We start from the raw sequence: 72,089 nt of genomic DNA on the forward strand, positions 1-72,089 counted from the left end.
TTTAACACCTGTAATTCAACAATGTACGGAAAGAAAAATCCCTGATCTCGAATTCAGATATTGCTTAGAAATATCAGAGAAGGGATGCCTGGGTGGCTCAGTCGGTTAAGCAGCTGCCTTCAGCTCAGGTCATGATCCTAGGATCCCCGGATCGAGTCCCACATCGGGCTCCTTGCTCGGCAGGGAGCCTGCTTCTCCCTCTACCTCTGCCCGCCCCTCTGCCTGCCTGTGCTCGTGCTCTCTCTCTCTCTCTCTCTGACAAATAAATAAATAAAACCTAAAAAAAAAAAAAAAAAAGAACAAGAAACGTCAGAGAATTTAAACATTAAGAAATCCGTTTAATGGTATCATCGAAGAAACAAAGAAACAAAAATCTCTGAGGTACACGGCCCAGATTTGTTTAAATTCATCTCTCTTTGCTACTGATTAAGAGTTTGGTATTATTGAAAAGTATGTCTGACTCTCTCTTCCCTGAAATTGTAATTTAAAAACTTTAATGGATTGGGGCTCCTGGGTGGCTCAGTGGATTAAACTTCTAACTCTTTGTTTCAGCTCACATCATGATTTCATGGGTCACTCAGTGGGGAGTAGGCTTGAGGATTCTCTCTCCCTCTGCTCCTCCCTCCACTTTCAGGTACATGTGCACACATGCGTGCGTGCATGTGTGTGTGTGTGTGTGTGTGTGTGTGTGTGACTGCTTTCTCTTTCTCTAAAATAAATAAATAATTTTTTTTAAAAAAAAGAAAGAAGAAAAAGAAAAAACCTTTAGTGGGTTAACAACAACAACAAAAAGCATCATTTGCAAAATTAATTCAATTGCAGATTCCAGGGCTCCATGCACAGAAATTCTAATTTAGTAGATGGGGGATTGGTGAACAAACTTAGAATTTTCACTAGTTCTTTAAGTAATCTTTACATTTTCTAAAAAATTTTAGGCTGTTTTGTAGAAATGCAGCTGACCTTTACATATTGTCTTCATATATTGCCATATTACCAAATTCCTTGTATTTTTAATTTTGTTATAGACACTGCTGTATTTTCTATTTAGACAATTATATGATATAAAATAACAAAATATTTCTATCTTTTCAATGTCTATGGTTTTCTGTTTCTTGTCTTATTGTGCTGGCTTGTGTCCCCATACAATGTTGAAGTAATGATAGATGTTATTTTTATCTTCTTCCTTATTTTATAAGTAAATGTTTACAAGTTTTCCCCATTGAAGATGTTTGGAGTTTTTATAGCTAAACTTTTTTTGAACCAACTGAAGGAAATTTCCATCTAATCATACTTTTCTAAAAAGTTTTTGGTCATGAATTTATGCTGAATCTACTAAGTGATTTTCTTTAGTATTTACTGTGAAAATTTTATAGTTTCCTACTAGTGGTTTAAAAAAAAAAGTCTTTTGACTTCATTTTAAGGAAACTGCACATGCCTAAAAAAGTCTTAATCCCTTCAGAGGACAGATATAGCTTAAGCTCAACTGGGACTTAAACTAAATACACTAGATTTAATGCAGGTTTTTAGGAGGGGCACCCTTTTCAAATAATAACTATACTAGATTTCTTAGATTCTCTGTGGCTAGGCATATATAGGAAAAATCATTATTTAAGAATGAGAAAACCTGGGTGTTAGTTTTGACTCCACTGCTGGCTTGATCCCATTTAACCTCATCGTATCCTAGTTTATTCTAACTCGATTAAAAGGAAGTAATCATAGTCATCCTATTCATAGTATCACTCAACTGATTAACCCCAATAATGATTATGACAGCTCTAAATGTATAACATGCAGTAGTAATTTAAATAATTTGTTTGGACAATGGGGAGAGGAAACACTGGTGAACCTGAGAAAACAGGTGAGGCAGGGGGTGAGGTAGCGGATAACATGAGATTAGAGGAAGTGCAAGTTGAAGGGTGGAAAATAACAACAAATCCAGGGCCAGAGGTAAATTAATCCATCTATTTTTTTAATTGCTGGTGGCAGAATTAACTGTTACAGGAGCATTTTAGTCATATTCCTTCCTTTATTCACATCCCCATCATTCTGCAGATGTTCAATTAAGCCATAGGTAGAAGGGACTCCAGCCAGGATGCTTCCCAGACATAAAATACAAAAGCAACCCCAGCTTCTCAAAAATTAAATCACTGAGAACTCCTGAAAGCCAGGAGTTTCAATAAACTCACAGGCAGCTCAAGCAATTTCAGTGATGGAGGTATTGTTTTGGAGATTGACATGTACCTTATAAGTATTAGGTGAAAGGAACAAAAAAAAAAAGTCTTTATTAAAAAAAAGGAATTAATGAAAAACTAATTAAAGTTTTATAGGAAACTTTCCCTTCAGCTGGAACTGCCAGTATTCAGACCTAGAGTCAAAACAATATGAAGGGGCTCTCAGAAAGCACTAAAAGAAGTGATCAGGGGACAGATCAATAGGATACAGGATCAGGTCCTTGAATCCAACTCCAGCCCCTGGTAACTGTGAGGAACATATGTCCCTAGTTCATGGGGACACAGGGAGGGCATGGACTGAACCAGCTTGCATGTTTTATTTAGCCGATCTCTGATCTTCATTCTATGATTTGGTACCACCTCATCCACTAAAAAGAAAACGTGTTCCCTCTGCTTAACATTTTCAGCCACCAGTTTTTTTATATGCCCACCACCTACCCCTCTTTACTTGAAAGTCACATACAATACACCTATAGGTACCTAGCAGAGAAAACTGTGTTGGTTCATTTACTAACTCATGAATTCATTCATTCAATAAATATATTCAGAGGCATTATGCTAGCTGCTAAACAATGCTAAACAAAGGCAGACATGGTGTCTGCTACAAGGAAAACCTGTATTTGAAAATGATGTCAGTTAACAAAGAAAAACTTCAAAAAAAATGAAACCTTGTTGAAATAACTCTATGCTTATTGGTCAGCACCATTTCCAGTCTCAGTGCCCTTCTCCCCTGTTCCCCTCCCACATTTCAGAATACAAATTCATATACCTGGTCTTCCAACCTCTTTGCAGCTAACAGAGATATGAGACCCAACTCTCTTTAAGAACGTAGAAGAACAAATGTCTGAGGGTCTTTAATTTCTTGATAAGAAGAAGAGAAGCAAAAGGAAGCTTCCTGGCCCTATCCCCTTCCCCCTTCTTCCACCTGAAGTATAAAGTTACACCAAAGGTGAGTCACCATTACATGATGTTGGGTCAACCGATAATGTCAAACTAGTGATCTGGATAGCAAAGTGAAAAAATAGAAAGGGGCTTTGTTTTTATTGTCATAGAACAGGTGAGGAAAAGCCAACAAATTTTCTGCTATGACATCAAACCTATTTCTTGATAATATTGGTAGTTTTTTGTTTGTTTGACATTAACAGCTGAAACTTGGGAATATTCTCTTAAGTGATACAATAGATTTTCATGTTGGCTACTTTGAAGAAGACTTATCTTCTTTGAATGAATATATTCTACTGTGTTTGTTTAAAACAATCAGTCTCATTATATTATAAGCTTACCTCAAATACCAACATCCCTTTTACCAACACAGTACCATGTTTGCAATTACTGACTCCATACCAGTGAACAAAGACTCTCTGCCCTCCAAAATAAATATTACTGTAAGTTGCATTAAAGTCAAAACAAATTATACAAGTCCTTATTTTTATGCCTTTTCTTTTGGTGGTCTGTGGAAATTTGAAATTGTTTTTTTCCATTTCTTAGAAATGCCCTGGAGGTGCATTTTTCTATGGTCCTGCCCCTAATGAATCAAAAGGCTAAACTCTGCTTAGAAGTGCAAGGCAGCTAGTTATGAATAAAAGTATCCCCTTTCTTTGTGCACAGAACAGAAAAGGAAGAAGGGGAAAAAAAAAAAAAAAAACCCCTCACCCAGTACTCCGCCTTGTACTTATTAGTATTAGTTCCAGAGCCAGTGGTAAGTCAAGTATTTTGAGATGCTAGTCCATGAATAATAATGTCATAGAAGCACAATAATTAATAAAACAGGAGAATGCTCCCTGAAGAGGAGACACAGTATTGCAAGGGGAGAGAAGACCTCGCCTTTCAAATGCGTCTGATACGGACGCTTGAACTTTGATTTCTAAAGGTGGGGCGAGGTAAAATGAATTATACTTCATTAGCAATGTGGAGGGAGACACAGCCTCTAGTCTCTAGAGAAGCAGCCTTTAATTGTTAAATTCCCAGCATTCTCTGGTGGATGGCAAGCCAGATTCTCTGTCCTGATTTTACTGAACACAGGTAGCATTTCTTCATGATTAGTTATAATTTTCTTCTGCTATCATAATTATTGAAACTATTTATTAAATTATGCAGCACTGCTTTTATATATAGAACAAAGGGCTTTGTGGACAAGGTACCAGCTAATAAGCACATGCCCATTTGTTATCTACTACCACCCAACTTCAATTTCAGTTAGACAGCATCTCCAATCAAGTTATCTCACTTAGTCTTAATACCTCATCTAGAAAATGGAAAGGCACGGTGTCTTATTTGCTTATGCTTAGTGTTATGTGAGGAACAGCAGTCCCTGTGTTTATATTTATTACCTTTCATTACCAAATAGATTTTAGGCAGCCTATAAAATACATGATAAAATAAATATTGAGTTTAGGAACAATAAATTAAATATCTAAAGAAGCCAAGTGAAAAGTAACAAATGACACAGAAAAAAAAAAAGACACAATGTGTAAAATTGGAATCCTCAAATACGTATAATGAGAATTTATAAAACTTCTGGAAAAACATGAGAAATTTATCTCTGCACTACTAGTAAGAGGGAAAAGCAGGGAAGGCAAAGAGTAATATTATAGACACTGGATGGAGAATTTGAAAATGAAATAAGAGGGTCAGCACCTTTCAAGAACCTAGGTAGAATCTAGAGAACAACTGTGGTTTCCCCATAAGATACTTCTTGCTGGCTTCAATACTAAAAACAATGAAAATTAAAAACAAAAGTATGGGCGCCTGGGTGGCTCAGTGGGTTAAACCGCTGCCTTCGGCTCAGGTCATGATCTCAGGGTCCTGGGATCGAGTCCCGCATCGGGCTTTCTGCTCAGCAGGGAGCCTGCCTCCCTCTCTCTCTGCCTGCCTCTCCGTCTACTTGTGGTTTCTCTCTGTCAAATAAATAAATAAATAAATAAATCTTTAAAAAAAAAATAAAAAAAAACAAAAGTATGATACAGAATCTAAATTAAAAGCAACAGGAAGTGATCACAAGAATTTTAGAATGACAAAGAAATTGCAAGTAAACTGATTTGGTCTTAGAATAATCTCCAGCATGTACCCAGAAAATCTGTATTTTTTAAGAAATAACTTCTTAGTAAATCCTTGGTAAATTTTATGCAAACTTTATCCCTCAGTAATTAAATGAATAAAGTATTCTATGCTATGTAGATTTAAGACATAAGCCTAAAACATTTTGGAGGAAATTTAACAGAAAGTTTGATTTGGGTTTTTCAGTATTTAATCTCAAGCTGTTCTTTCAGGACAGGAAACTGATATTATAAGGAATCATTCTTCCAGATGATTTTGAGTTGATGATGACAGTAGTACCATATCAGTTTGGCCAGGAACAATTAACTCAATGCTTTCTATAGCTTGATAAAAGGAAGGAAGGAAAACAGAAGCTTAGGATGTATGCAGTAGATACATTACACACCAAGGCAGTCATTTTTGTGATGCCATTTTGATGCAGAAAACTTTGATATTTATAAAAATATCATTGTCCCAAAAATACACCAACTTTTATTGTTATCATTACCAAACAACAGTCATAATATAAACTTCAATCGATTTCTGACTCATTCTCCATCCCAGAGCCTTACCCCATTTCTTTGGTTCCACCCCACACTGACCTACCACAGAGCCTTTAAATTCTCCTTCCACAGAGCTGCTAAATCCATTTATACCTATTTACTCTTATTTGAACATGTCAGGATCTCTCACACCTCCTTTCCACATGCTATTCCTATAACGGTCTTCAGTGCTTTCCCTGTCAAGTTGGCCACCTTTGCTAACCTTCTCAAGCGCATCTGCTTTCTCAGTGAAGTCTCTGGTATTTCCTTGTGCCCCCATAGCACTTGGTTTATATGGCTTTGAAGGTTCTAAAATCTTACACTGTAATTGCTTGTTTACTGTGTCTTCAATATGCATCCTTCTCTTTAATGTTAGCAACATTAAGTCATTCATTTTATAATGTGCAGAACCAAACAGAAACCATAAAACATGACTGGTGCTCCAAGGTTTTTATAAAAATGAAAGAATGAATGAATGAATCAAACGAAAGTCAGTGAGATATTTGTAAGGAATGTCAAGAATCAACTTTCCCATACGAAAGAGCTGTAGTGGAGTTGGAGACACTTGTGTGGGAGAGACCCAGGAAAGGCCTGCTGGAGCTCCAAAATTCCTGTCGCTTCTCCCCTGCACTCCTGCCCATTTTAGGCCCTGACCAGGGGCACTGTCTCTTTCAGTGAAGGATGGCACATTTCATTTACTTAAACCACTGGACACCTAATGAGTAATAAGGATTTTCATTTTGAAACCAACACTTCTCTTATTGCAGTCTAAGAAACCTGAGACATCACTGGACAGGTATAACTACAGGGAAATGATAACCTTCTAATGAGAATGAGTGTATATGATTGAACATAATGAAATGTTTTTAGGTGCAGTCAGTAAAAAGACATTGGAGAAAATACAGTTCAATGATATGGTACAATAAAACATCCTGGTTCCAAACATTAACCAACTTCCCTCGAAGTGAAGACATCTCCACTGGATGACTGGCCTTGAATTAGGCCATCCGTATAATGCACAGTGACATAAATTGCCATTACAAGCAAATGAACATTTACAAAGTGGGACATGGGGGAATAGTCACAAAGCTGGAAGGCTAGGCCTGGGAACTTTGCATCTTATGGAGATGCTTTTCATAAAGAGACAGTGGGACTATAAGAGATCATCGACACTTCTAAAAATGGATGTTAATAGTAACAACATATTTATGTGTGCTACTATGGATTTTAACATATTTATATTCTCAGAAGAAACCATGCTATTAAAAATAATTAAATCACAGTACTTGACATTTTGGAGGAATTTTTATTTTTCAAAAATAATAGATATGTATTATCATCCTTGTTATTAATAATTTAGATTTTCATTTTAATGCCTGAAAGTCACTTCATGTTTATAACAAAATTTACTTAACCATTTGGAAGGATGCTTTGGATGAGTTATATTTCTGCGAGAAAGATACTCCAAAACAAATTCAGCCTACTCCCTAAAATGGAGGTCTGTCACCACCAGCACCACATAAATCAAAGTGGAGGTGAGATGCAGAGGAATTTTTTTTAAAAATCCCTTACATTTGTGAAATATCTATCAAGAAGTTATTTACTATACTTCGTTAATTTATGTTGGCTCATGTAACCCAGATGACCTGATGAGATATCTTTTCAGATGAGGAAACTTGAACTCAGAGAGGTTAAAAAAACTAGCCCAAGATCAGAAAGCTGCCACGTAGCTCATACAGGCTCTGCACACTGGTTCTTCCGGCTTCAGACCCAATGTTCTTTCCATTATTACATTCTGTACCTACATGTTCTAGTGAGATTAAAACAGTTTTCTTGTGTGAGAACAAGGGAGCATGCATGCCATTCCTCACATCTATTCTCTCCACTGCCAGACAAGTCTCAGAACATAAAACACAGGACAAAAGAAGAGAACAAATATTAAGCCAGGTGTCCCTAATTCCTCTAACAATGTCTGGAGGCAACACATATTTTCTTCCCAGAGTAATGTCTGTGTCAATCCTCTTCCTACCATCTCCTATAGGAGGCACATCTTGGAGGCTCTCCTGCAAAGCTTGGGTAATATCTCACATTCCTTTACCACCATGACTCCAGGGAGGTAACAAGAGTTAGTCTAGTTGGCCAGGTATAGCCTACCTACCTCTGAGTGTAGTCAAGTGTCCACTATTTTCTTCTCTTTTCATTCTCATTCATACAGTTTCTTTTTTATCACTAGATGTCAAGTAGGGGAGTACTAGCCTCTAACCTCTAACTAGCCTCTAACTAACTGTGGTTATTCATTCAAGGTTCCTTAATTCTATTTATGTCTTTGTATCTTATGTCTCTAAATAAATATTTTTTGTCTGAGCATATCAACTTCATAACTACTATCACATAAATCTTATACTTTTCCATCCTCTTGCTCTTTCAAAGATTTTATGTCTATCTATCCAAATTCTATGCATCTTTTAACTCCAAGATAACATTCCACTTAGCTTTGAGATTACAGACTGCTCAGGCCACATTCAGTTCTACTTTTTTGATAATGCTTTCCTGGAATCTGGAAATTATTATAATTTTTCTGTATTTGATGGCATATTAATCAGTTCAGGTTGCCATATGAAATACTACAGACTAGGTGACTTAAACAACAAAATTAATTTTCTCACAGTGCTGCAGGCTGGAGGTCTGAAATCAGGGTGCCAGGAGGTTCAGGTTCTGGTGAGAGCAATCTTCCCGGCTTGTAGATGGCTGCCTTCCTGCTGTAACCTGGAGAGAGATACAGAGTCAGAGCTTTGGTATTTCTTACTTATCTTATAAGGGAACTAGTTTTATTTATCAGATAAAGTCTCTATCCTTCTGACCTCACCTAACCCAAATCACCTCCTTAAAGGCCTTATCTCCAATAGTCACATGAAGGGTTTATGGCTACAACATATAAATTGGGGGGGTAGCACACAATTCAATTCATAACGGATGCCTCTCTGGGCATGCATGCGCAGAACTTCTTTGAACCCTCCTAAACAGCAAGTACACCAATCAACACTCTTTAATTCGAGCTAAAAACTAGCTTCAAAACTTCACATTATATAAGTAAATGTTCCTAATGGAGGCCAGGTGCTAATCCTAGCCCACATTCAATAATTGTCTTACAGTGTTTGAAACTGCTAATTCTTATAGTAGACACATGGGTGTTTGTTCATTTCCATCTCTGCTCTGCATGTTTATCATTTTAGGCTCATTGACAGAAGGATAGGAAGAGGCAAGAGGAATATGTATGTATGTGTATGTTACACAATCACACACCCTTGCCTGAACAGTGTAACATAAATGCAAATAAACTGACTGATTGACAAGAAGAGTCCTTGATTAAATACTACAGGGGAGTAAAACTATAATGTAAATGCCTATTTTTTGATAATTCAAATAATGCTTTTCTAACCAAAATACATGAAATGAATGCAAATTGTAATTCTGATACCCTCTATAATTTCAACCTAACCAGGAAGATGGTAAAAAAAAAAAAAAAGGAAACTATATCTCTAAACTCCCATAGGGTGCAAAGGAAATTATTCACTGAGGATAAGAGAAGAAAGCTGTCTTTCAAGAATAGCAACACAAAATATGCAATCAAGTAAGCCAGGCAAATATAAGACAGGTAGCATACAACACCAGCTCTTACTCATTTTAAAGGGCAACTAGGTCACAGCTAAGATCTCTGGCTCTAAGATAAAGGATTTCAATTTTCAGAAAGTGTTCTGAAAATAAATTAAAAAGGATGATAATTTTATCAGCTGAAATTTGGCATCTTTGTCAGGCCTTAAAGACAGTCTCTAAATTTCTACTGTGTGTTGCACTAAAGGGGATTTTGATTCCATATGACCAGATCACCAAATCTGCCACCTCACCAAAAGTAACAGGGTCAGGTTTGTGTGAGAAGAGGAGGGAACCAGCTTCTTAAGGCAGAAAATAAGGGAAATCTTTGAGAATTTCTGCTCTCATACAGGTGAAACGTTTAACCCTTCATCACAGGCTCAATTTTATTTTTCCACCAAAGAAAAAGTGCCCAGCAGGTGGGAAACACACTCCAGAAGTCCTCAAAATACAAGTTAAGAAAAAGAGACACATGAGTTATAAAAAAAGCTGCTCAATCAAATGGATTCATGAATTTCCCAACTGAACAGGCAAACAGATTTACTTTGATTTTAAGATAAGATGAATCTATACTCTTGGTTCTTTAGTGACTTGGAGGTTTTGACAAGACTTTTTAATTATAATTTTCTAAGGAAAATGTAAATGTATAATGACTCCTAACACCAAGATGCAAACCTATCTAAGCAAACATGGCCTTTCTGATTACCTATGTGTGATTCCTCCTGGCCCAGGCACTGCATGACAACAAGAATAGGAGGAAGCAACTGTTACTCGCAGATTGCTTATTATACGGTTATAGGTGAAGCTCTGAACTGGTCAAAGTGTAACTACTGTCACCTTGCAAAAGGAATGTATATCTAGACCAACATGCGCTTAGAAGACAATGAGAAAAAGGAAATCATGACTTATGAACCATAAAGGTATGAAGGAGGGCTTAATAATGGATAAGGAAGAGGTTTGGCCCAGACATTGGATTGTGACTTCATCCTGCCTAGGAGCAGAGGGATAACTTCTGGATATGGAGCACAATACAAGGTAACTTTGTTTTACGTAGGGGATTAGACTGCCCTGGAAGATGAGTTTATGTTATGTAGTTAAGAAACAAGATCTACAGTTGGCACCTATTGCTAGTATAAAGAACATTCTAAGGCTCTGAGTAAAAATTCAAAATTCAATGCTGTAATTGAGAGAGAAAGAGACTGTCATTATCAGTAAGTATTTACAAGGCAGACGGTTAATTTTATCTCACAGTGGGGATGGTAAAGTGAAGGGATTAAGAACAGATTCTGGAGTTAGACATACCTTCATTTTAACCTCAACCCTACTTCTCACAGTGAAATCCTTAAAGTTATTTAATCTTTCTAAACTGCAATTTCCTAATAGGTAACCTGGGACTAATAACCATAGTATTTTTTAGGGGGGTAGGGTGAAAATGAATCTACAGAGGCAGATCTGCTGTGAAGATCATAAAACTAATGCTTCTGCGTCCCGCATTTTCTCCATGACCCTGGGAGAAGCCCCAGAAATTTTGTATCTGTAATGTTCTGTCTACTTAATAAAAGCAGTCTCCCCAATTTGTGTAAGCTTCAGGCCTAACGAAATGTGGATCTGCCTCTATGTATATAAACTAGCATATAAATTTATCTAGAAAGTAATAATTACATATTAAAATTAGAGTGTTTTGGGGTGCCTGGATGGCTCAGTGGGTTAAAGCCTCTGCCTTCGGCTCAGGTCATGATCCCAGGGTCCTGGGATCGAGCCCCGCATCGGGCTCTCTGCTCAGCGGGGAGCCTGCTTCCTCCTCTCTCTCTGCCTGCTTCTCTGCCTACTTGTGATCTCTGTCTGTCAAATAAATAAATAAAATCTTTTTTAAAAAAAGAAAATTAGAGTGTTTTTCTCTTTATCACTTTACTATTTCCATCATCTCCCTAAGAAATCCAGAGAAATTCCCAGCAGTAGATAATGTACCTAAATTCTTCTGTCGTCCTGGAAAATCATATAACCTCTTCTTTGTGAGATCATATTAAGTTACCAATTCTCTAACATTCTCTTTAAAACATATTGAGAATACATTTAGAAAAAAAAATGGATTGTCAAAAGATTTATGAATTAAAAAAAAAAAAGAAAACACAAGCAAGAATTTTAATCACTCTCTTCCTAGATGTAAGAAAACATTGTTAGAAGACACTATTGCTTAATCCAGGCAAGCAGTGGTCAAAGAGACCAGTCGTAGGTTAAAATCAATAGAACATCTTGAGGACTGAATAAAAGAGGAAGTACAATATTAGGAAAAGGTAAATAAGAATGGGTCTTGGAATACTAGTTCAAATTGCTTTGGGGGGTGTGTGTCTAACAACCTGGGATTTAACAAGCCCCTTGGGTGATTTTCATGGACACTAATGTTTAATACCATTAAACTAAAGGAATAGTGCCCTAATTGTTAGGCTGACCCATGTAGAGAAAAAGAGAATTTGGAGATGTGGCTCCAAAACAGAAAGAAAATAAACTGAGAAAGAGGCGGGGAGCCAGCATAAAGTGGTGCCACAAACCTAAGAGACCAATGACCAAACAAAGAGGTTGAGTTTGAACACGTGTCAAATGGACTAAAAGGTCAGAATTTACAGAATGAAAAATGTCCCTTTGTTTTAGCACTTCAGGGAACACTGCAAATCCCAACAGGAAGCATTTAATGAAGTGCTTAGTATACAAGCTAGACTCTGATAGGCTGATGAGCAATGTCATAGAGACCATAAAAGTCTAGATATTTAAACACATGGCTTAAAAAGAAATAGGAATATGATAATGAAAGGTTAAGTACTGAGTTAAGGAAGAGGGTTTTGTTTTCCCCACTTAAACTATAAAGAATTTAAGTAAGTTAATATACTGGGAGAAGAAACTGAGGCTAGAAGGGGTTTGGACTCTGGGAAAGATTATTGTGGTTTAGAAAATGGTAATGTGGGAGAGATTTTAGGAAGTTTATCCAATACACTGGAGGTTGAATGACTAAGAAGAGATATTTATGATAATTACATATCACACAATTATGCACATATACCCCATATGTATGTAGCTGTAAAAGTTTTCTTAGCTGATGGAGAAATACTGGCCTTTCCTATCAAGTGATATTCATGACTGCTTTGTCCTCTGGTCCTGGCTCACAGCATCAACATAAGCTTTACTGATTTTTTCATTTCCCAAAGAGTATACATGGAATGCGTGTGATACACAGATGCTGAGAGGGGTACTGGGATTAAAAAGTGAAAAAATCAAAATCCATGCCATCAACAAGGTCAAATCAAGATATGGATATATTTTCATAACTTCTATCTCTTCTATATCCTGCAAAAGTATCAAGATTAGATTTAATCTACTAATTTGAAGAATTACACAGCACTATTTGAAGATTCTTTGAAATCACGTATATGTCCCAACAAGATCATCTTACCTACCCATCCATATGCTAGGTAAAAGTCCTTTAAATTAAATAATTTCTGAGATAACATACTAAGGAATAGGAGCCACTTACCACTTTCATGAGCAGTTTTCATTTCTGCTTTTTTCTCTCTCTCTCTCTCCTTTTCTCTCTCTCCAGTGGCCCAAATCATGAGACTAGAACAGGCAAATGGGGATGGGGTGTAAATAACCAAAGTATAGGTTTATTTCTGGCTTCTTAAGTTTATGAAGTCCTGACTTCAGAAGTGCTGCCATGCAGGCAAAAGGTGAAACATTCCTCCCACCAATTGTGACTCCATTCCTTTATTCAAGTCCTCTTTTCACAGCCCCATCGGCCCCAGGTGCCATCCATCTTCAGCCAGAAAGACTGCTTTATTACCACATTCATCAATTTGTACTCTGGGCTCAAGTTAGAAGTGACTTGGAAAGACAAAACTGTTACCTTAGTAATTGAATATGAAAGTCTTATTAGGATCCACTTTCGCTAATCTGATATGAAAGTCACTAATGCGATATGACTTTAACACTGTATAAGCAACAATAAATTCTGATATGAGATGAATATTAATACAATGCAATGGGATACTGCTAATATGTTAATGTGGTGAGATATTACTAACAAGATACAAGGATCTTGATTGAAAAAATTAATATTATCCCGCCATAATTCTCTGGTACTACAGTTACCGTGTTCCTAGAAAGCTCTTGTCTAGATTTTAATAATAAATCATTTGCTTTTTGAGTAACAGACAGAATGAAAGTTAAGATCATTTTGGTGTTCCAAGTTAAAAAAATGTTTGTGATATAATAAACAATTGCTGTTTGCACTGTTCTTCTTCAATTATTTGCATCTATGATTGAGTTACATAAATTATCTAAAATCCAAGTTAGACAACAGACACTTACCTATACTCTGGGAGGAAAAGATAAGAAAAAGTGGCAAGACATGAGCTCTGAGCACATACAATACCAAACAGGCATACACCTTTTATTCGCTCAACTATTTCCCCTGCATTATCCTTCCATTTTCATTCCTTTTGTATTCCCTTCCTAAAGCAGTGCAGTTCTGGGCTTTTATTGTTATATGACTCCCACTCCAAAAAAGCATTCAGGGGCAAGTTAGTGAATATATATCATTATAAATCAGGATATATGACCTTAATTTTGCTCTAAGTTTTGACAAGTTTTAGTGCTTTAATTCTGTTACTAACAACATGTCTCAGAACTCATAAAGACAAGCGTCAGGATATCAGGGCTAAAAGTAGCTGGTACAGATATCCAGAGAGTGGCCAAAATCTCTATTATTAAGGTCAGTCTTTTGGAATTATGCAAAGATGACCACAGATTTCACCTATAAAGTCTAGTAAATTAAGATACATATTAGCATATTATATTATAAATATGTAAGCATCAAGTACAGGACTTTTGTTAGATGATGTCTAACATTCAAATTAATTGTGTAAAATCTTGCCAATCTAGGTCTATATAAAATTTCACAATTTAGGGTAGGCTAGACCAATCATTCCCACTTCTTTTTTTTTTTTTTTAAGACTTTTATTATTTGTCAGAGAGAGAGAGAGAGAGAGCGAGAGCACACCCACAAGCAGGGGGAGCAGCAGCAGAGGGAGAAGCAGGCTTCCTGCTGAGCAAGGTGCCCAGTGCAGGACTTAAACTTGACTCTGAGATAATGACCTGAGTAGAAGGCATATGATTAACCAACTGAGCCACCCAGAAGTCCCAATCATTCCCACTTCTAAATTAGTAAATTCTACTTGTACAGTTTTATACAAGAAAAAATGACCATACATTCATGTAAATGAACTCAGTGGAAGGCTGAGAGTGAGGTGACTGGTACACAGTAAGTGTGCTAGGAGGTCACTGATGTTATTTAACAAATGATGCATAATAGGCAAAGGAAGTCAGTTGTAAACCCAAAGAGAAAGTGGGCTGATAAAAAATTCGGCATTCTGGTTGGTTGTGACATCTATTATTGACACAAGGTAGAAATTAAGGTGAATTCACATATAATTTTGTGAACTCTTTGGTAAATCAAAAATGTTAACAACACAAGTTTTCTCCATCTATTTCCATACCAAAAAATTAGACCTCCAAAGTTTGGCTACAATAACAAATGTCTTCCTTTCATGCATGCATCATCTGGAGATATATATATATATACACACACACACACACATACACATATATATATATGTACACATATATGTTGCTAATGAAATGTGAATATTTGTTGTCATCATGTGGTTATTACACATATATGTATATGTACATGTGTATGTACATATACATATATGTGTAATAACCACATGATGACAACAAATATTCACATTTCATTAGAAACACAAAAAAAATAAGGGAAAAAAATCTCTAACCTTTTTTAATTGGAAAAAAGGATTGAGTGATTAAAAGGACTAAGTTAATTGATTATTTATCCATTATTACCACAGTATAATCAATTTCAGAGTGTTTAGAACTGATTAGCAGTGGTGACAAATTCTACCGTATCAACTCTTAACATATTATTTTTCTGAAACAGTTATCAAAAGTAAAATGTTAATACCATGTTCAATCTGGACTATGGAATATCCCTTCTTCAAAAGCTAACCATTTTTGTTACTGAATATAAATTAAAAAAAAAATAAAAAGCAGAAAATGGGGTATATCTCTTGCCATTATCCTTAACATAAGTAACCAAACAGAACAAGAGATTCTGATGTGATGTTAAATCTCCAGAAGTTATTCCTATTCTAGGGAAATACATACAAACCAAAATCAAAACCAAACAAATGTCCTAAAAATTTTCATGCATTCACCTTAATCTGAACAGAAACAAATAAAGCACCATTATATATATCCTATTTTTAGTTTTAGACATTGTAGATTGAATTTAATGATATCTTGCTATGGTTTTCATTGCATTTCCTTTATTATGAATGAATTTGAGCATTATTTCATATGTTCATTTACCATTTTAATATTCTCTTTAATAATTAGGTATTCAAGTCTCTTGCCATTTTTCTATGAGCTCTACATAATTTTCTTAACAGTTTTTGGAGGTTACATATATAGTAATTTTTTTTCAGTTTTATGTGCTTCCATTATCTTTTCCCATGGTATAACTTCCCATTCATTTAATGTTTCACAAATAGACACTCTTATGTCACTCTATGCAAAAAAGTGAATCTTTTATTCATTTATATTTATTATATTATATATATTTCTGATCTTTGAGTCCCTTTACTTTGTACTCTGCCCCAAGGTTACAAAGATATTCTTCTATATTCATATTGTGTTTTCCTTCAGTACTTAGATATCTTTCAGCCTTGACTGTTGTGTATGGGATGAGACAGCAGTCAAGCTTACATTTTGTTTCTATGTAAGTATTCAACTGACTCCTTACAATTTATTGAAATGACTTTCCATTCTTCACTGCTCTGTAGTGCCTCTTCTGTTGTTAATGAATGCTTTAAATGAATCATAAAGGGGTGCCTAGTTGGCTTGTTGGTTAAGCTCTAACTTCACCTCCAGTCATGATCTCAGGGTCCTGGGATTGAGTCCCGTGTCAGGATCCCTGTTCAGCAGGAAGTCTGCTTGCCCCTCTCCCTCTGCCCTTCCCCCAGCTAATACTTTCTCAAATAAATAAATAAAATCTCTTAAAAAATTAAAAAAATTTTTTTTGGGACACCTGGCTGGCTCAGTTGGTTAAGCAGCTGCCTTCGGCTCAGGTCATGATCCCAGTGTCCTGGGATCGAGTCCCACATCAGGCTCCTTGCTCGGCAGGGAGCCTGCTTCTCCCTCTGACTCTGCCTGCCTCTCTGTCTGCCTGTGCTCACTCGCTCTCTCTCCCTCTGTCTCTGACAAATAAATAAATAAAATCTTTAAAAAAAAATTTTTTTTTAAATGAGTATGTTTGGGGAAGCTAATGCACAACATGATCATTGTACTTAATACTTTATAGTTAACAATATGTATTATATACTTTAAAGTTGCTAAGAAAATAGATCAAAATGCTCTCATCACAGAAAAGAAATGGTAGGGTCACCTGGGTGGCTCAGTTGGTTAAGTGTCCAACTTTTGATTTTGGGCCAGATCATGGTCTCAGGATCCTAAAATGAGGCCCTGCTTTGGGCTCTACTCAGAGCAGAAGCAGGCTCCTTCTCTTCCTCTCCCTCTTCTCCTCACCCCCTGCTGTGTGCTCTCTCTAAAGCAAATAAGGGGTCCCTGGGTGGCTCAGTGGGTTAATGGGCTCAGTGGGCTCATGACCTCTGCCTTCCGCTCAGGTCATGATCTCAGAGTCTTGGGATCAAGCCCCACACCCAGCTCTCCCTCAGCGGGGAGCCAGCTTCCCCCTCTTTCTCTGCCTCCTGCTTTGCCTACTTGTGATCTCTCTGTGTCAAATAAACAAATAAAATCTGTTAAAAAACTAAAATAAATAAATAAATCTTTAAAAAAAACCAGTAATTTATGTGATGTGATGAAGGTGCTAGCTAACTATGGTGGTAATCATTTTGCAGTATATTGAGTATAGCAAATCAAAACACTGTACACCTTAAACTTACATAATGTTATATGTCAGTTATATCTCAATAAAGCTGGGAGGGAGAGAAAAATCTTGAAAACATATGCATTTGACTCTATTAAAACTTCCCGTGATCACTGATTTAACTGTATCCTGCAAATTCTAATACATAATATTTTATTATCATTCAGCTTAAAATTATTTCTGGTATTTATTCGTAGTTACTCATTGATTTTGTGGACACTTCAATGTATATACCTTATTTTCTCAATATATCAATTATCTCTTTGATGCTGATCTCCAACTTAATTTTATTATGACAGATACCTTATTGTATATGATTTTAGCACCTTAGATTTTAGAGATTTGGTTTATGAATAATTAAATGTATTGGGATTTTACTAGGAATTCTACCCATGATGAGTTTTACATGTCAACTGTTAATGTTTTGATCTTGTAGCCTCCCATGAATGTCAAAAGCACTTCTCAACCTTTCTGCTGCTTCTCCTAAAATTGGGAAGCATTTTCTCTAGTGAAAAATGGTGGTCCAAATACCTGGGAAATTTTCTTTGATTCTTGGTCTAATGATACTCTACTACCTTGCAATTTAAGTATATCATAAAATAAAAAATCTATATAAATATATTTAAATAACAAGATAGTAAAGAATCTCCCTTTATATTATTATGATATACAATATGTATACATATATGTAAGATACATATGTAAAATTTCTAGATTTTTATTTTTTTCTAAATTTGGGTAATGGCCCATATTACCTAGCTTAGTGATAATGGTTACTTTATAGCTCCTGATGCTCTTATTTGTACACTTTCTTTTCTCTTCAACTTTATGTGAAACTTTCTTGAAAAGCTACTCAGTAAGACTTTCCATATTATTAATTTTCTTGTCTGTTATGTCCATTTTTTATATCATGACATCTACTGAGTACTTAATTTTTATTGTTTGTTTTTTATCAATTACATTTTTTCATACAAGCTCTCTAATTAGTTCTATTTTCTTGAAATCATTTTTTAGATGAAATGTTATCCCCAATCCCTGCCAGAATATTGTGTCTAGTATTCATTGACTTTTTCACTGGCTATAATCTATTTCATTTGTAGCAGTGTGTTTGCCTTCTTTAATGACTCATAGCGAGCCTTGATTTTGTCATTGCCTTTGTAGTTAAGATATCTTGCACATCTATTTGCTTACATCTTTGGGTCAGAATGCTCTCTTAGGGAAATGGTTCAGAGGTCCCCCTTGCCTTCCATTCTACAATGTATTCAGAAAGAGTCAGAAAGGATAAGAACAGATTAAACTCAATATTAATGGTTTGGTTGTCCATTAATTTCCCACAAAACATCATTGGCATCTGGAGAGCTGTTCTATCATCAAAGATCCTGGACTGAATACTGCCTTCAGCACACAATTAGTCCAGTTACTAGTCATAGCTTTTAGAGCAGTAGGAGTGATCAGTGACCAACATGTCTGACTACTATCACTCTGGAACCTACACTCATCACACAGTTTGCTGATTGGGTTCTTCTCTTGCTCCAAGCTCCACCACTCAGGAAATAGGACACTTTGTGTCTCCAATCTAGGTGCTTCCCCTGCTGGCCAAGGGCTGTGGCTTCCCCTTTAGTCCTAGCCTTTGCTGTTCTCCATTTAAAGATCCTATGTGGTTTCCACTCCTTGATTACTATACCAATTATTGTGTGTTTTAGATTTATTTTTCCTTTTATTAACCTTTTCTACTATTTCTATAAATGTGGCATGAGGAAGAGTCTTCACAATAGACCACAACATGTTATCTTGAAATGAAAATGTTCTCCCAGTCAAGAATGATTTAAAGAGGTAAAAAACAATAAGGGTACTTCAGAATGGACCAGGATGCCCATGAAGAATAGCCATCAACAGTCACTACAATGGGAGACCCTGAAAAACAAGGGTCAATATATGGAATCAAAGCCCTAGGGGAATGGAGAGAAAATGCTGAGAGGAAGTACAGAATGGAAATGGTAGCAAACTTAATTTATACTAGCAGGATTTTTCTGACCAAAGCATACTTGACCAAACCTGTTTTATTCCTGAATGGAAGAAACAGGTTAACATGACTACATGGCAAAATTCTTGTTTGTTTTCTTTCTTTCTTTCTTTCTTTCTGTCTGTCTGTCTGTCTGTCTTTCTTTCTTTCTTTCTTTCTTTCTTTTTTACAGCATTTTTTACAACAGCCAAATGATGGAAGCTGCCCAAGTGTTCATCAGTAGAAGAATGGCCAAAGATGTGATACATATACACAATGGAACACTACCCAGCCATAAAAGGAATGAAATCCTGCCACCTGCAATAACATAGCCAGAGCCAGTGAGTATAATGCTAAGCGAATAAGTCAGAGAAAGACAAAAAAGTATGATTTCACTCATATATATATATATATGGAATTTAAGAAACAAAACAAATGGAGAAAGGAAAAAGTGAGAAAGAGAGAGACAGACAAACCTAGAAACGCTCTTAATTTTTTTAAATTTTTTATTTTTTATTAATATATAATGTATTATTAGCCCCAGGGGTACAGGTCTGTGAATCATCAGGCTTACACACTTCACAGTACTCACCATAGCACATACCCTCCCCAGTGTCCATAACCCAACCTCCCTCTCCCTACCCCCCTCTCCCCAGCAACCCTCAGTTTGTTTTGTGAGATTAAGAGTCTCTTATGGTTGGTCTCCCTCCTGATCCCATCTTTTTTTTCTTTTTTAATTAACATATATTATTCGCCCCAGGGGTACAGGTTTGTGTATTGCAGGTTTAGGTACTTCACAGCACTCACCATAGCACATCCCTTCCCCGATGTCCATGACCCATCCACCCTCTCCCTACCCTCCCTCCCCCCGGCAACCCTCAGTTTGTTTTGTGAGATTAAGAGTCTCTTATGGTTTGTCTCCCTCCCAATACCATCTTGTTTCATTTATTCCTTTCCTACCCCCCAAACCCCCCATGTTGCCTCTCAACTTCCTCATATCATCAGGGAGATCATATGATAATTGTCTTTCTCTGATTGTTTTATTTCACCTAGCATAATATTCTTTAGCTCCATTCATGTCATCACAAATGGCAAGACCTCATTTCCCTCGATGACTGCATAGCACTCCACCATATACACACACACATTTTCTTTATCCATTCTTCTGTTGATGGATATCTAGGTTCCTTCCATAGTTTGGCTATTATAGACATTATAAACATTGCTGCCACAAACATTTGGGTGCACATGCCCCTCTGGATCACTACATTTGTATCTTTAGGGTAAATACCCATTAGTGCGATTGCTGGGTCATAGGGTAGCTCTATTTTCAACTTTTTGAGGAACCTCCATGCTATTTTCCAGAGTAGTTGCACCAGCTTGCATTCCCACCAACAGTGTAGGAAGGTTCCCCTTTCTCCGCATCCTTGCCAACATCTGTCATTTTCTGACTTGTTAATTTTAGCCATTCTGACTGGTGTGAGGTAGTATCTCATTGTGGTTTTGATTTGCATTTCCCTGATGCCGAGTGATGTGGAGCACTTTTTCATGTGTCTGTTGGCCATCTGGATGTCTTCTTTGCAGAAATGTCTATTCATGTCCTCTGCCCATTTCTTGATTGGATTTTTTACTCTTTGGGTGTTAAGTCTGCTAACTTCTTTATAGATTTTGGACACTAGCCCTTTATCTGATATGTCATTTGCAAATATCTTCTCCCATTCTATCAGTTGTCCTTTGGTTTTCTTAACTGTTTCCTTTGCTGTGCAAAAGCTTTTGATCTTGATGAAATCCCAATAGTTCATTTTTGCCCTTGTTTCCCTTGCCTTTTGGAGATGTTCCTCGGAAGAAGTTGCTGCAGCTGAGGTCAAAGAGGTTGCTGCCTGTGTTTTCTTCAGGGATTTTAATGGATTCCCTTCTCACATTGAGGTCCTTCATCCATTTTGAGTATATTTTCATGTGTGGTGTAAGGAAATGGTCCAGTTTCATTTTTCTGCATGTGACTGTCCACAACAACACCATTTGTTGAAGAGACTGTCTTTTTTCCATTGGACATTCTTTCCTGCTTTGTTGAAAATTAGTTGACCATAGAGTTGAGGGTCTATTTCTGGGCTCTCTATTCTGTTCCATTGATCTATGTGTCTGTTTTTGTGCCAGTACCATACTGTCTTGATGATGACAGCTTTTCAATAGAGCTTGAAGTCTAGAATTGTGATGCCGCCAACTTGGCTTTCCTTTTCAACATTCCTCTGACTATGTGAGGTCTTTTCTGGTTCCATATAAATTTTAGGATTATTTGTTTAATTTCTTTGAAAAAAAAATGGATGGGATTTTGATAGGGATTGCATTAAACATGTAGATTGCTTTAGGTAGCATAGACATTTTCACAATATTTGTTCTTCCAATCCAGGAACATGGAACATTTTTCCTTTTCTTTGTGTCTTCCTCAATGTATTTCATGAGTACTTTATAGTTTTCTGAGTATAGATTCTTAGCCTCTTTGGTTAGGTTTATTCCTAGGTATCTTATGGTTTGGGGTGCAATTGTAAATGGGACTGACTCCTTAGTTTCTCTTTCTTCTGTCTTGTTGTTGGTGTGGAGAAATGCAACGGATTTCTGTGCATTGATTTTATATCCTGACACTTTACCGAATTCCTGTGCAAGTTCTAGCAGATTTGAAGTGGAGTCTTTTGGGTTTTCCACATAAAGTATCATATCACCTGAGAAGAGTGAGAGTTTGACTTCTTCTTTGCTGCTTTGGGTACCTTTAATTTCTTTTTGTTGTCTGATTGCTGAGTCTAGGACTTCTAGTAGTATGAGTCTAGTAGTATGTTGAATAGCAGTGGTGATAATGGACATCATTGTCATGTTCCTGGCCTTAGCAGAAAAGTTCTCAGTTTTTCTCCATTGAGAATATTTGCTGTGGGTTTTTCATAGATTGCTTTGATGATATTGAGGCATGTGCCCTCTAACCCTACACTTTGAAGATTTTTGATCAAGAAAGGATACTGTACCTTGTCAAATGCTTTTTCAGCATCTATTGAGAGTATCATATGGTTCTTGTTATTTCTTTGATTAATGTGTTATATCACATTGATTGATTTGTGGACATTGAACCAACCTTGCAGCCCTGGAATAAATCCCACTTGGTTGTGGTGAATAATCATTTTAATGTACTGTTGAATCCTATTGGCTAGTATTTTGGTGAGAATTTTTGCATCTGTGTTCATCAAGGATATTGGTCTGTAATTCTCTTTTTTGATGGGCTCCTTGTCTGGTTTGGGATCAAGGTAATGCTGGCCTCATAAAATGAGTTTGGAAGTTTCCTTCCATTTCTATTTTTTTGGAACAGTTTCAGAAGAATAGGAATTAATTCCTCTTTAAATGTTTGGTAGAATTCCCCTGGAAAGCCATCTGGCCCTGGGCTCTTGTTTGTTGGGAGATTTTTGATGACTGTTTCAATCTCCTTACTGGTTATGGGTCTGTTCAGGTTTTCTATTTCTTCCTGCTTCAGTTGTGGTAGTTTAAACATGTCTAGGAATGCATCCATTTCTTCCAGATGGTCAAATTTGCTGGCATATAGTTGCTCATGATATGTTCTTATAACTGTTTGTATTTTTTTGATGTTGGTTGTGATCTCTCCCCTTTCATTCATGATTTTATTTATTTGGGTCCTTTCTCTTTTCTTTTTGATAAGTCTGGCCAGGGGTTTATCAATCTTATTAATTCTCTCAAAGAAGCAGCTCCTAGTTTTGTTGATTTGTGCTATTGGTTTTTTTGGTTTCTAGTTCATTGATTTCTGCTGTGATCTTTATTTTTTCTCTTCTCCTGCTGGGTTTAGGCTTTCTTTCTTGTTCTTTCTCCAGCTCCTTTAGGTGTAGGATTAAGTTGTGTATTTGAGACCTTTCTTGTTTCTTGAGAAAGGCTTTCATTGCTATATTTTTTCCTCTCAGGACTGCCTTTGCTGTGTCCCACAGATTTTGAACCATTGTGTTTTCATTATCATTTGTTTCCATGAATTTTTTCAATTCTTCTTTAATTTCCTGGTTGACCCATTCATTCTTTAGAAGGATGCTCTTTAGCCCCCATGTATTTGGGTTCTTTCCAAATTTCCTCTTGTGATTGAGTTTTAGCTTCAGATCATTGTGGTCTGAAAATATGCAGGGAATGATCCCAATCTTTTGAAACCGGTTGAGGCCTGATTTGTGATCCAGGATGTGATCTGTTCTGGAGAATGTTCCATGTGCACTAGAGAAGAATGTGTATTCTGTTACTTTGGGATAAAATGTTCTGAATATATCTGTGGTCCAGTGTGTCATTTAAGGCCTTTATTTCCTTATAGTGTACAAATCATCATGGTCACAGTAATGTTTGGAGCTCTTGTACTCTTCCCCAGCAATCCCCACTAACCCTGGCACAATAGGCACTTTGAAAAACCTTTAAGTATACCCAGGGATCCATCTCTTCTGTGAGAACCATCACTTAGCAGGAAATTCATTCATTCCCACATTTATCAGCTTTCCCATGCTTCTGTGAAACTGATCCAAGGACATGGTCTGAGCACCAATATTAAATTTACCAGAAACCATGACTTACACTGTAAAATAACTCAAATCTGAAGTAGAACACAACTCAACTTTTATTTGTCTTTGAACGCATTTTAAATTAAATTAATTAAACACATAAACCTAGAATTCTTTTTAAAATTATGACAAAATAAGTTTATTTTTTAATCTGAATAAGAAACATAATCATAGTCTTAGAGACTTATATTTAGAACAGTAGAAACCTTAGGTATGTTCTACTAAGGTTCTAATTCAACTAATTCAACTAATTCAAAAACAGATGAGGAAACTGAGATCAGGAAAATAGCAAGATTTTAGTCAGTGTGTTTATTTTCTCAGTCCCAAGTTCCGTAAAATTAGTTTTCCCTTTGCATATAGGAGGAAATAAGAAGGCAAAATATTGAGCCAGATGAGAATTTCAATATTTCTGATTATTTTTTCCATGTAGTCTATACATGTAACATAATTAGTATTACCTTCTAGAAAGAAAAAATCCATTTCAATAGTACACGATTGTATGAAAACTGGATTACTGCTTAACATGCAAATAAATGAGATGTTATCAAATGTCAAGCATTTATAGCTTTGTAGAAATCATGAGAAAGTACAGTAGAAAGAACCTTTTGGTTAACAGGCAAGCTCAAAGTATAGCCTCTATTCAAAGTAAATTATTATTTCAAACTAAATTAAGAGCTTTGCACATCTTATCTTCCCCACAATGATATGAAGTAGCTGCTATTAGCATCCTCAATTAACAGATGAGGAAACTAAGGTCTTAGATGAGGCAGTGCGCAAAGTCTTGGATCTAGCTCGTGGCAGAACTGGAATTTGAGGGCAGATTCTTAGATCCTAGAGGACATACTTTAGAACAGTACCACATAACCTCCAAAAGTTGGCTTTACACTTGGAAGGAAAATGTTGGCCAATGGCCATTTGGTGCTGAGAACACAGGAGTTCTGAAGCTGGATAATAACATAGAGGAAGGAGTACTGGAATCTGAAAAAAAAAAAGTTTCCTTAATAAAATCCCCAACAAATCTCTGTCACCCACCACTACAGTCATGGAAAGCTTATTTATAGAGCAGGATGCCATCAGTTCAATTAGTTCAGTGCTTACTCTGTGTATTTTCAGTCTGATAACAGATGATTCATGCAAACCAGGGCAGTTTCTATTAAGAGTTAGTATGCTGCACAGTCATTATGCTGTGCCCCCTCCAGATTCATGGGTTGAGGCCCTAACTGCAATGTGATGTACTGGGAGGGTCCTTTGGTAGGTAATTAGGTTTTGATGAGGTTGTGAGAGTGGAGCAACCAAGATGAGGTTAATAACATTTTAAGAAGAGATACTATAGGTTCCCCTCTCTACTATGTGAGGACACAGCAGAAGGTGGCAATCTGCGTATCAGAAAGAAGGCCTTCCTTAAGAGCCAAATTTGCTGTCTCCTTGATCTTGGACTTCCTCGCCTCTAGAACTATGAGAATTAAACGTAGGTTGCTTAAGACATCTAGTTTATGGCATTTTGTTATAGCAGTCAAGCTTACTAAGACAGGGGTCTAATTTCCAAGGAGTCAAATGAAATAATTATATTTGAGGATTTATTGGTATGCCATTAGCAAGCTGCTTAAGCTCTTCATTTATAAAATATGAATATTTATCTACCACAATAAATTTTATAAAGATTAAATGAGATAAAATTTGAAAACACATAGCACATAGTCGGCCTGAGGCTGCACCAGAGAACTTGTTTAAATTTTTATTCTGACAGTGTTTTTATTTGTTTGTTTGTTCTTATGTGAAACTCATATTCCACTCTTGGATACATGGAAAGGGCAAAGGGACTCACAACCATTGAAATCTGAGGAGAATATGGAAAAGCATGAGTTGGGTTGGCTTCTTCTAGGCACAGCCTTGCAAAGTCATTTGGCAGGAGAAACTGCAAGTTTTATACTTAGAGAAGCCAAGAAGAAAATAGACATGGAAGTGAAGGAGTCATTGTTGCATGTGACCATATGAGAGGAAGATGAAAGCGAGATCACAGGAAATGTAGCAGGCAGTAGTTTGTTAAATATGAAAAGTAACTAATTTTAGTTAGAAACTTTCTTTGGCTGCAATTACATTCATCCGAAACTGGTTGTTGATTCAAAGTCAAACGTCTGTAGTGTTAAAATTATTCATGATCTGAAAAAAAAAAATATCACCCAAGTCTCCTGCCTATATAAATATGTATGGAGGGATGTAGGCTGTTTGTATGCACAATAGGATGGCAAGGGCTATAGCTTTTCTCCTAGATATCTCCCATAACCACCCACTGCTAAGTCATTTTGTAATAACATGATAGATGAAAAAGTATCAGAGCCAAAATATCAACTTTCTCTGCCAGAGATGTTGTTTTAGATAGTAAAGTATGGGAAGGGTATAAGTTATAAAGTTTAGTGCCATATACCCCTCTGCAGAGGACTTTTTCCCCTCTTCTAGAAAGAGCTCATAATAATGAACAGTGGGTACTGAGGGATCTGAAAGCAGGAGTAGGAGTCTATTGAAAAGTAGGTTGGAAAAAACATACACTGGAAGAAATGTCACATGTAATATTTAACCTTGTTTTTCTCCACAAAGTATGATGAGAATTCCAAAAAAAGAACACAAGACAGATATTCTGTCAGAAAAACATATTTCTAACAATCTATACAAGACAGAGTGGATGTTATGTGAATGATGAGTCCCCTGTTAGTACCCTGACTGTTAGCCATTCAAATGGCTACCAGATATGATCTCTTGACATAGACGCTCTAGAATGATCTCTGCTTCAGGTAAGTAAGGCCATGGTCCCCCACTTTGTAATGTAACTCTCTGAAATACCCCAATGGTGACTATGCTCATTGGTCATTCTGAGGACCATTCTTCAAGATGAGGAAAACAAAAGTATAAACTCTGTCACTGTTGAACTGTTCATTATAGAACATGTAAAAAAAAATAATGAATTTTAAGGTCTAAACTAAAATTTCCCTTCTTAATTTTTAGATTTTATTATTTATTTATTTATTTATTTGACAGAGAGAGAGAGACAGTGAGAGAGGGAACACAAGCAGGGGGAAGGAGAGAGGGAGAAACAGGCTTCCCGCAGAGCAGTGAGCCTATGTGTGGGCTCCATCCTAGAACCGTGGGATCATGACCTGAGCCAAAGCCAGACACTTAACAACTGAACCACCCAGGCACCCCAACCTTCTTAATTTCAATGGGGGGGGGAGCAAGGCCAGCTACCCATTCCTTTCATTTCTGCTTCTCCATTCTCTAAAGGTAATCATTATTCTGACATTAGCATCAATCTTTCTCTACATTTCATCATGCATATTTTACAGTTTTCCTTCATATGTATATTTTATAAATAATATATGGTATTAATATATTTGATTTAAAAATATATGTAAATTTTCAACTTATTTTACTAAATATTTTGTTTTTCAGATTTATTCACATTGATACAAGTTGATCTAGATCACTCACATACTGCTTCATTATCAAATTAATACTAGAAGAAAAAAAAAGAATGATAGATATTTTTTCCTTACCAGATTAATAAACAAGGCACTCTCCCATTTTTTTTATTATTACGTACTGTTATAGTAAATCGATTTGTATGAATCTCCTTGAACAGTATCTCAAATAAATATTTTCTAAGGTAAGAAACCAAGGAGTAGAAGGCATATATCATAAAGTATAAGCAGTTTTCACTTTTCTGCATTTGATCCAATTATTTTCCAAAATGGTGGTACCAAATTATACTGCCATTTGCAATTTATAATAATTTATAGTCCTAATATTTTCTCTCAAACATGGTTATCATATTTATCTAATTTTGCTCATCTGGTAGGTAAGAAATTCTAAGTTTCATTTGATTTGATTCTCCCTTATTACTAGTGAAGCTGAGTAAGATTTTTTTTCCTGTTCTTTGCAGATAGTTGTTTTCTTGTTTTTCTTGTTGTTGTTGTTGTTAAAGATTTATTTATTTATTTGGGGTGCCTGGTTAAAGTCTCTGCCTTTGGCTCAGGTCATGATCCCAGGGTCTTGGGATTGAGCCCTACATTGGGCTCTCTGCTCAGCAGGGAGCCTGCTTCCCTCTCTCTCTCTGCCTGCCTCTCTGCCTACTTGTGATCTCTGTCAAACAAATAAGTAAAATCTTAAAAAAAAAAAAAAAAGAAGATTTTATTTATTTATTTGAGAGAGATGGAACACAAGCAAGGGGAAGGGCAAAGCACGAGAGAGAAGCAGGCTCCCTGCTGAGCAGGGAGTGCAAAGCAAGGCTAGATTCTAGTACTCTGGGATCATAACCTGAGCCAAGGGCAGACACTTAACCAATCGAGCCCCCCAGGCACCCCTGAAGATAGCTGTTCTCTACAGATTGCCTATTTATACCCTTTACTCACTTATAAAACACCTTTCTTAGGGGTTTTGGAGTGCTTTTATGTATTCTGGGTACTAATATATCAATTAATTAGACAATCATGGGAATATTTTGTGCTTATAATGCAGATAAAAACATCAATCTGTTCTTTTGCAATGTAAGATTTTTTTTGTTGTTATTTAAAATATTACCAAACATAGATTTCATTATTTAAAAAAAGAAAATGTCATCCTAGGTTTTCTCTTAAAATATTTTTTTCATTTTTTTGTATTTTAATCCATCAGGATGGGATTAAATTTTTCAATTAGGAAAGTCAATTTTTACAACACAATTATTCAATTAATCTATCATTTCCCTACTGATTGACATGTCCCTGCTGATTTGTAATGCCTCCTTTGTCATATTACGAGTTCCCATTCTATATGTGGTTATGCTTTGGCACTCTTTATTATGTTCTACTATCTAATTACCTACCAAACTCTTTTAATAACTATTGGTTTGTACTAAGTATTTGTGGATTAAGCCCCCAACATTATTTTTATTTTTTTCAAAGTAACCTTGGTTGTATTTTGTCCTTTCCTTTTTTCAAGTAAATTCTATGATCAGCTTGTCAGATTACACAGAAAAAGGTTTTGGACTTTTCATGGAAATTGTGTGCTAGTAATGGACTAATTTACAGGGGAATCTCCATCTTTATTATATTAAAATTTTCCATTTATAAACCAGGCATATCTCTCTGGTGATTTTAGTACAATGATTTTAGTACAATATGATCTTCAATAACTTCAAAATTGTTTTTATAAATTTCTTAAATATATATCTTACTGGATTTATTTCTAGGTACTCCATAGAATCAGTTATACATTGTTACCTTTTTAGAAATTAAAGTGCTAATCATCACTGGTACACAGAAACACCAATTTTTCTTATATTAATGTTTTTAGTTTCAATAATTGTGCTGAAATCTATAAGTTATTACAGATTGCTTATATATATTTATCTGTTGAATATTCTAAGCTAATAATTATAGTATCTTTGAATAATACACTGTTTCATCTTCAATCTACTTACAAAACTTTTATTTTACAAATAACTCTTTTTGTACAAGTCAGTTCTTCCACTTAAAATTAATAGAAGCACTGCATACCTCAGTTATTCACATCAACTCAAAAATTGCTTGATATAAATCATTTATCTATTTCCTTTATTTTCAGTCTGATGACCTACACATTTCTCAGAGAATTATGTTCAAAATCTCCAACTTTAATTTTGGATTTGTCTGTTTTCCCTCATATTTCTGTCAATTTTTGAATATTTTATTTTGAGGCTATGTTGTTCTGGACTGTATTCCTTATGATTTGAACATTTTACAAGCATATATAATGAATTTCTTTAACCTACTAATGCTTTTCTTGTTTTTGTTTTGTTTTGTTTTTTTCTTATAAAGTGTTTTGTCTTGTATTAATGAAGTTACATCAGATTATTCATGGCTAGTATTTACCCATATATATCTTTTAGATTATTTTATTTTGAAATTTTATCTTGGTTATTTATGTTTTACATTTCATTCACATAAATAACATGGAAAAAATTCTTACTTGAGTTGTGTCAGGCAGGTCCTAGTTTTATTTTAAAATTTCAATTCTTACTCCCCAAAGCCAAGGACATTGTCTTCTCTTTCTGTAGGTCAATTAAAACTCAAGACCTGAGCTGTTCCTGGTCCTGCTTTTTCATTGTTTTGGGAAAGTACTTCTCTTTCTTTCTTAAAACTCAGCCATGTATTAAGTATTTGTTGGTCATGTTTCATTTCATTTCACATTCTTGTAGTGGGAGGATATCAGCACTATTTTAGTCCACTATTTTTCTAAAAACTGGGACCACTCCAGACCCAGTTCCCTTTTGAAATTACCCACAGTCTCCTAAATTATACTGACCATCTCTGGTTAGATCTACTGGCTAAAAGTTAGTCACTGTGTTAAAAATGAACAATTAAAAGCCTGAGATTATTTTTCTCTTATAGCACTTTTATATTTTAAGGCTTTTTTCTTGAACATACTCTATTTGATGCAGGGAGGCAAAGTAGCTATAATCTGTGTGTGTGGTTTTTGTTTTGTGGGCTTTATTTATTTATTTATTTATTTGTGAGAGAGAGAGAGTGAGACAGAGAGAACAAGCAGGGCGTGGGGCAGAAGTAGAGAGGAAAGCAGACTCTGCACTTAGCATGGTGCCTGCCAATGGGGAGCTTCCTCCCAGAACCCCAGGATCATGACCTGAGCCAAACGCAGGCGCTTAACTGAAAGAGTCACACAGGTGCCTCTGTGTCTCTTATTTTATGGGGGGGGGGAGGTAACTTACAGAGGTGGAGTGATAAGATTCAGAAGAGAAACCCGTTTCCTCATTTCTTAGTCACAGAACTCATCACTATAGAACACTGCTGGCATACTACACTTCATTGCACCTAAGACTGAGCCAAGAATCTCTCTACAGACAGTGTATACAGTCTGTACCAACTCTGGAAGCCACGATGCAGTGGTGGGTGGGCTGGCTTGAAGGTTGAAAACAACATCTCAATCCAGTGAGATACCCCTCCAACTTAGAAGAAATGTCTTTTGAACATTTGCATTCACAGTGCACTTAGTTAAGGTTTAATACTTATTGAACTTTACTGAACTGACTTTATTTGTCAGATATTTGGGAGATTCTCAATTAAAATGCAGTTGTAGAAAATACACAAATAAAATTCAATTTAACTTTTTTTTAACCCATTCAAATCCAATAATGTACATCATTCTAGTCATTAGCCAGTCGTAGAAACCTGTAGTATGAAAAATAAAATTAATATTAACATTGGTAACATGTTTCCAATTTCTTTTAAGACTTTAGTTTGAATTATTTCATGGTATCATACTAATGCCCTTGTCTAACAGGGCAGGCAATCAGTCATTAAAGTCATTCCATCATAGTCTGTTTAGGTTCCTGGTCTAAATATGAGGGATATATTCAAAAGGAATAAAGCAGGACTTCTGTCTTCCAGACTCTTAAGATCCATCAACATAAGTTATATTATAGATATATCTATATTTTGTATATAGATATATCTATATACTAGAAACTTAAGTTTCTAGTTAAAAATATGCCTTAGGACAAAGATAAAATATCACAAATGTCTAATGAAAAGAAAAAGTAATGCTATCCAGGTGGAAATGAGAAGGTTTATACAATAGCCTATAATTGAACCACTGTTCTCTTCCCTTAAATGAGGAGTAAGTTGGTGATGCCCTCATACTAAATGGGTTACCCAAGGATACAGAATCCATTAATGATGGCTGAGACAAAATCTAAAGTCTTCTGACTTCTAGAATAACACATCTACTAGCATTCTTGTTAGCATACTAGAAAAGAATAAAATACACAAACATTTAAATAATTTCTTGGGAAACATGTACATTTCATTTAACACAGTATGGCTCAACCATTATATTTCTGAGTTCTCAACACAGGCATGAGAATCACCTTAAAATGCCTTTGTCTACAAAACATGAATATAGTCCCCACATATAAATCATTGAAATCACAGTCTAATTAAATGAGCTTAACAACCAGTATCCATCTTAATTGTAATGTGAAGATGCTGAGGTATGTGGCCTCAATGGCAGAAATGCAGCTGAGACTTTTCATTGTGTGCAGGAGCCACATGCACCAGCTTTTGAGCCAGGACTGCACATATCGCTTCCCAATTCCATATTCAATTATGTCATATAGAAATTAGTCAAGGTTGAAGCATTTTCACCACGGAAATCAGTTAAAGCTACAAATCTGAGATATTTGTTTTTTACTTTTTATGGAACTACTTGCTAAGCATTTACCAGCATAGGACTAGGCTTTCTAGCCCTTCAAGTGTGTGTGTGGGGGGGAGTTCAAATCAAGTTACCCTTTAAGAGCAGTAAGATTATAGTCTGAAGATATATTTTCCCAGCCTTGTGCTACCATAGATAGACCAAATCACCGGCATAATCAAAAGCAGCAAACAAACACCATCCGAGGTTTTCCCATACCCAGCCAGGGCGAAAATGTAATTAGTAAAAAATGCTAGGCGAGAGCATTGTGTGACCAGAACTATTCAATCAGAAAGTGCTGATTGAACATATATAAGCACAATCAAAGCCTTTATTTAAATAGGGGTTACAGTCCTAATAAAACACAAAGGGAAGTAGGGGCATAGGCCTCCTCGACAGGTAATGAAAGAAAAAATTAAACTCATCCAATTACATCTGGGGAAAAATCCATTACCTATAACAGAGAGAGGACTGCCCCAGGAAAATTCAGATGCAAAACTAATAATGAAGGCACACTGTCCTTTCAACAGATTCTAAATGAGCTCTAATTTTCTTATATCCACCATTCCCAAACTATATAAATTTCAACTAAGCAGAAAAAAGTGACATGCTAGCACAATTGTTATTCCAAACAGGCCCAGCTGCTTGCTCACCTTAATTAGACCTAATCCCAAAAGGGAGCCAATCTTTCCTTATTTTCTTCTATGAGCTCACCTGATTTCCCTCAACTTTTCTTTTCTAATAGATTTTGCTGTAACCTTTCAGCAACTGTCGTTTTAGATACTCTCCCAGGGATCACAATCAGGCTGGCTCCTTTGCCAAACAGAATTTGAGCCCATGAGACACAGAGAGGGAAAAAACTGGGGTGCTGAAAGACAAGGTGTCAGAAAGGAAAAGTTGAACTCCATCACCTTTCATTGAATCCAGTGTGTTTGTGTATATGAATGTGTATGTATGTTGATATTTAGAATTCTAGAACGACAGAGTCTAGAGAAGCATCGACATCATCTTGTCACGCTCTCCACTGAATGGCTTTTGAAATGGTTTTAAAATAATATAATAAAAAATAAATTTCAAAGGCACAATCTCCTCAGAGAGCTGAGGTGGTCCCACATATTGCAAAAGTAGTCACCCCTTCTAAAAGTGTGTACTGTGTGGCAGTTCTGCTACTGTCAGCACTGTCCACTTCTATTGGGCATTAAACTCCACAAGAGTTTGTTTTCATCCCTAATGTGATAATTCCAAATGAGGAAATGTTCTCCAAATACTTGTAAGAATGATTTAGCCTCAAGTCGCAGAAACAAAGTCACACTGGATATTAGATCTGGAAGAGATGTGAGATACGTCAAGGAGAGGAATTTGTTCAAGGTCTCTAGGTTATAAATCAACTCAGTAAATACTAACTGAATAAGCGTATATCAGACGATGTATTTGGTGCTACCAGCTCTGTATGAAGCACAAAATGAAACCCTTTTCTCAAAACAGCAGAAATTTTGAGAGAAAGGTGAGACTAAATTTAGATACACAAAGTATGAATTAGATAATGTGTTGGCCACTGGTTAGCGTGTAGTGGTGAAGTACAGATGTAGAAGGGTTCAGAAAAAGAGGAGATGCTAATGAGCTACAAAGATCACGGATCTCCTCATAGAGAAGATAAAGTTTAATCAGAACTTCAAAGGCTGAGTAATATTTGGGAAACATTTGGGAAGATAGAGAGGCAAGGCATTATATGGTAACTAACCTGATAAAACCTGAAAGTGTATGTCAGCATCGTGTGTTCCAGAAGAGTGAAAGAAGTTAACAAAGCTTTTTCTGACCATCCAGCCTGCACTGATCTCTCAACTAAGAGCTGATAGTATTATTGCTCATCTGATTTATATTCGTATATTGCCATTCAAATCTTGAATCTATATTCAACATTTCATGCATATATATCATGTCTTCCCAAATAGCAGCAAACTCCTGAGGGCAAGAGCGGAATATAATCTTCTTTATGTTCCCCACAAATGCATTATGCATTCCCCATATCCCCCAATGCCTTAAATAAGCAGAAATATAAATATAAGCTGCATTGATTAAAGGATAAATACAAGATAAAGGAAACAAAGAGAGATAAAGGAAGAAAAGGGATGGGAAGGAAGAAAGGAATGTAGTCATCTAGTGAATGACATGAAATTGGAACATACTTTCCAGAAAGAGGAGAGCTTGCTTTCTTCTCCATCTACAAGTGCTTTCACTTGCCCTTCTCAAATGGTTTGGCAATAACTTTATCTATCACCCAATATAGCTGGGTTGCACATCTATTTTGAAAATAACAATGTGACAAATTAAATACAAATAAGTATAGGTTAAGTGAAAAAGATAAAATTTAAGAATAAATTTGGCAGTAGGAACCACTTCCCTCTCTCAGCTCCTCACACCAAAATCTTTAGCAGAGACCCCTATATTTGCTGCTTTTTTTTTTTTTGCTGTTTTTGAGAAAAGTCTTTATTAAGGAAAACAATGAAATTTGACAATTCCAGATGCCACTCAGATAGCTAGTTTTTACAAAAGCAGAGTCACATTTGGGCAAACACCTCTATTCTAGTCCCATTAACAAAGATTCCCAAAAACACAACCACATGTACTTCATTTCCATGTCTTGTCTTTTTCTTTTTCCTTCTCCTAGTGTCTCTGCTCTGAGTGTGCAGCAATAACATGCCGTCAGTGTCACCTCTACAAAGGCAGAACTTCAGTTTGAGCAAGTGTAACTATTCTAAGAGTAAGTTGCCAGACAGGCATTCGCTCAAATTAGCTTAAAAAAAAAAAAAAAAGAAAGAAAGAAAGAAAGAAAAAGAAAAAGAAAAAAAAAAAAAGCTGTCACATCTGTGTATGTGGGATGTCTTTGGAGTACAGAAAAAAAAGAAAGCAGAGACATGTATTCTTTCAAAAATCTGCCACTGCAAATTCCTGCCTCCCGTTCTCATATTTTTGCTTTTTGAAAAAAAGAGAAGAGAGGCAGTCTGTGCTTATATAAGGGTGGGGAGAGGAGTTAGGTTGGGGGTGGGGGGGGGAGGAGAGGAAAGGCAGACAAACAGAAAGATAAAGACTGCTATTTTCCTAAGATTCATTAGGAAAAATTATCCTGCTACCTGACAATGCAAAATAACAGAGCACTCCCTCCTCCTCCCTATCTACTCCACAAAAGGCTTTTTGGAAGGCAGATGTAGTACTCTCAGAAGGAGTCACCCACCAGGAAGGATGGGAAGAAGGAGCAACAGTTGGACCACTCATACATATTCATGACATCTGTAACTGAGAGCCTCCAGATTTTAAACTAGCAAATGAACATCCAGGACACACACCTTTCCATCATTTTCAGGATTGTTACAAAGACACAGCAACCTACTGATAATTCATTTATCTTACATGATCAAGAAAAAGAAAGTTGTGCAAAAAACAGAAACAAGAAGACTTGACTATCATCTTCACATCACCTCCTCAGCATTCCCACACCTACACATCAAGAGATGTGTCAGTTAGTCCTGCTTTGAATGCAATGATGGTAGATGTGATCCCTGAACTTGAAAGACATGTAGTCTAGTTGGAGAGACCAAATGCACACGAGCAATCACAGATGTACATAACAAAATAAGCTATAGCACAAAATAAATGATCAAACCTAGATGAATGAGATAATAATCATCTTTCAAAGAGGATTTAACACATTCCCCCATTCTTCACTACCAATGTTTAAGCAATATCAATAACATAAACTTCTAGTCTCACATTTCTTGTGACTCTGATATTCCTGTCTTGTAGGATTGAGAAGACACGTTTACCCAAAATCTATAGGAAGACTTACTCACTCAACAGTCATTAAATGAGCATCTTTTGTGTGCAAGTCTCTGAAACAAACATTTCAGGGAGGGCATGATATGCAAAGTACAGTTCTATCACAAAGGAGCTGAAAGTGTTATGAATTATGAAATATACAGCAATCTTTCTCTTCTCTTCTGGGCTGGAATGGAAGCATCTGGGAGAAGACCTGGGAAAGTAGTTTACAGCTGACTCTTGCCCACTGCCACCAACCACCCTCCCCAATTACAATAAAGTAGCAGTGCTTCCTGCAATTTTAGAGGAGAATAACACAACTGCTTTTGAAAGGACCTTCCTTTAAGAGCTGAGTTCTACTACTCTGCTTTACTATCACTTTCTTAGGAAGTTATCTCTAACCCCAGACATTATCATACTCCTCTATTATTCATTTTCATAACTCTGCATTTTCTTTTCATTACCCCAAGAATAATTAAATAATCAATAAGGTAATTATTTTTTAAAAGACCATGTGCCCTACTATTACACAAATTTATGGAGGGCAGACTGTCTTCTGTCACTACCACTAGGCAGACTGTCTTCTGTCACTACCACTGAGTAGTCTACTTCCTGAATAAGTATGTACTCGTTGAATAGGAAAGCTAAAAAGAACATGTACATAATAAGTTTACCAGTTTTTAATAAAGCAGTCATTCAAAAATGCCCCTTAAAATGTTTACCATTCAATGCATTTGGATTTTTAGTTATGCTCAACATTAGGAAAAAATAAACCCAAACTCTCCTTGAGGTGTTCTTAAATAATACAATTCCATATGAAGGGTTCCCAATTTCTAGAATCCTGGTTTGTCCAAACGGGCTATGATCACATACATTGGTGCCAGATTCTACTTCTACAGCTGCACTACTGAATAGTTTGGATACTATTCTTGGAAGAAAATTTAGTTTCTTTTCTAAATCCCACATTTACAAATATGGAAATGAAGATTCCAAGATTATGAGAATATTTCCCAAAGAGATAGATAATCAGAGATTGCCTACATGTATCATATCAGTCTGGTTAATAAACAAAACAAACTTAAGCATAAGAGAACTCATCAGTATCTGAGTTGTCAGGTGCATGGTATTGCTCCAGTAACTTACTTTTTTAAGAGCAAAATAGATCAGAAAATGAAGAAAACTTTGTGATGTCTTCCCTTATAGCTGTCTCAGGTTCTTTGTTTTCCTTCTCTTCCAAGTTCATTTGAAAGTTTATAGGTCACCGTCCCCCAAAATTATAATGCTCCAGGAAAGAAAGGCTGTTATGATAATATAACATCAGAAAATGGGGTGGTCACCCTCAAGTAAGCTTTCCCTAACCATAGAAAAATATTAGCTCTTTGTAATTTTCTTGATAGGTCAAGTCAATTGAAATATTCAATCCATTTAAGAATTAAGACGCAATCAGTGAAAGAAAATCTATTTGCAGCTTTTATTGGTTATAAAGCTTTACTTTTAAATTGCTTATTTTTACTTTCTAAAAACATTTTTAAATTTATTTTAAGAAGATAGATTTTTAGGTACTTACTTAAATACCTGGGTTTCTGAGAAGTCTTTGATTTTGGCTATTTGTCTCATTTTTTTAATGCAACAAATGGCCTTTGTAGATGCAGTACTAGTCTCCTAAACTCAGTATTGCATTCAGAACTTAATGAGGTCAGATCAGGAAACGCACCATTTTTGACATATTCAAATACCATACAAAACTATTTGATCCAATTCTTTTACATTTGTTATAATGTTGCAAATATTTCAACCATAATTCATGAACTGGCAATCCCATCAAGTCCACAAATAGTAAGCCTGCCCTCATATATACCATGCCTATGTCTCTTTGCTTGAACTGCAATGAAGCTTACAGCCAAATTTGACCTTCTTCTCTGAAAACATTAAAAGGTTATTGTGTATATGTCATTTTCTTTTTAGTCCACTTACCTTATTTATTTTTACTCACTTAACGCTTCTTAGTTCCTTGGTGTAACTAGGTAAATATCCACTTTGGGATACATAAAATTAGTAACTATACAACTCAGATTTTCCTTAGTCAATCCCAGTTTTAAATAGTCTGATGCATTTTTTTCCTATAAGGTATCAAAATATTTATGGAAGGCTACTGTTTTATAAATAATTAAATGAACCATGACAGTAAATATTATAATTAAATTTACATTAGTTTCTAAATATCAAAAGTAACAAAAAGATGACAGAATTACAGAAAATACATATTGGATTTTCTCATAAAGATGAAATCTTGCTAGGAAGTACTGTGTGTATCCACTATAAGCAGAAACATATTTACCTAATGCTGGATCCAAGATCCCTTCCTATATATTTTGGGATGTTCTGCCAAAACCTTAAACATGGCTGTTCCATCCACACAACTGATGAAATATTTACCTTACAGGGGTGCATTTTTTTTTTTTTTATTTCTTCCAATATGCGCAGGTTGTTAAAAGTCTAACTCTCAATGTTTATATGACTGAGGGAATTTTAATGTCAACATATTCACAAATAATGAAAAATAAATCCATAGGTAGACCACATGGTTGGTTTGTGATCTCTAAAATGTGGTCATTTTCTTTGTTTATAAAATTCCAAAGATATACACAATTTGAACTGTATATTCTAAGGAAAACAAAAAATTTTCTAGAAGACAGAAATTATAATAGCAAGAGAGAGAAATACAGAAATGGGGACAGACATGGAGAGATACACATACATTTACCTCCTTCTCTACACCAACCTGCCAAGGGGGAAATAGGCTCATTTTCTTGTTTTTTACATATAAATAAATAATATGACAGCAATATCCAGTGGGCAAGATATTCAAAAGATTCGAGAAAATTTGAATAAAGCTCTACATTCCTCTTCTATTTCATTTATGTTGTACTTACAGAGTTCTTATTCTTTTTGTTTTTGTTTCGGGGCTATGGGTTTGTTTTGTTGTTGTTTGCTTTGTTTTTTTGTGTTTTTGTTTTTTAGATACGACATTTTACAGAACTTAGATCTAAAGTCCTACTACGAAATAGGCCAATTTTATAAGTTTACAAATAAGAGAGAATACTTTATCAAAATTTCAAAAAATTAAGAAAACAAATCACTTGATAAACTATAAAATAAAGACTAAGAGGATATTAAATCAATTTTTTAGCAAAGTGTTTTTCTTTTCCTCCTGAAATGTGTGGTTTTTAATAAGCAACTAAGTTAAGTATGGGAGAAAAAAACAAACAAACAGACAAAAACCCAAACAGTAATTCTGCCTGCCTTTTCAAAAAGGGAGCCTGCAGTTTTTCATTTGTATAAATTTCCAAACCTCAGTATTAGATGCAACAGAAGCCAAGGCAGCAATATGTCCAATGTACCCAAGATGAAACGCATTAGAAATCCATAAAACCAGCACAGTGTCAATTTTGTTTAAATTATTGCCCTTCAGCATCCAAAGTATCAGCTGTACTTAGTAGCACAAAATAGGGTAAGATTTTTATTTCCCTGTGACTCAATGCAACTTTTATTTTGTGCTATGTTCTCACATATCAAGTAAATTGTGTTAGCCATAGGGGGAAATTCTGAGAATCAAAGAAAAATGTATGTTTCATAATCATTAGTAGAGGATGGAAGGAAGCATTATGAAGTCGAAGAGCTCTGCTTTGTCTGAGACTTCATAAAATCAAGGTTCTAACTCTAGCTCTCTAATAAAGTAGGTGGTAGGCTGGCCTTGAGCAAATCTCTTCACTCCTTGCAGGCATCAGGATCCTTATTAGAAAAAAAAGAAAAAAAATGGGAGTAAATTAGTTACTGCATGGGAACTTTCTATGATGCTAATGCCTGTTAACTGGGGGGAAGAGGAGAACTCCTCTGGGAAAATTTTTTTTTTCCCTACTCTCCTCATCCAAAAATGATTTCTAATAAACTTAACATTTTTATATTATCATTTAAATTATTTATGATATTTTGCTGTGATTTTCCCCCATAGTGTAAAATATACATGGTTTGAGAACTGCTGTTTAACCTTATTTCATCATTTATAGTTTGATGCATTAACAATTACAGCACACACTGATGCAACTAATTAAATAAAAGTAAACCTGTATAAAGCTTCAGTATTAGTCTAATTGATTTGTAACAGAAGAATACAATCATATCTATTATTTTGTTGACAAATTAAGTTAAAATATTTCTTAATTTTATTGCATTCTTTACAGATAATTTCTCACTTCTAGGAAAAATAATCCTGCTTTTTTTGTTTTGTTTTCTGCATAGAGAAAGATTTTAAATTCATGCATTTAGGTTCTTCTTTGTTTCTGTTGTGGTTAAATATTTAATTGAAAAAGAATAATTTAGAGTGCCTAATTACATTTTCCAAGATCAATTATATCAAATTAATACTGGAAACAAACTACAGAGTCCTCCCACAGTGGGTCACTGGATTCAAAGAGTGCCTAGAAGAACATTTGGGTATGGGGAAAGCTATGTTAATAGGCAGGTCAGGGGAGTTAGGACAAGAATGACAGCCTTTCTGTCAGTCAGTGGGATGAGCACTGCCTGAAGCACATTAGCTAATGAAAACAGGTATCTCCATTCAATAAGCATACACAGCAGAAAGGAAAGGCAGATGGGGCAACTACCCTTGTCTTCAAGCCACAGACTCCGTTCAATTCTCACCAGCCATCATGTCATGAACATTCAAATCCCAGGTCAACAGGAAATCTGGGAAACTTGTGAGGACCCGAGGAGGATGGGAGGGTGGTCCATAGAGGCAATGTGCATAAAAACGTTAATTATAAAATCTAAAATTCCATTTCTGTCCTTGATATTGCCTTCCTGTATGATCTTGGGAAACAGCATGATTTAGAGCTCGATAGAAACTTACATTTAGAATAGAGTTTGCTTATTTTTCAAATTAGAAAATAGATAATCAGATGCTCAATACATATTTGATGAATGAATTAATGAAGCCCAAGCTGTTGATTCTTTCTTCATGTATTATAAAAAAGAAAAAAAAAGTAATCTCTTTTTTGTTTTCATTCACTGTACTACTGCAGGCATCTCTAGAGTCAGTTGTGATCCATGGGAACAGGGCCAGAGGACAAAGCTCAATCAGGGAGTTATTCTTCAAATTCAGTCCCCAAATCCTGGTCTATTATACTTGATTCAAACTAAACCTATGTTGTAGAAATAACCAGACTTAAGTAAATCTTAAGATGAATCCTTTTGTACAAGGAGAAGGCCTTCCTATAAATGGCCGTTGCTGATTCAAATCATCTTAGGAGATGAAGGATGATCATTTTCACTTTCCAATTCTGTTTGTGCAGGCTAGTATAAAAAAGGTTTGCATATATATAGGTAAAGTAAATTTACACATATAAGTATAGGTTCTAGTGCTAATATAATTTTAAAAGCATTATAGGTTATATAGGTTCTAGTGCTAATATAATTTTAAAAGCAGTATTTGTTATCATCCCTCAAAAAAAAAAGTTAATAGTTCTACTTCAATATTTACTTAGAAAACAAATTATATATTAGTTTACTATGCAATCAACCTGTGTTTAGTGGAAGTTTATTAAAAAACTATATGGAATGTAAAAGACGTGGTCTCTTCCTTTGGAAGTCAAATCTTGTAATAAAATATGAAATGCAAGGCTTAGAACCCACACAAAGATTAATGAAATGGTAAGCAACAGCAATTTCAGGTACTGATTATGTCATAAAATAGTATATAATTAATTAATAGTTTTGACAACAAGTACTATATGGGTCATAGGAAGATGAGATAACTGTGGTCCAAACTGATCAGGACAGATTCCAAGGAGGAGACCATTTAACCAGGTCTTGAAAGATATGTAGAACTTCAATAAGTAGATGTGTTATAGAATGTCATCTCTGGCAGAGGCAATAATATAAATATGAAGATATGAAAATGAACTGTACTCAAGGGACAGTAAAGAGATTAATTATGTATTGATTTATGAATGTGTAATTCTAAAGGCAAATAAAAGAACTTTGGAGGAAGAAAGTAAGAATTATTACTGTGCTCAACTGATTTTCCACACCCAGCATTTAGGTACTATATCAGTGGAGTGGACCTATGGACTCAGCATCCATGATCTCATCTCCTATACCAACCAAACCCCTAGTAATGTTTGATAAACTACATAAGCCATCATTTAGGGGGAAGCCGGCCACAATTCCATCCCTCAATAACAGATTCAGGCGTCCCCTTGAGCTAATTAGTGCATGGTGTTTCCATACATGATACTAAGAGAAAAATGCTAAGCAAAATTATACCAGCTATATTGAGGAAGAAATTCTATCCCGGAATTTAAGGGTAGCATTTTTTTTTTCTTTTCAATTTGATATAAGTTGTCCTAGTCATTGTTTAACACCATTTAAAAAAATAAACATGATGAAAGCAAGTTTCAGTCCAGAACATATACACAAATGCAGAACTGAAAACATAAAAGAAAACAGAAATATGGATCCTACCTGACTTTAGCCTTTCAGCCACATAAACTTATAAACCACTTAATTTTAATGCTGTGTTGAATTGTGCTTTTTGTTACTTGCAGACTAAAGCATTCCATCTACAAAGACCCAAAGTTCTCCACGAATTTCAGTGGAACTACCACTGTCAACAGTAAAATAGGCTGAAATGAAAAGCTTCTTATCAGTATGGTGGGATCAAAATGGCAGGGGAGTGGGTAATGTTTCTATGGAGCAACTCTGCTAGAAAGCTATGATATACAACAAATTATATCAACCAAGAAATCAACTGGGAAATAAGAAAAAGTGACAAATTTTCATAGCATACTGCAAAGTCTCCTTACCCAATAATAAGCAAATCCTAAGCACAAACTTCCTAGCTGACAGAATTAACACAGGTCCTTTTCCTTTTCTTGCCTTCTGTGTGCAAACATACTCTTCTAAGCCCTGGAAAGTTGACCCGGTTCTTGATGTTGGGTCATAAGCTTTGTTCACTTGGGTAAGAAAGACCTCCTCCTGAATTTTCTGCATGTAGAAAACATGTCTACTCAACTACTTAATCAGTTTTATATACCACTGAACAACAAAACTTTGGTTAAGCTAATAAGCATTCAACCAGTGACACACTCACCTGCCCATTCAATTGATGACTGAGTATATTCATCAGCTCTGTAAAATTCTAGTGGCTTTCAAAAGCAAAGCTCTGTATCCTGCTCAAACCAGCACACCAGACCTCTTGCTTCAGGCTGCTTGGGATCCTGCTTGACTCTGGGGGCTTCCTTCCAGGATGAAGGGAGTTAGTGAAACCCCACAAACTCTTCCAGAGCTTCTGCTCATTTGTATCACAAATGTCATATATTTCCACATTATATTGGGCAAAGCTAGATTTACAGCCAGTCCCAGAATTTAAAGTGCAGTGAAAGTACTGCAAGCAGAAATGCATAATCTTCTTGCTTGAAGGCAGCAGGAAGAATTAGAAACAATAATATAGTTACTCTATTCATTACCATTGAAAAACTTTGATGTTTCAGTCAACATGTTGGAGTGAGAAGTAAAACTATGCAAATGACTTGCCTCCTTTCCTCAAGGCACTCAAAATTTAGTATTAAGATTTTCCAAATATCTACAGAAAAAAATGAAAAAAAAAAAGGAGCAATTTCAATGAATCACTTAACTTTAGCCACCAATGTTTTAAGTGTGCAATCTCTGATTACTGTTCAAAAGTATAAAAATTATCATTATTGAAAATTGAAGTTAGACATCTTAATTATTATTCTTAAGAATTAGAGGAAAAAAGACAACATAAAACAAAACAAAAATCCCTCTGGAAATCTCCCAGTCAAGTTTCCCTTGTTTTTAATTATTGATGACTAACAGCTCAACTCGTGATTCACAAGCATGCTAAACCTCAAGAAAGTATCACTTTTTCAAAAATATATATGGTTTTTAAAATATTGCCATTAGCCGTAAGTATCCTTGGAAATGTACAATATACTCAAAGAATAATAATAAGTGGAAATATAAATAACTGTAAAGTGTTCCAACCATTGAGTTCCTTTACCATTGACGGTATTCTAGTTTGTGTTCTCAAGTTGAGTTAAACTGAATCAGTGATATCAGTGAAACTGATAAAAACATCATCAGAGACTTATGAGATGGTTCAGCAGTTCTGGTCAATAACTTAATCCAGCTCAACAAAGATCAGTGCATTCAAGTCAATCAGTTGGAGTTGGAGTTACCAGTTTACAACTGGTAAACAAAGAAGCAGACCAATTCTTAGGACATACTTTTAATCTATTGTATTAACTCTGCAGTAAGACAGAGAAAAGACTTTTTCACCAGGGTCAGCTCCTGACTGTCTCTGCTTTCCCTGCCAAGTCTGCCAACTGAAAGCCTACCATCTACTACATGAGCTTTGCCTTATCCCCAAAATAATTAGAAGAACTCAATCTGACTAGATATGATAAACTTTTCTTCCTCATTAGTGAGAGTGGGGATGATAGTCTGCAATTTCTACTTCTAAGTTCTAGAAAGTCTCAAGTGGACTCCCTCCCATGGATGCCCAAATGACTATTTGGCTAAACACTGTACCTTCTCAGGAGCTCCTGTCTGTGACCCAGTACCCATACCAGCCACTTGGTATAGTCAGAGCCAGTCCGTGAAGTTAACACATCCTGACCTTGAAATAACCTGTGTTATTTCTTTTAATTTCTTCTTTTTGTTGATGGACCTTATTTTGGTGTACTTCCCTACAACAGAGCTAAGAAGTCCTTCTGATAATGAGAACTACCCAGACACTCTGCATATGTACTTTCCACTACTGCCTAACAATTGTGCCCTTGGCTTTTGACACTGAACTAGAATGACTACTATTTCCTACCTTCCCACATCAAAGCCTGAGTCCCACTTGATTATTCAGATTGGATGAGGCTTCTGTCCAAATCATTTCTCTTTTTCTTTTCCCCATATTACCTAATGACCTGTATTAGTTTTTCTTTAAAACCAGAGCTCCAAGAATGTCTCAGTCTGGGACTGTACAGGCACTGACACTGTACTTTTCACACAATTCCTAAAAGGAAGGCATCAATTCTAACTTCTCTTTGAACTGTATCTAGAAATATACCCAGAAATGGGTAAGGATACCTAAAAGAACAAATATATAAAAATGAAATATACCTAGAAATGGGACACCTAGAAATAAGATAAAAGGAGGCATGTATCTAGCTTTGGTAGATATTACCAATCTTTGAAAGTGTTTGTTCAACTGATACACTAGCAATGTCAACAATTTCCATCTACTTCACATCCTTGTCACCCCTTGATATTGTCAGTCTGTAATTTTAGTCCTTTCATAAATACAGTTTTAAAATGGATTTCCCTAATGCCTTCTTTCATGTACTTTTGGATTTTGGGGTACTATTATTTATTTATTTATTTTTGTCAAAATGTCAAAAATTTTTGTCTTATCTTTTGCATACTTTTAATTGGGTTGTCTTTTCCTTGTTATTTGAAGATCTTGATATACACACACACACACATATACAACGTATTACAATATTATATTACAAAATAGATGTTTCTATATATCTGAATAGGGGTTCTTTTATGGATATAAGTATTGTGAAGATCTCCACCCAGTCTGATGCTCATGGAATTTACTCTTCTGCAATGTGACTAAAGCTAAAACAAAAGAAGAAGGAGAAGAAGACAACCACACATCCTTTGAGTAATACAACAGAAACATTATACTGAGATTAACTCTGGCAATGCAAAATAAGTTATTTCATATTTGTTATGATCATGAGACTAGACAGAGACAATTTCAGTTTTCATTTTTCTTCTGCCTCATGTACCTTCATGGCTTTATAGAAAGGAAAACTTTCTATAAATAAATGCTTGAAAATTAGGGCTAAAGTCCATGAAAGAAAAGAGAGATGAAAACACAGAACTTTAAAAAAATCCCCTATCCTCTGCATAAGCAATGAATTGAGAAAGACTCCACAATGAAAACAAGTATCATAAGGGGCTCTGGGTGCATGACCAGTGGACAACCAGAAGATTTAGAAAGGGGATCACGTCAAGTTAAAGAGAGTAAGAGGTGAGCTCATCTAAACAAAGCAAGAGGCTCCTCTCCTGAGTTCTCCCCTATGGTTGTTGTGGAAGGTCTGATAAAGAATTGTTCTTCACAGTCTTCTGGACTTTTGTGTGATGATTAGTTAATACAAGTTACATTTTTAAAAATAAACTGTGCTTTTTCTTCAATTTACTTCCACTCATTTGGAGGTTAAGGATATTGTAATAGACTACACATAAAATAACATTGGAACTACTTATCTACATACTTTGAAGGATAGTTCACTCTGCAAAGTATTAAATATATACTCACTACAGACAGTGAAGAAAAATCTAAAGCTTGATTATCTGCTTCTCAGGAGCTACGACTTAGGGGAGCACATGTGCATGCTTATTATGCCTGTGAAGCTTTCTGATAGACACACCCAATGCTCATTATATACTCTGGTGTGGTGTTCTTCATATGCTATCCTCTAGTTCTTCTTTAAAACAACACAAAGAAGAGGAGGATTGAAGGCAGGCATAAAAAATACTCTTTGGATTTGCAATTTGAGGAAGGTAAGTGTCTTAGTTGAAGACCAGACAAAGAACAACAATATGATCAGATGAAAAGGCTTTACTGGAGCACATTAAATGACACTATAGTCGCTAAACTCTCACAAAGAAAACAAATAGGGAAGGTATGCTACAGACTTGACTTCCTTTCAACATCAGACTGTCAAGTGTGTTTCAAGGTGAAAATATTCCAACTTGGCCACAAAAGCTTTCTTTCCATCAGGTGAGCCATCCATCCTGCTGACTTAGGGACCAGCACTTTTACATGTAAGCATGCTTGCATGAAGTTCAAGCGGATGAGTAGGGAAAGGAAAGCAAACAACAACACTTGTTTATCGGATTCAAGTTGAACCATCTGTTGTTAATGATTAGATCTTCAGCTTCCAATTTTCTTTTGAATGTTATTGCTCATTTCTAGCGGGGCACTTAGCTGCTGCTTTTCCCTGTGTGTGGATTCTAAGTAAAATACAGTTTAGATCGAAAGACTGGTAGAAGAAGAAATCATGCTTAATGATGTCTGACAGACCTTCCATTTGCCCTGAAGGAAAAGTCCAGGGCCCAGGTCAAGAAGGAGGTTAATTCTTGGCTCAACATGGCATTAGGGTAATAGGTGTACTCTGTGGTACTCCATTTACCCAAATGAAAGCCTCCATTGTAATTCTGACTTCCCAGGAGTTGAGGCTAAATAAGGATTAACTACCATTTTCCTTTCACTTTAAATAAGAGACTCAATTTTGATGCAAAGTTTATGAAACTCAATTCAGGTTTCCTCTGTGGTAATAAACAGGTTGTTGGGATAAATGTTTCTTTCCTGGAAGGTTTTATGTCTCTGTAATTGTGGTTTGTGGGAGTATCTTAAATCACCATTTTTCATAGTTCGTATTCACCATTTGGAATTGGTTGTATTGATTGCAGGTAATTTTAATTGTATTTGCTGTGCTACATCATCTATATATGGAATAGATGTGAAATTACATGATCCAAGAATTTCAACATAATGAGAGAATGTGTGTATGTCTCTGTAAGATATTGTGTGCATATCTGACTTAAATTCCCCTTAAGTAATGCATATCTCTTTACATATATGTGTATGTGTGTGTATGTGTATGTATATACTCATGTATATACACATATCTATATATATATTTAACATGAAAATAATGATTTAAATTTGCCCCTCCTTGTATGTGTGTGTGCATGTGTGTGTATGCATGTATTAAGACTCTGTCCTAATAATAATACATACACACACACACACACACACACACACTCCCAATATGAGTTAAATTCAGAATGCTCAGAATTCAGAGAACTACTAATTATTAATACTAGTTTGGGTATTTTGAAATTAACAGATTTTTAAAATAACAAGCCAATAATAAAATATCCTGGCCCATTTTGGAACTATGTCCCTCTAATTCAATCAAACTGATTACAATAAAGAGCACATAAATACTGAATAAAGAATCTGGAGGTGGGGCCCCTGGGTGGCTCAGTGGGTTAAAGCCTCTGCCTTCAGCTCTGGTCATGATCCCGGGGTCCTGGGATCGAGCCCCACATCGGGCTCTCTGCCCAGCAGGGAGCCTGTTTCCTTTCCGCTCTCTCTGCCTGCCTCTGGGCCTACTTGTGATCTCTGTCTGTCAAATAAATAAATAAAATATTAAAAAAAAAAAAAGAATCTGGAGGTAAAGTATTATAGGTGATGACCTTAACTTTTGACACCAAATTCTAAGATTAGATCATTCTAATTCTTCCATAATTCAAGTATTTGTACTTTTTTTTTTTCAATTATTTGTATTTCTGTGTTGGGAGTATCTGTGAAATTTGCAATGATAGTAGTAAAATACTAAGACATTGACTTTTAAGTATTTGCTGACTCATTGAGCAGACAACAAGTGACTCTAAAACAAAACACCAAATGCCAGCAAAAAACAACAATGGCAATGTTATGAGATGGCTAGAGTTCCTAGCCTCATGGCAGAAATGCACAGTAACAGTGCAGATTATTTGAGATTACCATCAGACTGAACTGGGAAAATTGGAATTTTTCTTAGAGAAAGTGAGAAGGAGGCTAGGTCTTGAAGATCAGATTGAATGGGCCAGGGCAGAAGACACGTCTGTATTATCTCTTAGTTATGAAAACCCATTCCAATACAGTTTTGAGAGATGGACTATGTCACCTAACCATCATTGGGTTGCAGACTCAGTCTAGTATCCATACACCTCTCTACTCTCACTTTCCTCAAATGCCATTTATAACTTCTTCAAGTCCTTCAACCTTTCTTCCTCTTTCTCCTGTTCTTATTCGAAATGAATTACACTGTCTCCTATCCTTTCATGTTTCTTTGTTCCTATAGTTCAATTCAGACTTTATGTCAAAATATTCTTTCTTAGAGTGAAATGTGGGAATAAGACAGTATTTGTTTATTTGGACATATTCCATGTGACCTACTATTATGCCATAAAAATTCCAACAATGAAATCATGAAAAAGTCCTATGGAATTCTGAAGAAAATTCATGAACATCAGAGAGTTCTCCTATCACAAAATAACCAATTAAAAAAAATCAACAGATACTTTTTTCCTACAGGTTTCTAAACATCAGAATTAATTCTTGTATATTCTAATTTATGAGTTAAGGATGTCCTGGGATGATGTATTATTTAGTATGCTCACTGAAAAATAATTAAATTAAGGTTGATTAAGCAAAAAGTATACTTCATTTAAAAAAGCACATGGGACATAAGGACAGGTGCAGAGTTGGGTAGCAGGAATGTACTAAGCCAAGGGCCTGAGGTTTTATCCCTACTCTCTGGCCCCCTCTCATATCTGCCCTGCTGTAATTTGCCTTTTTCACCTTTCTTGCCCTAGACTGTCTAGTTTGTAAACCAGTCTACCTAATAGCAAAAGGTTGGTAATAGCTCTTTGGTTTTCTCTTCTCTATTCAAAATAAAGCCACATGGACACAGGTCTCTCATAAGCCAATTTCAGATCTTCTCAAAAGAGAAAGATTATTCAACTCTAGCTTTAAGCAGATGTTCACTCTTGGCCCAATCCAGTACGTGCATGGGAATGATGTCCTTTGTTACAAAAAGAGCCACCAAGAGTCCTCCTACTATAAGTCTGGGGATTGGGGTTGATAGAAGAAGTCCTAAGAAAGGGAAAAGGGAGGGAGCCTAGGAAAACAAATCTTTTGTGAGCTTAAATTACGAAAGGTTAATAAAACACAGGCCTTCTCTCACTACTTTAGCTGTTTGCCTGCTTCATCCCTGCTATGTCCTAGCAATATGTGGCAATGATTGGAAACCACCAAATCAGAGTATGAAGAGTAAATGAAAATCTCCAGACTCTACCTAGCAATGAGGCACAACAGGCATAACCCTCATGTCTGCCTATAACTGGAAACTGCAACTAATTGTATTCTAGAACAGCAATTCTCAATAGGAATCCCTGGACAGACAGGATCCTCATCTCTTGCATCATCTGAAATGCAAATTCTCAGACGGGAACCTCTAGTTACAGAATGAGAATATCTGGGGCTAGGCCCAGCAACCTGTGCTTTTTTATTTAACAAGCCTTCTAGGAGATTCTGATGCATGCCAAACTTTGATCATCACTCTTCTAGACTCTAGAATCTAGAGTACTGTTTGTTTGCTTCTTTGCTATTTCAACTTGGTCCTGAAATGCAAGTTAACTAAAGAAATTTGAATAGTACCAAGAAAAGAAGAGGACTTAAAATGGATGTCCTGAACTTGCTGCAAGAGGGCAACTTTTGTCACAGGGCATTTGCAAATATATGTATTCTTTACTGATTTAAGGGAATTCCTTAAATAATTCTGAACTTCATCGTTTCTCTCCGCAGACATTTTTCTCTACTACATACGAGGAATTCAGAGAGGCTGGAGCTAGAGAGATAAAATGCTGGAGCCCTAGCTTCAAAGAGCTCCTAAGTTTGGTGTTGTGAGACAAATGATAAAGACAGGGGACAAGAGATTTAGACAATAACAATTAAATTACAGCATAATTCTGGCAATATTAGAAATGCCTATAGCAAAGGAGAAGCAGCTCAGAGAGGCTTCCCACAAGAGAGAGCAGTGAGCGGGGTCAAACTGATGCCGGGGGAGAGTTGCATGTTAGAAATTAGGAACAGAGTGAACAAAGGAATACAATTTTTAAAATGGCATTTGAGAGCTAAAGCAAATAATGTTTCTGGAGAGGAAGCTGCTAACATTCTTGGGCTGAAGTGACAAAAGCCTTGCCTATCACCCTTAAAGGATTATGCTAAGCAGGCTTTTTGTTTTTCTCTTGGACAGGATGACCTACACTCCCATACGGGATCATGCTTCCTAAAGTATTTTTTTTTTAATTTCTTTCTTTCTTTTTTTTTTAATTTCTTTTCAATGTTTCAGAATTCATTGTTTATGAACCACACCCAGTGCTCCATGCAATAAGTGTCCTCCCTTGGGGCACCTGGGTGGCTCAGTGGGTTAAGCTGCTGCCTTCCGCTCGGGTCATGATCTTAGGATCCTGGGATCCAGTCCCGCATTGCGCTCTCTGCTCAGCAGGGAGCCTGCTTTTCTCTCTCTCTCTCTCTCTCTCTCTCTCTTTCTGCCTGCCTCTCCATCTACTTGTGATCTCTCTCTCTGTCAAATAAATAAATAAAATCTTTTTTAAAAAGTGCCCTCCCTTTATACCCACCACCAGGCTCACCCAACCCTCTACCCCCCTCCCCTCCAAAACCCTCAGTTTGTTTCTCAGAGTCTGCAGTCTCTCATAATTGTCTCCCCCTCCAACTTCCCCTAACTCCCTTCTCCTCTCCATCTCCCCATGTCCTCTGTGTTATTTCTTATGCTCCACAAGTAAGCGAAACCATATAATTGTCTCTCTCTGCTTATTTATTTCACTCAGCATAATCTCCCCCAGTCCTGTTCATGTTGATAAAAAAATTGGAAGGCAGCTATGCTCACCACTATACCACCAACGCTGATACAAAAATTGGGTATTCATCCTTTCTGATGGAGGCATAATACTCCATAGTATATTTGGACCATATCTTCTTTATCCATTCTTATCAGAGATTAGTAGTGTGACTGCCAGTGAGAGGACTGTTCTTGGCCCTGAGGGTATTTAGAACTCAATGGGACAATGAGTAAATGAGTGCTTCCACTTAGCATAAACTCAGTAACTTAGGTTCCCTTGGGTAAATCATGATTTGAGAGGTGGCAAGTACTGAACTCTTGTATTTCTGGAAAAGCTTTCTGCCAGTATTCCCTATAGGTAGTATTACGGATGGAGTCTGAATGTGGAGGGGGGACTCAGACAACCTTACCCTTGTCTTTATAGAGAGAAATGGGTGAAGAAAAAACCGGTGCAGAGGTGACTATCTGGACCAGCACCATGGGCTAATAGAACATGTGGGGTTTTTTCAAGCAGTTAGGTTTCAAATTTTATCTTTGGCATAATATGAAATCACAACACTGAGAAAAGGTAACAATATAATTTACAAATAACTAACAAATAACAAAGCAGACAAGGAAGAAATGGCATGTAAAAGGCACAATACATCAATAAGAATTGATGGAAAAATAAATGAGATAAGAAAAGAATACTATTCTCTCTTACACACACACACCCCTAATACATACTTGAAAAGATAGTTAAAAATGAATGCAAGTTAACCTAGAGAGAAAATCGAACTTGCTACATAAAAATTAATTGGTTTAACTCATATTTCTCTATTAAAATATTCATTAATGGCAATTACAATCAATTGATTTATTGCTTTGCATACAGAATCATCTGATCACCCATATAAATTAATTTTAACTGTGAATTTCACAATCCTTCCCCCTTCTTAAGATACTATGGACACTCTTGGTATCAGCCTATATATATTCATAGTGCGTTTCTCCACTCATTTTTACTTCCTAGCTACAGAACGGGAGGAAGAAGAGGGGACTGAGATCTGTAAGAGGACTTGGAAGAGTAGAAACCATCCTGCGCTTTTCCTGACCTTGGTGAGAAAAATCTGGACTTTCAGCAAACCTAGGGGTACACCTCCCTCCCTCCTAGTGCCTCCACAACCACCCCAGAAGGGCAATTCAGTTTACTTATTTTCTGAGATTTAACATCGGGCTGGTGAGATTCAAAATGTTTATGCTCCAAGCAAGAGAACCTTTTTCATTGTTTGCCAATCTGTGTCAGATTTAATCTAGATCTGTAAACACCAGTACATTTTCGATTCTGATGCAATTTCCTTAAATTTGCCCTACAGAGGAGGCTTTTTGTTGCTGTTTCCTTCTTTTCTTTCTTTCTTTTTCTTTTTTTTTTTTTTTTTTTTTTTTTTTTTTTTTGGTAATCTAAGATTTAAAAAATTCCTGAACCAATTGGTCAATCGATTAACAAATTAACTGCTAAATAATGGATTGGGCCCTGTCGACATGGTGACAGGGTGCCCAGAATAAAATATGTCTCTACAATACTCCTTTGAACACATGCCTAACAAAGCAACACTTGCTTTTCCTAACTAGTTTACACAAATGCCTAGAAACCAAATAGAAAAACATGGGTTGATAATATTTTATCATTCATACAAGCTGAACAGAAATGGGCATTACATTGAGAAATGAACAAAACTCGTTTTCTTTCGAATTAAATTTTAATGTAGCAGAACTTTACATGATCCTTTGAACATAAATAAATGTAGGAAGACAACAAAATATTTTCCACTGCTAATTATACCATTTATAATGAACATGGTGTAAAAGTACACAGAAATAATGTTACTAAGTAGACAAAAAAATGAGAGTAAAAGGGATTGGAGAAGGGAGGGGAGGATGGCAGAACCATATAATGAAGTTTGTGTTATGTAAGAATTATCCTCTACAACGTTTCAAGTCTTGGTTATTTACTTAAAGGCTTTTAGTCTGGAATAATGATGATATGAATTATCATCAGAAGCCAAAGCTGTAGCTTAGAAACCTAGTCAGAAAGAATGTAATATGGGGGGGAAAAAAAGAGAGAGAGAGAGAGAGAGCTGTATATTAAAAGGGGGACATTTAGGACTGCTCTTTACTGATAATATTCACACAACTTTTGCAAAGAACATCACAGAGGAGAATGGGGCTCTCTCCCCAACCTGCATTCTCCATTTATTTGGGGTTGTTCAGACTGTTGGTTTTGGGGGATGCTTGTTGAATTTAGGACAGAAGCAATTTTCCAAATGTCCATGGTGGAGGATTTCTTCAGACTCTGGATTTTCATGCAGTGTTCACACAATACAAAAATCAGTTGACTGCTGGAGACCCAGGTTGTGAAACAGTTGGATGACTTGCATAACTAGAAAAAAAAATCTTAAAAATATTTCCTCCTTATTAAGTTTGATCCATTTTTATTCAGTAACGGTTACTGACTACTATATGCACAATTCTGCATTTGTGTCTGTCCGACAGGGCTTGGTGGTTTGAGAGTGGTCCTACCAAAGAAGACTTACATCACCCATAGAATCACAAGAATACACTGGGAGATAAAATAATAACAAAAATAATAAAGTAATAAAATAAAATAAATATTGATTTGATCTTGGCATTGGTTGAGTACATAGGGTAGAGGGTAGAAAATGAACAAGTTTTGGAATAAAGAGATTTGGAATTAAACATTAGCACTCAATAATTGTGCTTCCATGAGAATAACTAGATTACTTCAACTGTGTGTGTTTGTTGTATGTATTTGAAAGTAGTGGGATGTGAGTAAGAAATGGGAGAATTACCAAAAGAATAATGGGGAGTACTGATCCTGGCATTTAGAGCCCCTCTTCCATTAAAGGCATTTTCCAGTTCTGGGAGGAAGGACCAAAAGAGGTTGACAAATAGAGCTAAAGTTCTGACAGCCTCTCAGGAGAGTAAAAAGTTAGACTGTGTGAGTGTTTATGTAGGACAAAACTAACCCCAAAATATCTTGAGAATCTGATCAAGGAAAAAAAAGAGGGAAAGATTCAATAATCAACATCAGAAATAATAAAGAATACCAATATAGATTCCAAAAATATTAAAATTATCATAAGTGAAAATATTACAAATATATTTGTACCAGTATATTTTAAAAATTAGATGAAACAGAAAAAAAAATCACAGAAAAGTAAAACACCCAAATGGACACAAGCAGTACTTTAAGAAAACTCAAAATTCAGATGGCTTCATAATTTAATTCTACGAAACACTTAATAATTAAGAAATAATGTCTGACTTAACAGGATTCAAAAAGCTCTACCCTGAAGGAAAATATTGATAAATTTGATTAAAAGACATTATTAAAAGATTAAAAGGCAAGCAGCTGCATGGAAGATAACTGAAGATCTTGATTTTATAATATATTAAAAAATCCAAAATATATTTTACAAATCAATAAGAACAATACTAACAAACTAAAAGAAAGGTTTCTGGGGATTTAAATTGATATTTCAGAAAAGAGAATACAGAAATTAAAAAAAGTACTGATCCTCATTAATGTCAGGAAAATGAGAGTTAAAATAAAAATGAGATATTACCATGTTCTTACATAATATCTAAAATGAAAAATAGATCTAGTTATATAGAACTCTCCTATAGTGCTACTGGAAAAGTGTAAATTAGTACAAATTCATTGTCAAACTTTCTGGGATCATTTAGTAAAACTGGTAATGTACATTAACTGTAACTTGGCAATTCCACTACTAGGTATGATCCCAGCAGAAATCAGTACATGCCTGCAACAAAATACATGTATGAAACATGACTGGAACAGCATTCTCATAATAGTTGAAAATGGGTAATATCCCAACCATCTTTTAATGATTAATGGACAAATATCTGGTGATAAAGTCACACAATGGAATAAGGCACACAGAAAATAAATGAACCACAGCTACATCCAACAACATGGGTGAACCTCACAAATACAATGCTGAAGCAGAGACACCAGAAACAGAAGAGTTCATGTTATAAGGTATGATCCATGGAAATATTAAAACATAAATGTACAGAACTTAACTCTAGCATTTACTGGTCTAAGATTGTGTGATTAAAATGGTAAGTGACTATGTGATATCAGGCTAATGGTACCTTGGAAGAGGAAATGCACAGTCATTGGGAGGGATACGGGGGCTCTGAGGTGCAGTTATTTTTCTATCTCTTGACTTGATCTGTGTGGCAGGCCCATGGATGTTTACGTTGTGATAAGTCTATCATATTATGATAAAACTATTCATGTTTTTGAATGACTTTCTGTGTATATATTATAATTCACACATACATAAGATTTAAAGAAAACAAAATCTAAAAGCTCTAAATGGTAGAAGGCTCTGTGAACCTTGGATTTCTCCTATATAATATGGTGACAAAAAGGACCACTATCCAAGGTTTTTAGGAGTTGTGAATGAGATACATTACCTGACATATGGCAGACACTCAATGTTACTAAAGTAATTCTTCACAAAGGTGAGGAACTCTTCATATTTGTGAAAATAAAAGGGGAAAAGAGATGAGTTTAGGTACAGACTAAAAGATGGGTAAGATCTAGACTTCCTTCATTTAATTTTCAAATCTGGGTATTGCAGTCAAGGACAAGCTTAGATGAACATTTATCAGGAGTATGAGAATGAGGATTCCTGTGTTGGGTAGAAACATATTCAAAAGATCATCAAGATATTTCACAAGGAAAATAATGCTCAAATAGAACATGAAAAGTTACCTATATGCCAATTCTAACATAACAGCCTAAGAGGAGAAAGTTTTGATCTATTGATTCTTTATTTAGCAATTGAGGCAGGAAAAAGAAAGACAAAAATCTGGGAGTTATCCAATTATCTTGACTTCTCTTTTTATCTCATATCTCACACATAATCTATCAGAAAGTCCTTTGGCATTACCCTTGAAATATACTCAAAACCCATCCACCCACCCTTCCCAATACCAGTATTTTATTTTAATGCTTTCTCTAATTTCTCTGTTTATGTCTTTCCTTTGACCCCCTAGGGCTGTTCTTCACACAACAGAAAAGTGGCCCTCCAAAACCAAAACTCACAATTGGTGTTCTCCTCCCAAAACTGCCTAAGTGATGATGCCAAGGTCCTTACAGTAGTCTACCAGGGCCTAGGAGATTCCTTCCACATCTTTTCTCCCTCCCACTCTCAAAACACACACACATATACACACACACATACTTTTCTCTTCCTGAAGAAAAGTCTAACACACCCTTTCCCCTTACTGCTTTTTCTCCAGGATTTTCTTCCCCAGAAAGAAGAACCACTCATTTCCTCCATCAGTCATTTTCTCACTTTCTTAGGTCTCTCCCACATTTCCCCTATCAGTGATGCCACTCTGACCACCATTTCTAAAGTACCCAAGTCACCTCTGCCTTAAATGGGTCCCTTTACCCAATACATCCCCACACCCAGGCACTCTATGCATCTACTGTCTCACCTGTTTATCGTCTGCCTCTAGGACAACAGAAATTGTTTTCTTTTGTTCTCAGCATTGTTGTACCAATGCCTAAAATAGTACCTGGAATGTGGTGTGTGTTGCCCAAAATGTGTTGAACAGAGTGAATGTGGAGTAGATTTTAAGCTCTACACAAGAATGCCATTAACAATTCAAATGAAACTTGCCTTTCCCTCAGTTCAAACTCTCGCACATTCTTATATAAGCTGGCTAATTCCAAACTTACTTATTTAGGCTCAAGTCGCCCCATTTATACTCTTCACACACAAACACACAAACTGTCTTTGGCTAACCATGAAGTAGATTTCTATTTAAGAGCAATGAATACCTAGGTAAGGTCTCAAAATGTTAATAGCTGTTCAAGCAGATATTGCTGTCTCAAGAAGTGACCACTTAATGAATCACCACTACCAAAGGGGTCAATGAGGCCAGTCCCAGATGTGTCATATTATTTCAACTCGCCCACAAATGAGCACATTAATATTAACTGGCAGATTGCATATCTTTATGTAAAATTGATTTGGGGAAACTACACAAGTGAGAGGTGTTAGAAAAGTTTCCATAGCCTGTCATCTTGCAAATCCCTCTGTTTTGCACTCATTACTTACATGAGAGCAGGTAATCTGATTTTTTACTTTTCTCTCCCTGATAATTTTTTTTTAATAAATAAAGCAATACTGGGACGCCTGGGTGGCTCAGTTGGTTGGACGACTGCCTTCGGCTCAGGGCGTGATCCTGGAGTCCCGGGATCAAGTCCCACATCAGGCTCCCAGCTCCATGGGGAGTCTGCTTCGCTCTCTGACCTTCTCCTCGCTCATGCTCTCTCTCACTGTCTCTCTCTCTCTCAAATAAATAAATAAAATCTTTAAAAAAAAAATAAAGCAATACTGATGTGGTGCTCCACAAAATTTAGTTGATAAGCAGCTCCCAGACAATTCATAATAATTTCAGCAAATGAAAGGTACATTTCCAGGAGAAAACTATTTCAGTCACACCAACCTATGTGTTTCTTAAACTCTGTTTTATCTGAAATTAAAAGATATTGCAATTCTTGATTGGAATGGTTACTCCGTAGAAATCTGAGCATGCCTATGCAATGAACATCATGAAAAATTGTTGATAATTTTAGAACATGAGACATCTTCTGACCCCATATTCTGTGGTTCTCATTCATAGCTTCCTTTTTGTCAAAAATGACTTGATCCTCTCCTTCCAAACAGATGTATTTCCAAATCCACCACAGCACCAGGCTCAGAGGAGTTTCTCTTCAAATGAGTCTGCCTATTTCTTCTTGCCTTCTTATCTTCCTCCCTCCCCTTTTTAAATACATCTTTCACTTCCCTCACTGCTCTTCTGCCTTTTTGTCTTCCTTTTCTCCCTCATGTTTGCCATTAAGGCAACAAATAAATATATGGCAAAATGTATATTTGAAATAATAATACCCTAATAACAAATCAGCTTCAAGAAAAGGTGGAAGACAAAACATGAAGCCAAACTTTTCTATATTGCTGCCATGACTGAGGTCAAATTTGACTTTGAGATAATCCCAAAACTGAGGTAAATATGAAAGAATTTTTTTTTTTGAAATCACTCATGATCTTAACACCAATGAAACACAGCTTTAAAATACTGGTGTATGTTTTTTAACTATGTAATATTTAACTCTGTATAGTAGATAGGGTAATAGCTAAAGTTACACTGAATGCTTTGTAACCTAGTCTTGAATTTTAAGGGAATTATCACTGTGTCTTTATGGAGCAAAGTTATGGATAATGTCAATGATGACAAATTTTTAGAGAACTGGATCACATTAATCCTCTTCTGCTTTAGTATTTGACTCTCAACTGAAGAGCACTTAAAAATTGAATGGAGAGGGGCACCTGTGTGGCTCAGTTAGCTAAGTGTCCAATTCTTGATCTCAGCTCAGGTCTTGATCGGAGGGTCCTGAGTTCAAGTTCTGCATTGGGTTCCATGCTAAGCATGAAGCCCATATTTTAAAAAATAAAATAAGATAAAAAGATAAAATAAAATAAAATGAGAAGAACTGCATGGAGGAGGTCTTTGTAAATTCAGAGCTCTAGTCTAAACTCTACTGAACCACAACTTTCAGTAAGGGTCATTCTTTAGCAACTTCAAATATTCTTCCCTGCATTTTTGAAGACCCACTTTCCCATAAGGTAGTTATAAAAGGATACATTTCTCTCCAGCTGCCATTGAGTTTGAACATATAAACTTTACATTTATGTTAAGGTATGGTGATGTTCTATTTGCTTATCAAAGACCTTGCTCTCCTACTTTTTTTTTTTTTTTTAAGACAGTTTGGCAGGTATGACCACATTATATGTATGTTAAAGTTTCAGTGGTAACTCTGGTATGCATCGGGAGTGAGGCACACATATTCCTTGACCCAACCTCTATCATGAACCAGGCTTGCTCTGGGAGACATCCTATCTTCACCCAAACCCCTCAGTTCACAACTGAAAAAACCTGAGTCCTACTAATTATGCCATGACAAACCCCAAAGTCAAAAGAGTCAAGGAAATCAGGCCAGGACAAACCCCTGGGAAACAGATTCTCAGCATATTGTCCTTGTTGCTGCTCTGCAGAGACCCCATGAGCACCTGAGCACCCTTCTTATGCCTACTCCTTTCTCTTATGTTTCAACAGGAGCCCTCCTGTCTCTGGAGGTGCCATATTAGCTGCCTTCTATGACCATCTCCCTTTGTTTCTTTTATTCTCCTTGCTCTTTGAACACACTGAGAGAAAATATGTATTTGTTCTCCTCATTTTGCATTTGTTTCTCTACTTCCTTCAACTCTACCAGTGTGATTCCTGCTGCTATCTGTGAGGGGCTTTCTTCTTCCCAACATTTAAAATATCTTTGTATAACTCAGAGAGCCATGCAAAATTTCTCCATTGAAATTCAAAACCCAACCAAGCTGACCTCATTTCAAAATAAGACCAAATCTCAAGCCATCTAGTTTTTATTCAAACCGTTCTTTTACATATTTTTATTTATTTATATGAAAATATTTTTTTTCCTGTGGATATTTTGGAGCATGAGGGATTTTAGAGTGTTAATGAGAAAGGGTCATGATAATGCCCTGTATTTGCATACCCCTTCACAGCTTCAAAATCCTTCTACAAGATTCTTTTCTCCTAATAAGGGTACTTACTTATTTCTCCAGTAAGGGTACTGGTTGAATCCTGTGACCTTTCCCTCCCCATTTGGCCACTGAGTCTTTCAAGAGGGATAAAGTGAGCTTCCCAAGGTGTCTAGGTTGTTAAATAAGCACATGAACTTATCCATACACAAATTCACACACACTTTCAGTAAGTACTGTTTACTATGAATCTAGTTATAAATCTATTTACTATGAATCATTATCTAAATATTATGAAGCTTGGGCTCTTATTGGGCCAGCTTTCCATGGCTCTCAGTCCAACTGAGGAATTCATCAAGTAGTATTTTGGTGTTAAGTCCTAGAAAGAGAAAAGTTAATGGTAGAATAACATGGTTAAAATGTACTAGATTTACTTTAGCCCATGTATTCTAACAGAATCCCACTGCTGTTTACATTCACCCCCTTCCGAAAATGACAAGGGTAATGGAACCTCTCTCAGTCCAAGGGCATACACTGACTTGGTATTTGGCATCTTTTCATAGCAGTGGTTAAGTTAAATATGTTCTTCTGACCCACCTGTGGTCAATGACACATGAGAGAAAATCCAGTGACATCTGAGAGAAAATTGGCAAAGCTGTCCTTGCTTCTAAGAAAGAGTTACATTAAAAAAACAAAACAGCAGCACCTGGGTGGCTCAGTGGGTTAAAGCCTCTGCCTTTGGCTCAGGTCATGATCCCAGGGTCCTGGGATCAAGCCCCGCATCATGTTCTCTGCTCAGCGGGGAGCCTGCTTCCCTCTCTCTCTGCCTGCCACTCTGCCTGCTTGTGATCTCTGTCTGTCAAATAATAAATAAAATCTTTAAAAAAACAAAAACAAAACAAAACAAAACAAAAAACAGGGGCTCCTGGGTGGCTCAGTGGGTTAAGCCTCGGCCTTCGGCTCAGGTCATGATACCAGGGTCCTGGGATTGAGCCCTGCATTAGGCTCTCTGCTCAGCAGGGAGCCTGCTTCCCCCCTTCCCTGCCTGCCTTTCTGCCTACTTGTGATCTCTGTCTGTCAAATAAATAAATAAAATCTTTAAAACAAAACAAAAAACAAAACCACGATCTCTCTCCTTGTTGGTTCTAGCTTGAAAGACTGGAATAGATGAAGCCATTTTGCTGGGTGCTGAAGGGCATAGCTAATTTGCCACTAGCCTTTCTGTTACTTGCAGTCTAAGCACCTTACCTGACACGTGTTAATTCTCCCATCCTTTTCTGGTGGAATTCCTGCTCAGAGCTCTCCAGCCATCATCAATGGTCAGTAAGTATACCTACATAAAGGTGTGTATCTATAGCACCATCCTTGGAGCCTCTGAACAGAATTAAAAAAAAATATATATATATATATGCATATGTATGTATATATTTTTTAATTTTTTTTAATTTTAAATTTTATTTTTTTAAAAAAATTAAAAAAATATATATACACATACGTATGTATGTGTATATATATATATATTTTTTTTTAATTCTGTTCAGAGGCTCCAAGGATGGTGCTATAGATACACACCTTTATGTAGGTATACTTACTGACCACTGATGATGGCTGGAGAGCTCTGAGCAGGAATATGTATGTATATACATATGTATACATGTATATTTGTATATACATGTATGTGTGTGTGTGTGTGTGTGTGTGTGTTCTCCCAATCAAATTCTTCTAGCAGGAATTTAGAATTGGGAAAATCAGGAAGCTCAGCTATGAGAGCTAAAATGGATTGCCTTCATTCACACTAGAGTTACATGAGATTATAGACTATGAAAAAAATCAATGCTGCCTAGCCAAAAGAGGGAGAGAGTAAAGTCAGAGAGAACACAGAGAGAGAAAACATATGACTTAGTGAAAGTGCCTGCCACACAGTAGGTACTCAGTAAATGTGCTGATTTTTAATGCTGAATGCCAGTGGTTTATACCTTTTTCACATCTATTAATATGCATATTGTAAAAGTGAACTGTGAGATCTTAAGACAGCTATTTCACAATTTGATTCCTACTTTGCCTTACCAAGTATTTCTAAAAGTAGTCCCCAGATTAGCAGTATTCTTCTTGAGCCTGCTCAGATAATCATGGCCAGTTCAAGCTGAGTGTAGGAGCTACATGGCTGCATTATGTCTATTCAGGCTCTACTTTAGGGGCACAAACAATCCTTTGAAGGACAGTCATTAGAATTATTTTTTGAAAGTGTACTTTAAAAACATGGTAAAAATTTTTTAATCTCACAATACTAAAAAAACAGATAACATTAAAGTTGGAGTGTACAGACAATGGGTATCAAACATACCCATATGATGACTAAAAATAGATTCGAAAATAGCATCAAATGTAGACAAAAAAGGGGTGTTTTGTGATAAGATCAGACTTATTAAAGAGGTAATATCAATGGGTTAAAACACTGAAATTTAAAGTGAAAAATTGCATCTGATATTCTAAATTGATGTATATTTTGAGTTTAAATTATTCCTCTCTCTGTGTAAAAACCATTACCCCTGTCCCTACATATGCAGCAATAATTATATCTTTATGTTGCTCTGAAAGGATATCCAAAGCAAGGACAAGTAGAAAAAAGCTATAAAAACGGCATGACAATGTCCTTTTAAATTATGTAAACCTCATTTTATGTAATAGTGTCACTGAACAAATAATCAGTTGGTTGAGGAAGATAAGTGGCTGTAATTATTTATTCATTTTAATGTTTGTTATTAAGCCTTCCTTTTGCTATTTGTGGCCATTATATGATGAAAGATCAATACAAAGAAGATGAGAAAGTGCAGAGATGATGGTTAATTATCAGAAAGGAGAAAGGTAGGCAGATGCCTGGCTTCCTGCTGATAATCCCACTCTTCATCTCACAAATGTTTCTCTAGTTAACATTTTCCTTGGCTTGAAACAATACAGAAAGATAAGCAGCTGTCCAATTCCCTTCTCTGTAGGTCAGGCATCTTTCTTATCACTAGAGTGGGCTTCATAAGGCAGTCTGTCTGTCCTGTTTCCTGCTGTACTCCAAAACACAGAGTGACACCTAGCATGTAATGGGTACTCCACATTAGCTACTGAATGAATGAATAATAACTGAACAAGAAGCACACTGAAAAGCATCATAGCCTGTCTAGAAGACTTGAAATTCACATTAGCATGAATTTTTCCAGTATTTACTGATTATATTTTGGGGAAGCACTTTGGAAATATTTTTGAGACAAGTTTTTCAGTGTGGTATGAACGGAATATATATATATATTCTAATAAGAAAAGTTACAGTTCAAATTGGCATGCTTAGGATATCACCAGATTATCTAGTTGGCGATTCTACAGAACTAGGCCCTTTTCAAATGCTTTAGAGATTGCCTTAACTACTCATGGGGCTTCCCCTCTCTGTTAGCACTAGAAGCAGTACTACCATAAAGCCTTGTTCCTAGGAAAGGGTATACCTAGGAACGGATATTCAAAGTTTGAAATATCTTTGGACACATAACATATACACATACACATACATACACACACACACGACAGAGAAGAAATTCACTTATGATCACTTGAAATACAATGCTTTTATTAATCACAAAGTTTGTCCATGTGGCTTTATCAGTCCCACTACCTACTTACTACCAAGTACCATAACCATCCTTGCTCTCTATAGCTCCTAATGTTGCTTAAATACAGAAATAAGGCTTATAAAGGTAATTTTTATTTTCTATTACATGTTTTTATTTTATGCTCCACAATTAATAATAAACTGTATTAAATCATTAAATACCAAATGAGTATCTTCTATCTTTATGTATATAATAGATTAAAGCTGTGGATTTAGGATTACCCACACACATTATATGGTATGCGAAATGATCCCAATCCAAGAAGAATGGTGCTACATAGCGTTTTTCCACTGCTTTGTATCCATCTCTCCTGAATAACCCTGCTCAAAATCCCTAACACTGATACAAACAGAAATCAGCACATGGCAAAATGGTTACTCTTTTGGCAAACAGACTTGTCAGATCTTCTCACAGTCTGTAGGGGAAGAAAGTTTTAAAGAACTTTAAATGTTATATATCAGGTAAAAAAATGTTGTATTTCCATTCTGATTCAAAAAATGGGATTAACTTTTTATTTGGAGTTTTCTCCTTATATCTCTGGGATATTCTACTAAAACTCCTCACTGTAGAGATCCCTACTGTGAATGATTCAGTGTGATATAACCTCACCAGACCTCTGCTGCTGTAGGCCCTGTAAGTCTACTGCATAGCCCCTTGCTGCTGGAATCCCCTTGCTCAGTGGTCAGCTCTTTCATTGGCAAGAGGGCTTACATATAAGTAACTTTCATTCATCCACTTCTGCTAAGGTAAACGCATACCTTTGCCAAGTCAAACAGTAGGACTAGAGATAGAGACTGTTTAGTGAGGCTCTTTTCTCCACTATGTCCTATCCAATTATTTTTCCTTGTTTAAACAGCCATAGACAACGCAGCTCAAATGTATGTCCAACAAGATAAAAAGAAAGGGAAGTCTTCTCTTCCTGTTATGTGCCACTGTAAGCAATTAATTCCCTTTGAGCCTTTGAGCATCATACCTAAGTTTCATTGGGGCAGATGCATGTCCTCCCCATTTCCCTTGACTTAAGGTGAAAACAGAAAAATGACTGCGCTCTCTTGCTAATCCCTGTGTGTTCCTCTCATAGGCTGAGGGAGGAGAGGGGAAGCAGTGTGAAAGGGATAGCTGACCTTGTTGTGCTTCTAAACAAGATCTAAACAAATTTCCAACCTTGTCACGGAATGATTGTGTCAGTCCTCTTGAAAATACTTGCCAATTCTAAGATGATAGAAAGCCTTACTCAACATCCTGATGCTCACTAAATAAACAACAAACATTACATCCAATATACCAATAGGTAGATATATAAGTATATCTTATACTTACCTATACTTACACACACACATACACAACATAAATATATATATATACATACATACACACACACACACACACACACACACACATATATATATTTTTTACAGAAGCAAGTTCTCCTTTGAACTGTTAGAACTACTGAGCTGTCCTTTATAACTTTCAAATGTGAAGAGCTAATGAAATAAATAAGCCATAGGCTGGTATTTAGAATTTATATAACACTTGTATTTGCAAAATGCTTTAGAATAATTCAATCGCTAATCTCCATAAAAGCCCTAGTAGGAGGACCCAGTTATCATCCCCTTCATGAATGAGGAAGCAGAAACCTGGAAAGGTTGCATGACATCTTATGCGAATGATTGGTGGCAGCCACTGCTTAAAGCACAGAGGTCTTGACTTGGAGGAATGTTGTTCATCCTTTGGGCCCTAAAGAATGAGATTTCTTAATAAACCCATGAGTCACAGAGAAGAGGCAAAGACTGACTATGATTTTACTAGGCTGTTTCCACTGCATCTCATTGATGGCTTAAATCATCTTAGTGCTGCTGAACCCTTTTCAGCAATAAAATAAAAAGTGTATTAAGTGCTAAATTCTGCCCATAACTGGTATTTCTCATTGACTGCAAGTTTATGGAAGTTGTCAACTTCAGAGACCAACTTATATGAAGGCAATCCAGCCTCTGTAGGTAGATGAATTGATGTAGTCAGAAATGATGGGGATAAAATTAACAAATTTACCAATCTTTTGGAGCTGAGGCTACATTTGCCAGGTTTTATACTCCAGCACCATCTCCCTACAAAACTTCAGAGTTGAAGCATTCATCATTCTCACCTTCAGACACTGTTACCTAGATACCTCAGTTTTAGTTACAAGCTTGAGATCACCATAGCAACCAATTAGTATTTATGTGCTAAGACAGGATGCAGAGAAAGGGGAAAGCAGGATGTGCTTACTCATTTTTATGTGATCTCAATGGAGAAAGGATAAAATGCTGATTCCAGTTTCCAAATTCCCATTGACTTCTCCCATCCAAATTTATATTCACATTTGTCTTTTCCACAAGTAATCCACTTAATGGCCAAGCACTTATGGTATATACGGTAAATTCTACAATTGCTAATCATGTCCAAACAAGTGAGAAGAGAGGGAAAAATAATTACATTTCCTGGTATTCTTGCCTATTGTAGGATCTAGGTTTCAAAATCTAAGCCTTCATCTCACACTTAGTTAAGCACCTCTGCATCAAATTATATACTCCTCTCTAGCTTTTAAATAAGACGATAAGCTGTGACATGATTTATTGTTATTTGTATTGTTTTTAAACATTTTATTTATTTATTTGACAGAGAGAGAGAGAGATCACAAGTAGGCAGAGCAGCAGGCAGAGAGAGAGGGGTAAGCAGGCTCCTTGCTGAGAAGAGAGCCCGATGCTGGGCTCGATCCCAGGACCCTGAGATCATGACCTGAGCCGAAGGCAGAGGCTAAACCCAATAAGCCACCCAGGCACCCTTGTTATTTATATTTTGACTGCCTTTTAATCTACTCACTTTAATTGTAAGCAACCTGAGAAACACAAAGAGAAACATAGAAAAAGTATGGATCAGTTTGGCCAAAATTTCAATTCTAATACTAACTAGCAAAGTAGCAAGATGTTTCAGACTGTGTCTGAAACAAGCACGGGGATTTTATTCCCAGAGCCAGAGTTAGTATCGTGAAGTTAGCATAAGATAAGTGCTCATTAGGGACACCTGGGTGGCTCAGTTGGTTGGACGACTGCCTTCGGCTCAGGGCGTGATCCTGGAGTCCCGGGATCGAGTCCCGCATCAGGCTCCCAGCTCCATGGGGAGTCTGCTTCGCTCTCTGACCTTCTCCTCGCTCGTGCTCTCTCTCACTGTCTCTCTCTCTCAAATAAATAAATAAAATCTTTAAAAAAAAAAAAGATAAGTGCTCATTAAAACTTACATGGGGGGGTGCACGTATGTGGCTTAGTCAGGTAAGCATATGACTTCTGGTTTCAGCTCAGGTCATGATCTCAAGGTTGCAAGATGGAGCCCCACCTCAGGCTCTGCACTGGGCAAGGAGCCTGCTTAAGATTCTTTCTCTCCCACTCCCTCTGCCCTCCCCAGTCTGGTGCCCAGAGTGTACTCTCTCTCTCTCTCAAAAAAAAAAAAAAAGTTATTTTATTTTATTTTTTAAGATCTTTTAAAATTTATTTGAGAGACAGAGATAGCAAGAGAGAGCAATACAGAGAGCACAAGCTGGATAGAGGGACACAGGGAGAAGAAGAAAGACTTCCTACTGAGCACAGAGCCCAAAAAGCAGTTTCATCCAAGGACCCCAGAGGATCACTACCTGATCCAAAGGCAGATGCTTAACAGATTAAACCAACTGGACCCTCCAAAAAGTAATTGTTAATAAATTATTTTTATATATTTGTATGCATGGATGCATGTTCTACAACTGAATATTCTGCTCCCTTTCAAAGCACTAACTCCTGGAAAACTTTCCTTACTAAGGGAGCAGAAAATATCTAAACCCTTCTTAGTATGACTATGTGTAGCAAAGACACTAGAGCACTTGCCACAAAGTACCCTCAGTTGCATGGACATGTGGATGTCTGTAATATCACCAGTCACCACTAGGTTCGGACCCTCTTGTGTATTCTGTTTACAGGAAAACCGAAAATCTCCATAAGCAGCACATTTCTCCCCAGGTTCATCCTGAAACTGTTCCGCACCCTTTGGAACTAATGAAATAGACTAAGAAACTATTACTCTGAAAAGCTAAGTGTCTATATAGTTTGGATAAATTGGGTAAAGAATTAAAATTTCCTTTCTATCCAATTTGTTGTAGGCTGTTTTAACGGCAAATAAATGGTAAAAGCTCTGCCCATGGACCATATAGGAAATGGAGCAATCTTTTTCATCTGGTCTGTTTGATTTCAGCCTCTTTTGACAAATCAAGTAGAGGAATTAGTCAAACAAGTTGACAAATTATTTAAGTGAAGTTCAGTTTATGTCTTAGCTGTTCTAAGTAGATATTCCAACAAACCACTGCCTGCATAATCCAGCACTATTTCCTCATCAGTCATAAGCATACATGGCTCTGTCCCCAAAGTCACCTTCCCAGTTTGCCTGTAAACTCTGAAGTCAGCCCAGGTTCCATTTCTCCTGTATTCACTCTCTGCCATTCTCTATTTCACTGTCTTTGATAGGGTTATTATAGATACTAATGATGAAAAATATTTGTTAAATGCTATATCCAAAACAATGCTAGTAATAAAAACAATCAAAATTAAGTTTATTTGGCTTAACTGAGAGAGATGAGCTGTATGCACTGTTATCTTGCTGGCTAATTTCTTTTTCATTATTTCTTCCTTACATAGACAGAACCTTAAGATTTTTCCATTCAATATATAAACATATTGATGTGCTTTTTCTCCCAGGACAGCCAATTTCAAACGTGAAATGGTAGAAAGTGTAAGATATTTACTTCTACCAATGACTTTATATAAGAAGCTTTTAAAAGATTTCAGAATTAGGGGCAGCTGGAAGGCTCAGTCGGTTAAGCATCTGACTGTTGGTTTCAGCTCAGGCCATGATCTCATAGGTCCTGAGATCTAGTGCTCCCTGCTCAGCGGGGAGTCTGTTTGAAGATTCTCCTCCCCCTTCCCTCTCCCTGCATGTATGCTCTCTCACTCAAATAAGTAAATCTCAAAAAAGGAGGGGGGCTTCAGAAAAATTTTAACAGTATCTTAGACTATTTTACAGAAGAAGTAAAGATTTTTAATTATGTTTCTCTAAGTTTTTTTCTTTTTCTTTGAGTAGTAAGTTTTTTTCTTTTTCTTTGAGTAGAAAAACTTTTTCTAAGTTTTTTTCTTTTTCTTTCCTATGTTAAATAGTGCATTTCTCTTTTAAAGGCCAGCTCATTCCATTCTAGAATAATTCACTCCCTCTAAATCTCCAGTGGGAAAAATATGATGGAATTGTGTAATTATATTCATAAAAGAATGAAAGCATTTTCTGCCTATGAAAATCCTCCTAGACCTATTATAAAATAAAATCGAGGCAAATTAATAGAAAAAAAGTAACAAATATATTTTTAGTGTCTACAACATGCAATGCCATGTACTAAAGATTGTAAAATATACAAATTTGAATTTATATTCTTTTCCACTGGGAATGAATAAATCACTTGGGAGACTGAACCTAAATAGGTGAACAGTTAAATAGTATTAAAAGATTACCTACAGAAGATAAGCTACAAAGCACAATAACTCTAAGGCCTAGAGAACAAGATAGTATGGGCATTAAATAGATGGAAGTTCAGAGGTTTGAAAAACCATTTCAAATGTAGAGTGTTCAATCCACTCACCCTTTGCAAGTGCTTCTTAAAATTGCACCATGTACTCACTGGGGTAAAACTTTATGGAAGAAAGGATTAGAGCTCAGATCCCTAGAACATGTACTGTACAAGCCACTAGCTTGGTATTTATTATAGAATGCCTTGTGCTACCGTTAATATTTTTAGAAGTATAAATAATACAGCAGCAGCAATAATAGCTAATAATAGCTAGAGTTTATAAAAGCCAGATGGTATACAAAAGGTTCTATATACATGATCTCATTTAATCTTGCATCGACATTTTGAGGTTAGTTTTTCTAAAACCTACTTAATAAGACTGGGTGGCTCAGTTGGTTAAGTGTCCAACTCTTTTTTTTTTTTTTTTTTTTAATTTTTTATTTTTTTTTATTTTTTTTTTCCAATTTATTTATTTTCAGAAAAACAGTATTCATTATTTTTTCACCACACCCAGTGCTCCATGCAAGCTGTGCCCACTATAATACCCATCACCTGGTACCCCAACCTCCCACCCGCCCCCCGCCACTTCAAACCCCTCAGATTGTTTTTCAGAGTCCATAGTCTCTCATGGTTCATCTCCCCTTCCAATTTACCCAAAAGCACATACCCTCCCCAATGTCCATAACCCTACCCCCCTTCTCCCAACCCCCCTCCCCCCAGCAACCCACAGTTTGTTTCGTGAGATTAAGAGTCACTTATGGTTTGTCTTCCTCCCTATCCCATCTTGTTTGGATCACTACGTTTGTATCTTTAGGGTAAATTCCCAGTAGTGCAATTGCTGGGTCATAGGGCAGTTCTATTTTCAACATTTTGAGGAACCTCCATGCTGTTTTCCAGAGTGGTTGCACCAGCTTGCATTCCCACCAACAGTGTAGGAGGGTTCCCCTTTCTCCGCATCCTCGCCAGCATCTGTCATTTCCTGACTTGTTGATTTTAGCCATTCTGACTGGTGTGAGGTGATATCTCATTGTGGTTTTGATTTGTATTTCCCTGATGCCGAGTGATATGGAGCACTTTTTCATGTGTCTGTTGGCCATCTGGATGTCTTCTTTGCAGAAACGTCTGTTCATGTCCTCTGCCCATTTCTTGATTGGATTATTTGTTCTTTGGGTGTTGAGTTTGTTAAGTTCTTTATAGATTTTGGACACTAGTCCTTTATCTGATATGTCGTTTGCAAATATCTTCTCCCATTCTGTCAGTTGTCTTTTGGTTTTGTTAACTGTTTCCTTTGCTGTGCAAAAGCTTTTGATTTTGATGAAATCCCAAAAGTTCATTTTTGCCCTTGCTTCCCTTGTCCAACTCTTGGTTTCAGCACATGATCTCAGGTTTGTGGGACTGAGCTCTGTGCTCAGCATGAAGTCTGGTTGAGATTCTCTCTCTCCCTCCTCCTCCTTAAAATAAATAAATCTTTTAAAAAATGGACTTAATAAGAAAAAGGAATGGGCTCAACTTAGCTTCATGAGTTCAAGAGTATGTGTACTACATCAAAGTCTGTGTTCTTAACTACTGAGCTCTGTAGCCTCCACAGCTAGATTATGAATTCTGTGATGTTAGACTCAATCACTCTTCTATCTTGGTATTCATTAGAGTGACTGAGTTTTAATCTGACAACTGAATCTTCCAATGAATATCTCTATCATTAGTCCACCCAGAAAAAAGAGGGACTCTAAAAAAACCATACTTAAAGACACATCTAAAGTAGGTTAGTGGCTTCTTAAACTAGAGCTGTTCTTTTAGGAGAGTGAATTGGAGAGTACTCTTTGGCTCTAGACACTGACAACCTGAGCCCTAACTCTGGCTCTAACCCACTGTTGAGACTTTGGATAAGGGAAATTAAATGCTCAATGCTTCAGATTTTCATATATAAAATGGGTAAAATAATAATACCAATTATTTATGTTGTTGTGAGGATTAAATGAGAAGATTTATGTGAAGCACCTAGAACTGTGGCTGACAGATTAAGTGATCAAAAATATTCACTATCATCATCATCCTCTGGCCTTTGGAGACATTCCCATTCTTTATGGAATGAAGAAATTTAATAGGCCATCATCTATTCCTCAGTAACTTTTCTACATGGAAAAAACGTCCTGAAGTGGCAATGCATGGTTTGTTGGAGGACCCCAGAGGGAAAAAGCCAGACACAGGAAACAAAACAAAATTTTAAAAAGTTTTGAATAACACCTCAGAGTCTATGTCTGTGTTCAACTCCTACCTCTAGTGAATCTGATAAAAAGACTAGAGATGAAAATGGATCCTCTTTTTGCTGAACTTCCAAAGAACATTTGAAATCCGAGTGTTATATAAAGTTTTTTTTTTGTATGCATTTCAGGAAGGATATGTACATACACATGTGTGTGGTGTATGCACATGTATCAGCATTTCTTTTGCTTCCTAGAATCTTAAAATAGGGCTTAATTTTGTCTCCTTGTTTTATTTGTTTTGAATTG

Source organism: Neovison vison, chromosome 3 (assembly GCF_020171115.1).
Source record: "Neovison vison isolate M4711 chromosome 3, ASM_NN_V1, whole genome shotgun sequence".
Classification (NCBI taxonomy): Eukaryota; Metazoa; Chordata; class Mammalia; order Carnivora; family Mustelidae; genus Neogale; species Neogale vison.